This window comes from Eschscholzia californica, unplaced genomic scaffold (assembly GCF_041429995.1).
Source record: "Eschscholzia californica isolate CP2 unplaced genomic scaffold, dmEscCali1.0.p SCAF_3, whole genome shotgun sequence".
Classification (NCBI taxonomy): Eukaryota; Viridiplantae; Streptophyta; class Magnoliopsida; order Ranunculales; family Papaveraceae; genus Eschscholzia; species Eschscholzia californica.
In genome coordinates this window covers 6,682,171-6,754,259 of record NW_028238420.1, presented here as the reverse complement: position 1 = coordinate 6,754,259, position 72,089 = coordinate 6,682,171, and the positions used below count along the sequence as shown (strand labels likewise).

Sequence of the window (72,089 nt, the reverse complement as noted above, 5' to 3'; positions counted from 1 at the left end):
CTGGTTCTCCGGCGAAGGGGCTCCGCCCCTTCGCCGGAGTTATAGAGAGAGAGAGGTAAAGAAAGAAGAAGAGAGAAAGAAGGAGATGAAGAAGAGAGAGAAATGAAAAAAAAATTATTTTGGGTAAAGGTGGCCGGCCGGAATTTTTTATTCCGGCCGGCAACCTTTCGCCGGAGAAGAAGGGTGAGGTGGACAGAGTGATGTGTCAATTGTTAGATGAGGTGGACAAAGAAAAAGAAAAAAAATAATTATAGAAATGCCATGGGGGTAGAATTGGGAGGTTGAAAAAATTTGGGGCCATTTAGGAATTTTTTGGGGCCAAAACGAACTACCGGACACAATTAGGGGCCAAAACGGCCAGTTGGTCACAAATCGAGGGCCAAAACGGAATTAACCCTTTTTTTTAAATACTTCTCATCTTGAATGTTGAAATAATCTTCCGCGTTTAGGTTGGGATCCTTTAAGAGATGCACAACAACTCTATGTTAATCGAAAAGATCAAAACAAAATTAATGTCGATTCCAAAATTCCTATGTTTGATTATCAATATCATATAGATTTTTGGATTCAACAGATGGAAGATTGGTTCATAAACCAAGAGGTTCGTGATGAAGATAAGGTTTTTATTCTTGAACAACACTTGTCTACAAGAGTGTATAAAAAATACAACGAGATGCAATGGAGACTCGTTAATGAAGGAAAATCGTTCGTAGATGATTGGAATAAAGTGAAAAGTATTTTTCGATATGCTTTTCTCCCTTTACATGAATACTTATCTTTTACAGAATCTCAAATCTAATCGAACAAATTATTATCCGAAATTCCTTCGACTATCATGGTCAATATTATTGAAGGAGAGGTTTTTGATAAAAAAAAAAATCCTAGTTTTTCAATAATGGAGGAAGAAAATTTCGATGAGACAGATCAAGAAGAAGAAATTCAACTGACTAACACAAGCTCGAATAAGTTGTTTGATCCATATATGATTCTGGGAGACGAATTAGTTGTGTCGAATCATAAAATACTTTCTCCTCCATTGATTTCTTCATGGCTTTCAACTTCAAAGAATCATACAAACCAATCTTCATGGCCATCCATTGTTTTTCCAAGAACAAGACAGGTTGTATATGTGACCTCTTTCGTCAAACTAAAAGACGACGGACGATGTCGCAATTTACTAGACGTATCTACGTTGGTATTGCTTTTGCGAGTATCTTGGCAATATATGTTTCACATTACAATTGGTGATATTGTCAATATTTTTCTTCTTCGGATTTTCGGCAATTTTCGTGAAAAGTGGGAACTAAGGATTGCCTTCAAACTCGTCGCCCAAGTGACCTTCAACATCGCTGATATATATCCTCATTACTTGGACTATCCGCTTTATGACAACACCAACTTGGGGGCAAGTTGTTCCGCAGCGGGGGAGTATGATGGAGACCATCTTCCTATTGGGCCTCACGGCCATGGTGATAGTGGGCCTCACGGTCAAGAAGCTACATTAGCGTAGTTTCTATAATTAAGTATTTAGGCTTTCCATAATTATGAGTCTTAGCAATCAAGGAAAGTATTATTAGTAGTTATCTTATTTCCTTATTTGAGTCTATCTAGGAAAGTACAATCTCTATATAAGAGAAGTCTAGTCTGTCTTTGTTAACCAGATCAGAGAATATTATCAACCTATTAATCAAGTTATTAATCAAGTTTATTGTTTATCGTTATTTTATCAGTTTTATTTCGTTAGTTTAGTTTATTAGCAATGGTGGATTCCATTACTTTTACGCTTCCGCAACAATCTACATGATGGGCCTAAAAAGTTTCCTAAATAGGTCACCACCCGCAAGTATACGGGCGTCAAGTGATAGTTCCGGTAAGTCCGGTTCGTTCCTCAGAGACTAAGTTAATCTATTCTAAATCCTATGACTAATAAGGTTTTCTTTGAAATTGGTTTTTTTTCTTTGTGATAGAATACTTAAAATACTAAAATAACGAGGGCAATTAATAACGATGAGAGTAAATCAGTGAGATGGAAGTCTAGGGTTTGAATCCATTATAACTAGGCATAAATATCGACCTAAATCTTATATCGTGTATGGCTCACTATGATTAATTTTCTACGACTCTAACTATTTCCTATCAACTATCAAGTATTCTTCATTAAAGGACTTAACCTAAATATGACGAATCAAGACTTATGAAGCATAGGCAATGAAAGATTTACACACGTTTTCAACATTCACCTATTAACTAAGGAGTATTGGCCATTAAAGAGATTATCTAAATGTGACTAATCAACTCGGAAAGATAAATGAATAAGAAATCATGAGAATTTATAGAAATCAATGCATGAATTGCTTATCAAAGTACTAAGATATTAAGTGAAAATTTACACAAAATCATAATTTCATCCTAACCCTAAATTAGATAAATTAGCTACTCATCACTAAAGAGATCATAATCATGGTGGGAGAGATAAAAATTAATAACATTAAAGAAAGAAAAAGATTCGGAGAAGAAAACACCTTTTTTCGCTTTTTTTTTCCTTCTGCGCAGCCAAACAGAACCTTAGGGAAAATTATTTTCTCATCTTCCCGGAAACGATTTCCAGGTGAGAAAATAATTTTCCTTCTCTGTCTAAACTTTCTTTATCTTTATAAACTTTCTATTCCTCTCTCTAACCAAACCAGCAACACTCTATTTCTCTCTCTAACAGTAATGATAAAGAAAGAAGAAGAAAAAGATGAGATTAGTGGAGTTTATAAATAATTCAATCTCTTTCTCTCTCTACAAACAATAGTTTTCTCTCTCTCTTATTTCAATATAAACCTCTCTCTGTCACTAAGAGAAGAATAAAGAAGAAGAAGAAACAGAAAAGACTTCCAAACTCTCTCTCTCTCTCTCTCTCTAGCTCTAGCTCTCAGTTTCTCTCTATTCTTTTCTCTCTCTAAACCGAGAGTTAATGTTCTCTCCCTCTAAACTTCTGTCTCTGTTGTGCCTTTAGCCGTGGAGAGATGATTCTTGTTCCTGAAACTCTTTTTTTTTTTATAGCCGAGAGCCTTCCGAGCTCTTATGAACACCCTCCCTCTTCAACCGAAACCTCTCTCTCTTTCTACTGTTTCCATCTTCGAAAAATTCCTTCCAACAATACCCAACTCTTCTTTCTATCTTTAAACTATATTTCCCACATTCTCCCTCTTTAAATTTTGTAGAAAAAGAAAGAATCCTCTCTGTTCACGTTAGAGAGGGAGAGAATAAATCCTAAGAATTTGGAAGGCAATTGTGGACTGCTGATTAGAGATTGATTCGCTGTCTCTCGGAGTATTCGAAGAAATTACAACGTGCTTCATGTTGATCCGTGTGTCTCATTAAATGAACTTGGCCGCTAGATCCGACGGATGCACGAGAGGGGTACAATAGCTTTCGTGAGCAGATACACCAGATCATGTCCTCTAAAAGATCTCAAAGTACAAACGTCTCTGACCGAAGAGAGCCCACTCTAAATCTGAGCCGCAAATCTTTTTCCGTTTGCGCCACGTGTCACTGAAAGAGTTGTGTTGACCTTTGCCCGACTAATTTTTTACTCGAACTTTGACTAGTTATATTTCTCTCATCGAAACTCCGATTGGACTCCCGTTTTCTCCTACGGATTCGTCATGGACCCCTCTTCTCATCCGAGCACCAACATTGGTTAAGATTTCCAGGACCAGCAAATGACCATGATGCCCCTAGCATGTCTTTCTCCCAATTTTAGCTGCTTTTCGAGCTCAATTCTGTAGAAGATACCTGGAAAAAAGAAACACACAATTCCTCAGAGTACTTGCTCGAATTGGACTAACTAGCTCTAGTTAAGAGATTCAGATGGGACATTTTCATGTCTCATCACTACATCAGTGGTGGATTTCAGTATTTGGTTTAGTGTGTCTTTTCTGTTCTCTAACTTGGTCCTTATATAGAAACACTAGAATAGGAATCTACCTCAAACTAGGATTCAATATGGACCACAGAAAATGACATTACCCTGAAATACCCTTTTCAGGGTAATTAGGGTTCCCACAAAGGGTGGCTGGCCAGAGTAGCCCGTTGATGTGTTTGGCCTGGCTGGCCCAAGTACCCTAGCCAACCATAACATGGTCGGCCATTGCTCTAGGTCGGCCATCACATGGCCGACCTCTCTTAAGCCTTGCCTGGCTTCCCTCTTGAGCCTGATACCATTTATCCTTTAAGGCTTTTCCGACTGGATCCAATCCATCTATTGACTCGCTCCCACTAGTCAATTATCTTCATTCAAATTACCACACTTTGGTGTAATCCGTTTTAGGATCCATCTAGTTAGCCGCGGATTACCGAAGTGATCCGTCGATCGAACGCGACTTCTAGCTAAGCATTACGATCCCTAATTCGACCGGACTAAATAATCTTCCGTATAAGGTCATCGTTATCCTATAAGCAAAATGGTACGCATTGCCATCTTGATCGAAGGACATTCCTCCAGATCGCAAGGACATATCCTTCAATCACATCTTCATGATGTATCAATGCCTTGTAATGACCAACGTAGATAGTAGTCGATTTCTCAAAAAAAAAAATAGAGGACGGTACCAAAACGAGCAATGACAATAGTGAAAAGGAGGGGGGTAAGAATAGGTTTAACAAATACAAAGCACATAAACGGCCATATGGGCATGAAGTACCCGTATACTTTGAAAAAAAGATTTTGAGGGCTAGTTTAGTTAACACTTGTCTCGAAAGGGTCCTTTTTCTCCTTACAATTTAGAGCATCTCTAATGCAACACTCAACAAAAACTCAACTAATCCAATATATTAAGTATGAATTGAGATTCTATTTCATAGTGGCACTATTGAGACCCTCAATCCAAAATACTTATCCAATGCAACACTAAAAATACTCGACATTCACTTTAGATTTACTCTTATTTCTTATTTTAATATATAAAATGATGATGTGGACCAATTGAGATACTCAATAGAAAACGGTTGAGTGTTGCATAGGAGAGTGCTTTTTGTCAAAAACTCAAGTATTCCTATGTGTCAAATTGAATTTTTCAAGTTGAATGTTCCATTGGAGATGCTCTTAGTATTCCTTGTGGACTATACTATGAGATCAACGACATCGGAAAAAGATTACGTGGCAGCTCAGTAACCTTCTCGTTCTGCCCGAGAGCAGGGTCGACCCTAGTATGTCGGAGGCCCCAAGCGAAATTAAAAATTGGGGCCCCATACAATGGATATTAGAAAAAAATTAAATAAAATTTAAACAATGCAAAGGGTAGGAATTGAACCCTTAACCTTTTATCCAAAATCTAAACTCTTTACCACCAAGCTACGCCTTAAATATCTCAACAAAAAAAAAAACTACGCCTTAAATTATGTTCGACATTGGTTTGTTTTTCAAAAGTTACATACGAAATAGGAAACATGAGGCCCTTGATTATTTGGGGCCCAAAGCGACCGCTTTGGTGGCTTTGGTCACGGGCCGCCCCTGCCCGAGAGTGTGCAACGTCGAGGCCCACAATCTAGCGGCTACCGTTTTAAACACTACTAATTAGCGGTTTGCCAGATTGATCCAACTATGGTTAACTTTTTACAATTTAGTCCTTTAAGTGTATTGATGTATTTCTGTGTGAGGTGGAACATTGTAACCCCTTTACTCTATGCTATGTTATTGTTCTCAAAGAAAAAAAGAAGTTAGTATTCCAAATATATTATAATTTATAATAGGGTCCGTGGGTATATAGACCAAAATAATATTCAAAAAAGGTTTATGATCCAATCTTCCCAAAACATGGATATTTAGTCCTTTTACAATATGGACATAATAACCCATTCTTTATGAGAGAACTACCGTCCATGTCCCTCCTACAAAAATCACGGGATTTTTAATTTTCTTTGGAATGTTTCTAATGTGGGCGTGATTTAGGGGATTTAAAGCAACTAACGTATAAATTCGAAATTGATTTATCTCTATCTTCTAACCGTTTTGGAAAGCAAATCTATTTCCAAATCAATTCACAGCAAAAATCGTAACCAAATCAATTTTCTCTCTCTTTACAGATTTGGAAACCAAATCAATTTTCTCTCTCTTACTATGTAAATTTTTTTCGATTCAAATCAATTTTCTCTCAGTTAACTTTCAGATTTGGAAATAGTATATTTTCTAGGATCAATTTAACGTGATTTGGGAGTTAATATACAAAACATATATATCACTTTCTCTCACTTAACTTTCAGTTTTGGAAATAGTATATTTTCTGGGAACATTAAAGCAACATATGTTTTCGTTTTTACTCATACATAAATACACATAGAATACAAATTGAGAAAAAAAATACGTAAATTATGTATTATTTATGACGAGCAACCGTCATTTGTCAAGTATACAACATAATTTATCAAATGTATGTGGGTCTTGTTCAATAAATTACACATAATTTCTTTTACATTCATCCTTTACATTCTGTTACAAAAAAAAGTACAAAATCTTCTTTGGTTCAAAAATGGTGCCCATCCATGTACTCTCCATTAGTTTCGTTGACTCACTTTGATTTGATGATTCTCTTTGAAATTTCATCTGGTATATCAAATCTACACACATAAATACACATACATTAAAGAAAAAAATCATATATTGTATTATAAACTACATGTACAGTTTCGTAAATTATATACAATGTTTGTCAAATTTTGACAAAATTTGAAGGTTTTGAGTAGTTTAGTAAACTTATCAAGGCTATTGTTGTGGGTGAAAAGTACACGTAATGGTAAATAAATAAACATAATTTATGTGCACTTATACGTAAATTATATACATAATGGTAAGAACATGAAGATATACGTAAATTATATATACTTTATTGCAAAGTACACGAGATTTGATAGTAAAGCGAAGTATTTCTACTAATGAAATGAGTACTGTTTTGGTGTTAAAGCACGGGTAATGTTCTATAAATTACCCATAATTTACTATAAATTGTGGTAATTTACGATACAGTACATGTACTGTAAATTCTGTTATGAGTAACCGTACGAAAGAACAAATGTTTCATAAATCCGTACGGATTGAAAATCAGATCTGAAGAAAAAAAATGAGAATATTATTAAGCTTAAACTACAAATCTAAAGATATCTGCTATGATGATTGATTGCAATAATGTCAAACTCGAGTTGAAGGATTAAACATCAAGATCAAAAACATAAATGAAATTTTAAGAGAGAGAGAAAGAAAATAAACATCAAACATTCGATTGATGATTGATAATCTGATCTCACGAAATATCAAAAACAACAGAAGATTAAACATAGATCTAAAGAAATATGATATTATCACTGGATGCAAACATAACATACTAACTTTGAAGGAATCATTGAATAAGGAATAAACATAAAGATCTTAAACAGTTATGAAAATTTTAGAGAGAGAAAATAAACATCATACATTCGAAGTTAATGAATTAGTAAACAGATCTTATAGATATGTATCATAAATCTGATACGTTTTATAATAGAGCGAAATAATTAGGGTTTTAGTTATAAGAAGAAATATTAGATATTAACAATGGTGTTTATAAAGATTTCGAAAGTATTAAACCTGATAAATGATGAATTTGAACAGCAATATAATGTAGAAGAAGAAGATTTTCTGAGTTTAATGGAGGTTTGTCAACTAAATCGGTTTTAGAGAGATCAAATAAAGAGTTTCCGTTACTGAAAATAATGAAGATATCCTTACTTTGAATAGAAACATGATTGGAGAGAAATATGGGAGATAATAATGAAGATATCCTTACTTTGAATAGAAACATGACTGGAGAGAAATATGGGAGATAATAATGAAGATACCCTTACTTTGAATAGAAACATGATTGGAGAGAAATATGGTAAATAAATATGGAAAAAGATATGCATAGATTTCGAAGATAAATCAGTTATAAAATATGGAAAGGTTAGATTAGGCATTATGAAATAATATTTATTCTAGAGATTTGTGTTTTCTCTCTAGATGAGACCAAATGGACTAGATATCCATTTATATTATTTTTTTGGTTTTAAAACCCTTTATAGGATTAGAGAGGATTATATCTACTATTAGGACCCGTTTTTTGGACTATAAACCCAAAAATTCTTTATAATAATAGACTCTCTTTGCAATTTCACGGTTTAAATTAATCTCTAAAAGTGAGAAAGACTTAGATTAAGGCTCATTTTAACACTCACAATAAACCTCATGATTTATATTATCCTTCCAACTTAGTTGGAAAAATGCTAAACAAAATTGTATAACGGCTCAACAAACCTATTTACTCGACAGTACTTTGTCCTCCAAATTAAAATAGTTCAAAAAATGTGTGTTTTTTTTAAAGTGTTGTTAATTTATGTAACATTCAAAAATAGTTCTTCACTTGACAGTAGAAAAGTAATATATATTTTCTTACAAAATAATAGTAAGAGTTTTTTGTAAACGGAACATCATTTTACCAAAAGTATATTCATGACAAATAAAGTTCTCTATTTAATTTTTATCTATTTTTTAGAGAAACAAGAATTTTTTTTTTTTCCTTCTAAGGGTTCACATTGTTCTTTTTTTGTATTGTTTCTCTGTCTTTCTCTTCAAATGTTATTTGGTAATTTAAGATATGTTTTGTTTAGTTCTTTTTTTCTAATAGTTTTTCGAAAAAAATATAAAATTTCGCATAGTAGTAATTTTCAGTCGTTCTCTCGATCACTTTGTAGTGTCAAAAGACTCCGATTGAAAACACTAAAGTCTGAGGTAATCAAGTGTTTAGGGGGAAAGAGGATCACTTTTTGAGTCAATTGAAATAGACTTCCAATAGAATTTTAAGTCATTATTGATGATGACATGATCTAATTTGACTATATGAGCTTGCACAAAACATGCATTAACTATAAAACCATTTTTAATCCCCATCTTTATTTCATATTTCAAATAATCCTTTTAATGTAATCACACTTTAGAAATTAGTTTGGTTCATCCAATTGTCAGCTAGAGACAATAACTAAAGGAAGGATCTGTTACCTCATTTTTTACTTTCTAAATTCTATACTAAAGTTACCCACCTAATCTAAACCTAATACTCCACTAACCCACAGTTATCCTAATCCACCACGTCATCATTTCACTCGTCATCAAAGGATGTCCCAAAAATCTAACTAAAATCCCGACTAACTTAACGTGGACGTTAGATTTTGCTCAATCCCTCAAGAGAGAGAAATATTAGATTAAATCAGTTGTCCACATCAGAATTCGGCTTGATTTTTTGGTACGCCCTATCAACCTAATTCTTGTTTATTACTGAAGTTTGGAAAGACAAAGTATTAGATAATAATTTATGCAAATAGTCAGAAGAACATATTTTGTTAATTTCAGGATAACATCGAATCTATATATTATCGTGTCTGACTCTTCCAATGCCATCAAGTCTTCAAACTTCGAGAAGACCTTTTGCAATGTGATCTTAAAGTGTTAAAAATGAAGCAATTTTGGCTCAGTCCGACTGGTCAAAATAAAAAACGAGATACTCTGTTACATTCTTCTCATCTAGCTCTTGAATTCAGAACCAATAATCATTCAAGTTCGATTCCAAATGAATGAGATATTCACGTTTCAAGTTTGGACGAAGCGCGTTTGTTTTAGGGACTAAAACAGTAAAGAGAAAAAGTCAGTCTGAATGGTTATTTTAGGGAAAACGGGAACGTCCAGATCAGATAGCTCCCCTTCCACCCGCCCAAACTGAGGGGTTATTTGATGAATCTATGAAAGGGAGCAATCAACTACTGAATAAATCCAGGAAAGAGATCAATCACCAACCGAGTAACTTCATTTTCTCTAGATGACTAGATTAATAATGACTTCTTTCTGTTTGTTCTCTCTTTAAATACATTGATGAATCCAGGAAAGAGAGCAATCAACAACCGAATAACTCTCGAAAAGGGAGCAATCAACGACTTAGTAACTCTAATTCTATAAAAAGGAGATTCAGTAGTTTTTTTTTAATGTTCAACGCGTGTCTCGAACCTTGACCTCTAAGGTGGAATATTATACCTCTTACCACTCCAACCAAAGGTTGTTGACTAGAGATTCAGTAGTTGTTAAAATTATCAAGTTTGATCGATAAAAATTTACGTATTTCTTGTTAATTTTGATTTTTCTAAATTTTGGACATAAATATTCGGCTTTTATGAGTTTTCGGCTGTATCAAACCCCTTCTTTGGTACTCCCATTTGGGGCCCACACGAAGTGGCTCCCACACGAAGCCCAACCCAATGACCCATGGGCTCTCCTCTTGGAGCACCAGGGCTGGATTGGGTTTGCTCTAAAACAACAATCACAACAACAATCACAATTCTCAGCTATAAATGTCCATTTACTTGCCCTTATGGAGTATCTTAGTCCATTCCAGTAGAAAGTTGTAGAGAGAAAGTTAGAGAGAAAGAGAGAGAGGGATGGGGCCGGTGAGTGCAACCGCAGCAGCTACGGCTACCGGAATATGGAGATGGAATTCACCAACAGCTTACCTCTTAGTAGGAATGTCAACAATCATGGTTATCACTGCTTTATCTTTAACCATCCTCCTCATTGCTTATTGCAAGCAAACTGCAGCCGATAATTCATCATCACCACCTCAAGACATCTCCGACCACCACATCGACATCGAAAAAGCCGTGAAACCCATCCTTCCACTACCAGAGTGGGAGCCGAAGATCGCCGTAATCATGCCCGGAGATGACAAACCCACTTATCTGTTAAAACCCATCTTACCATCTTCAACCCATTACTCAAATACTTCTGATCACCAAACTTCTAACTTCCAAGAACAAGTTTGAGTATCATAAACAAAAGTTCTGAATCTTACAGCTTCCAAAAGTAAAAAAGGAGCTCCCTCACCAAGAGACTAGAGCCCTCCATGGGTATTAATACTTTTTGTTGTTTGTGATTTGTATTAGTGATAGGTAAGATTAATCGGATTAGTAAATTGTATATTGTTGAGTTGAGTATAAGCCTATAAGGATCAATTTTGTTAGTAATTTTGAGGAGAATATTCCTTTGATATTGATTAAATATAAGGATACTGATTTATTAAGGGTAAATTGTTGGTTTGATTGTTTTCTTTTGGAAAGAATTTTTGGTTTTTACTATGATGTAATGACATGCACATTTGGTAAAAACAAAATGTTAAAAACATATCTAATCAAGAAATAAAAATTAATGTCAAATAAAGGAATTATAACAATGAGGCCAAGTTAAACAAATAATACTAATAATAAGTGAAGAAAGAAAGAACTTAAAAAATATAGCGAAAGAGCTAGTTCTGATTAACTTCGATGGGCTATTATTATTATTTTCTCATTATCTGAAACATTGCAATTTTATAAATATGATAATGATTACCATTTTGTTGTAACTATTTGAACCGTAAAATACTTTTAGTATAGGTATACATGTATTTTCTTCAAGAGAAACAACACATATTACCATCAAAGTGAGTGGAAATTCCCACTAGAATGTGTATGAAAAACAGAACATTCTTGGAAGAATTTTCCCCACAAATCAAAATTATTTGGATACTATTATACGTTATCATAGTGTCATAAGGGAACTCATTAAGTAGCCCTCATTTTTGACAAATTAAAATATGTTGGTTGGGACGCGGTGGGTTGGAGACGTAAATGAAGTTTGTTTTGAATTCTTAGGTTTTAAGTATCATAATTCAAAAGGAAGAAGTTTATAAGTGGATATTGAGTTGTATTGTGGGGTTTAGGGTTTTGATGGGGGGATGAAATTCTTTTTGTAGCAAAGTTTTAATGGGAGGGGTTAAGTTTTTTCACAAAAGTAGCCGGATTTAGGAAATTAAATTATCTAAAGCCAAACATGTTCAAATCAAGAAAACGAAAAATAGGTGTAAAAACAAACCAAAAACAAAAGTAGAATGGGTGAGAATTTGATTCACTACTTACAAAAACAAATAATTCGTCTGTTTCTTTTTTTTGTTGAAAAAAATAATTCGTCCGTTGTTAGTAAGAATACTATAGCTTAGCTTCTTTCACAGAGAGTTAGGTTGAAAGCCCATCCACCTCGGCCATAAGTGAAGATATCGATCCCTCGTTGGTATAGCTTAATTTATAACATGAGTTTTTGCACGAATTAAAGTTAAAGTGAAATCAAATTTCAAAAATATTTCTTGTATTCAAGCTTATACTTATTTGAAAACACAAACTTAATTAAAGAATAGGCTGTTTGATTTGATATCTCAAAACAATTTCCCAAAATGAAGCCCACAGAAACTAAAGTCTGAAAGACTTGCTTAAAAGGTTTTCTTTGAGTGGGAGACATGTTTTGTTATTAAATTCCGTCTCTCCTCCCACTCATTAATTGTTGCTTCACATTTTTCTTCTATTGTAGGCTTCTTTGGCATTTCAACTTGGTAATCAAAAGACTTTCGGTTGACCTATGATTGATTTTGACTTTAATTGACATATGCTTTAAAACCATGTTTTTTGAGTATATGCCACTAGAGTGCATTGTTTAAACACATGAAAAATTTGATCAAAAGTCTCAATAATTTCTTTTGTGGAAATTGATCACTCAATTTTTTCTAGTCTTCAGCTTTTAAGGTTATGTAACTAGTTATAAGAGGGCTGCAACTGCTTACAAAAAGATTGCAAAAATTTGTAAAAGAGCTGAAAAAAATATTGGGCCTTTAACACAACAAAATACAAATATTTGAAGTTTTTAAACAAACAAAATACAAATATTGAGTTTTTAACCAAAATAAAATAACTTGTTTTATAACTTAAAAAACTTAAAATTTGGTCTACGGTTCAATTTTCTGTAAGGTACAAATATGTATCATAAACTTCACGTAATAATCAAATGTAATAAACTAAAATAATGTGGATCTATCGACGAATTACAACCTACATTCATCGTGAATTTCATCATACATACCTATCTAAGGCTCCAAATGAAGAGAGAGAGAGAGAGAGAGAGAGAGAGAGAGAGAGAGAGAGAGAGAGAGAGAGGAAAAAAAGAGGTAACGATCGTGATCGTGTTGATAACGGGTAAGAGTGGTGTTGGTGTGGTGGTTGGTGGTAGTGAAGTTTAGGGGCTAGTCATTGTGGACAAGACAATGTCTGAATGTCCACTAATGCATCTGTTATTTGGTTGCGGGCATTTCAAATGTACTCCAATATCTGTGTTATCTGTATCAGATATTTCAGATGCCCACTAATGTCTGTTATTTTTTGAGACATTCTAAATGTCTCCTAATGTCTTTGTTATTTCTAATAAGGTATAAGATCACGAATATTTCAATACATTTTAACTTCATGGACATTAATAAGTATTTTAGTGTAAATTTGGAGAGCTTTTGTAGAAAGAATGACGTCTAGCAAATATAGACAACAATTTTGGACATTTTAATAAGGAATATAATAAAAGTAATTAATATTTCTTATTATTATTATCATTAGATAAATAATAGTATTAACAATTGTTATAACTAAAAGTCGCGGAAGCTCGAAAACCTATCTTAGAAATTGATCCGATTATGAAGATTAATCGAAAAGCTAAGCCAAAATCAAATATGCGAACAGAATTTAACGAGGTTCGGCTTTAAAGCCTACGTCCTCGGGCGAACAAGAAATCTTTATTGAAGGATAGATGAAGACGACTAACACAATCCGCAAGTTCGTCCCAAGATGGTACCGTATAGTAATAACCCTCTATACTAAATCTTCGACGACCGAGAAATTTAACACCGCTCAAAAACTATGAAAAATTTCTCTCACTCTTGCTCTCTCTCTAGCTCTCTAAAGAAGAGTTGTTGTTTGTGTTGGTGTGTTTGAAGCACTCTAAGACCCCCTATTTATATAATAATATAAGCCGAGAATTTAGTAACCAATTTGAACCAAAATTGTCATCTAAACCGCCTATACCATTTTTTGGAAACTGCCCATCTAAATTGAAACCGCCTTTGTACACAAAACCGCCACAGCCATCTTCTTTCTAAATTTAGAAACTGCCTTCTTACAACAATAGTATTAAAAATGATAATATTACAACAATATAATAGTAATGATACAATTAATATAATGATTTTATAACAATGTAATATTATGATAGTAATTAGAAGAAAAAAATGGTTGTCTAATTCATTCTGCGAGATAATGGGAAATTATTCTTAATATAATCCAAATTCTTGGCAAAAATATTGGAAAACAACCATAATTTACTGGAGGTCCAAAATCATGTTTCTTATCAAAATAACCCTCCGCTGTAAAATTCAATGAATTCCCGTAGTACATTGTAATTGATTTCATAATGTATTGTAAACGTTCATAATGCTTTATGACATAATCCTCATTTGTCTTTCAAGTCAAACACAAAATATTTTTTTCCTGAACCAATTTTTGTTTCTCATCACAATGCGTTATGAACAAACACAATACAACACAATATAGTTGTCCATAAGACGTTATATCACAAAATTCGCTTTTTTCTATTTCTATTTGTCAAGCTTTTAACGATACGATTATCTACTAGAAGTAAGATTTTATCATTAATAACATTTCCAGTAAAACAGAGGTCGAATTGAGAAATAAATTTGAGTATATCATCATTTAACAAAGATTCAGTTGTAGGTTCAATTCTTCCGCTAGATTAATAACTATTGAATGTATCAGAACAAATTCCATTTTTCGTTTGACGAATTCGTTTGTATATTTATAGTATTACATAGACAATCTTTAGAAAACTCTTTTGATATATTTTAATAAAATTTTGTTTCTTTCTTGATCAGACAATCAATTTCATTTTTAGGGTTTTCTTTTTCTCTCTATAAATCCTGTGTTTTTCATAACATTATGAATTATCATACAACTTAAATATTTGTTCTTATTGTTATTTTTCAGAACGTCATTTTTCAGTTCTTCATGTAATAGTAGGTAGGGGCCAAAACATCTTTCCACCAATTGGACATTCGCTTCATTTATTCATGAACTAGGATCTTCTGCTATTTCCTGGTCATGGGGTAGATTTATAGCCCAAACCTAGATAGTATATTATTATATAATATTATAATAAATATATAACAATTGTTCGTCAATGTCCACAAATATCCAAATGTCCTACGAGAGTCAAAGAATATATCTTTGAAATATAAATATATCACTTTATTTGATAAGGAAAAATATTGTTATAGCAATAAATATCAACTAGCCATCCACCAATGTCCACGGATATCTAGGCGCCCACGAAAGCCCAGAAATGTATTTTTTGAAACATTTGTACAATTATGTTATTTTATATGATAAAGTAATAATAATATTAATATAATAACAGATATCAACCAGTTGTCCATTAGTATCCACGGATATCAAGAAATTCATGAAAATTCGAGAATATATTATTGAAATATCAGTAAATTATATTATTTTATATGATAAGGTAATTATAATTTTACAATAATAATAATACTAACCAATTACCAACAATGTGCGCCGACACCCAACTATGAAAATCCAAAAATATGGGTTTGAAATGTTAGAACAAGATATGCTATTTTATACGATAAGGTAATAATAATAATAATAATAATAATAATAATAATAATAATAAATATCAACCTGTTATCCATCAATGTTTGTAGATATTCAGATGTTTTAGGGTACAAAATTATATATCCATCAATAAGATAATAACAATATTATAATATAAAAAATTACCAGTTGTCGATCAATGTCTACTCATATCCAATTATCTACGAAAGTTCAAAAATATATTTTTAATATAACATTGAATAAGTGGTTTGATATGATAAGATAATAATAACAATACAATAGAGGATATCCACCAATTGTCCATCGATATTCATAGATACCTAGATGTCTACGAAAATTCAAAAATACGTATTTTTGAAATATCAGTAAAAATATGTTATCAATATGATGAAATAGTATAATAATAAATGTTTACGTCTGCCAATGTTCACAAATATAAGAAATACATATTTCGAATATTAGTAAAATATGTTATTTCATATGGTAGAGAGAATAATCCACCAATGTCTATTTTTATTAAGAAATATAATAATAATAATAATAATAATAATAATAATAATAATAATAATAATAAAATATCGACTATTCATTTTGCCTAATGACTCCATATTTTGAAACATCTTGAATGACGTTCACAAGGAAATTTGTCTATGGATCTTGTGTCGTAAAATATATACAAGATATTTTGTCCATAGACTTAATATTTTAGTAGACATTTTATCTATAGACTCAAATGTCTACAAGACAATCTATCTATGAACTATATGTTTGAAATGTGTTCTCCGTGAATAACCACCAATGTTTCTATCCACTACCCTTAGAGAGGCAAATAGACATCCCTTATACTAGTGGTCCACAAAATTGGCAGTGGGGGCTGCCTGTAGCGTATCTGAGGGTGCCTGCACAATTTCCCTAAACGGAGGAAAGCCTTACGCTGGCTGAGGGATCCAGGATAGGCGGGTTTAAGTTGGGTCGGGGTACGTGGGGTTAGCCTTTCCCGTTAGGTCAAGAACCAGAACCAAAAACTGTCCCCCATCGGATCGGCGTTAGGTCTCTCTCGCTGGGAAATTTCGGGGGGCAACCGACCAAAGTTAGGCTCGCACAGTTTGGAACCGACAAAAGTGTGGTGATTGCCAGAGAATGAATCCAAAATAAAAGGGGCGTGTAAAGTCGATTTGATTCTGTCAGAACTAACTTTTCTTCAAGTAAGGTCAAGAACTAAAAACAATTAATTGTTTATAATACTTAATAAAAAAAAATGGGGGTCTATGAAGTTTATCATTTATCAAATAATGGATCCAATTGAAATATCAAGCTATTTCTTTTTTATGGTTTAGTTTGGAAACAACTTTAGAAGGATTTGGGTTTTCGGAACGTGAAAGTTCGTCTCAAACAAAGGAGTTGTTCAAGGCAAAAGTTTCATCCGTCTAATTGCAGAGAAGGAAAGGGGAAAGCACACGAAAGACCGTAGAGAAGATGAGAGGATAAAATTGAAGATGTCCTTCTGTGAAATTAACAATCTTGTAATCAAGATGATCATTGGATTAAGATGATCAATACCTGCATCTCAACTTCTTCTTTGTCGGTGCTAATTAACGGTCGGCCTGGTAAAACGTTTTACCCGTCTAGAGGCATTCGTCAAGGTGACCCCCTATCCCCTTTCCTCTTTACCTTAGCCATGGAAAGCCTTAGTCGTAAATTGATGTCGAACAATACTCAAGATAAGTTTCAAGGCTTTCCTATCAACAAGAATAATATAGAGATTTCCCATCTTCTTTTCGCTGACGATTGCATCATATTCGGCAAGAACACCATAGATAATATCCATAACCTCAAGAAGATTCTCCAAGATTTCTGCGCTAGCTCGGGTCAGCTGATTAACTACGCCAAATCCAACATCTTTTACTCGAAGAACTCTCATCCCAAATTCAAACGTATGATCATGCGCACCCTGAAAGTTCGATACGCTTCCGCGTCAGAGAAATATCTGGGAACCCAGCTCTTCATCGGAGCTCAGAAAACCACAGTTTTCAAAGATATCCTGGATCAGATCAAGAATAAGCTCAACAAGTGGAACCACTCGTTCCTATCTCAGGCTGGTCGCACGGTGGTCATTTCCGCCGTTGCGGCGGCCGTACCCCGATACCAGATGCAATGCTTTGCAATTCCTAAAGGAATAAGCAAAAGCATCAAGGTCGTTCAACGGAACTTCTGGTGGGGTAAGTCGAAAGGTATTTGCACCAAAGCATGGTCAAGTATCTGCATTCCTAAACCTCTTGGCGGTCTCGGGCTTCACTTGCCAGAGTTGGATAATACTGCTCTTCTCTCCAAACTGGCATGGCATATCAAGACTGAACCGGATGCAATTTGGGTTAAACTGCTCAAGGGCAAGTACTTCCCTCACTCCAACACCCCAGGCCCGGCTAAAGCTCACCATTCCTGGAATTGGAAAACGATCAGAAAACACTACGGCCTTCTGGAAGATCTTTCGATTTGGGAAGTATAGTCGGGTAAGGATATTGACATATGGACAGACAACTGGATACCAGAAATCAATGGTACTATTCTGAATAGCAATCACTCCGATCTTACCAAAGTATCTCAGCTCATCAGGAATAACAATTGGAATGACGAAGTTCTCAGAGGAAATTTCGATATCCATATCCAGAATCTGATTAAAACTATCCCGGTGAATAGTGAAGGTAAAGACCATCTCAAATGGAAACTTACGAAAACAGGCAAATTCACGGTAGCATCTATGTACCAACACCTCAGCAGCAATAACATCAATCACAACTCTAGTAACCAGAACTGGAAGTTTATTTGGTCCCTCTCGACAGTCCCGCGCATCAAAATGTTCATCTGGAAGATCTGCACCAAAGCTCTCCCAGTTAGGGAAAGAATCGGTAAATATATAGTCAATAATATTTCCTGTCCTAATTGCAGTAGTATAGAATCTATTGAACATGCTCTATTACACTGCGCTTTTGCTAAAAACATCTGGTTTAATTTCAATGTTATATCCGAAAATATTACTTCTATTTATGATTGGATTTTCTCATGGGAAAAACACCTTCATCTTTGTTATACCACAGAAAATATTCACTTTGCTTCCATTTTATGGATCCTATGGAAAGTGAGATGCGATCATGAAGGAGTTGAAGGAGATGTCCTTCGACCAAGGTGACAATGCGAACAAATTGTCGGATAGGATAATTGATGTGGAAGATTATCAAGTCCGATTGATTTAGGGATCGTAGAGTTGTAGCTAGAGACCAACTACGATCGTCGAATTACGAAGTAATTCGCGGCTAACTTCGATCGGATCCTACAACGGGTTACACATAAGAGTGACAAATTGATCTAGGATATGACTAGTGGGAGTGAGATATAATCATGGGAGTGTCCCATAAACATATCTCATAGGCCTAAAAAGGAATTAGGCAAAGATAGTACAAAAAGGCCAAAAACAGGGTTTTTGGGCCTAGACCGGTTCGGTACTTCTAGGACTCGGATTGAGCTGAATTTTGGAGGGTTAGTTGCTGATATAATAAACATTATATCTGCCAATTTTCGTGGTGTTTGGGCACTTCCTCCTTAGGGAATTGAGAAAATACCAATAGTTGCTATTTTCGACTATTTCCCTAAATCTTATTCTAAAGGGTGTTTTAGGAAACCTAAAAGGAGGTGGATTCTTATTAGGGTTCTATATAAACACTCTTAGGGCAGAGAATAAGGTGTGGAATTTCTCTCTAAGCTTTCTTACTCTACCACATCAAGTAGAGAAGAGAAAGTGAGCTAATTCCCATTACTATCAATCTAGTCAAAGAAGAAGGTGTTCTTCTATCCAACCACCATTGGTGTGCTAGCTATACAACAAGGTGGGAGATCAAATTGATTGCTCGTGTCCCAAGTAGAGGAGCTACACTTGAAGCTCTTGGTCTTCTTCAATCAATTCAACTAGTTCGAGGGAAAAGCGAGGGACGTTTCTAGGCATAGGCCAAGGGGGGCCATGGCCCCCCTTGAATGGCAGCAAATTTGGGTGAAGGAGTGCTACAAATGGCTCCCTAAACTCTTAATTAGTGGTATTTAAATCTAAACCGTCAATAGGCACGGCTGGGTTGGTTGTTGTTTGTATTGGCCAACTAGATGGATGCGGGTTCAACTCCGGGCATTGTCATTTTTATTAACTTCGTAAGATTTTTTTATTTGTCTTTATTCAACACCAAACAAAAGCAATTACTCATAATACTTTTTTCTTTTTGTTATGACCTTGTTAATCGATGTTAATTTTACCTTATGAATCAATAACAAAATAAATGAAAAAAATCATATAAAATTACAAATTTTTCATAGTTTATTTATGTTTTTTTTGTTCAAGTAAAAATTTAAACCCAAAATTTCCTTTAGTTTTTCGAAAGGACAACTAAAACGAAACAAAAAAAACTTATACATTATAGTACATTGTAACGACTGCACTTCTTAAGACCAACAAATTGTAAATATGAATTTAACTGCGCTTTGAAATTTAAATTATCAATTTTATAATTTAATTTCATAAATATTAAAAAAATATTATTCAATATCGGCCCCCCTCTATTTTTGGTTCTGGTTCCGTCCTTGGGAAAAGCGATTAAGGTAATCTACTATCTCCATTAGATTAATTACTAGTTTTGCATGTGATCCTGGGAATACTAGTGTAGACATTAGATGTCATATTTCCGCTATAAACACTAGTAGAAGGGTGTAAAACCCAACAGTGGCGTCAGAGCCTCTTGCCATTAACTAGTTTTTGCTAAGAATCAAACTAATTAATATGCTTAATAGTTTGAAAATTGAGTTTATAAAAGTATTTAAAAGATGTTTTTAAAAGTATTTTAAACTCATAATTTGATGGGATTCAATAAATTTTCAAATTGAGAATCAAATTGATGATTAAAAGTGTTTTAAAAGACTCAATTTCATTGAATTTCAAACTAATCCATGCTTGATTATGTTGATAGTTATATTTAAAAAGGTTTTAAACATAAAATTTGATTAATTATGAATTGGATTCAAAGATTTTTCAAATTGATTTCAAAATTGTTCTTTGAAAAATTTCAAAAACCTAGATTTTGATCCAAAATTGGTTTGATTAAGAGTTGTTTTTTAAATTTTGGAAACTTTTGAAAAACAAAGATTTGGAATTTTAGAAGTGTTCTAAAAAGAGTAGTTTTGAGTTTGGGAAACTCTCAAAACAAATTTGGAAAAATTTAAAAAAGTTTCTAAAAGTTTTGAAAAATTTTAGAAGTGTTCTATAAGGAATTTCAAAAATTTAAGAAAAGTTTTAAAATTGGAAAATAGCAACTTAAAGTTGCATAAGAAAAAAAAAATTTCTTTTTGGAAACTAGGGTTTTGAAAAACCCTAGTGTCCGGCCAGGAAGCTTCCTGGCCGGACCAGAAGCTCCTGGATGCGTCCTCTGGACGCGTCCAGAGCAGCTGCTGAGACGCGTCTTGAAGACGCGACCAGCAGCTGCGACAGAAGCTTCTGGACGCGTCCAGAGCAGCTACTAAGGACGCGTCTTGAAGACGCGTCCAGGTCGCGTCTAAGACGCGACCAGCAGCTGCGAAGGAGCTTCCTGGACTCGTCTAGGACGCGTCCAGAGCACTCGACCAGACGCGTCTTGGAGACGCGTCTGGGAGGTTCTGGGTGTCTCGGACTAGTCCGAGACACCTAGTGCTGGTCCGGTCCAGTACCAAACACGTCTAGAACGCGTCTGGTACATGGACTAGCGTCCTGGCTCCGGCCAGGACGAGACCAGGCCTTGATAGGCCTCGGCCAGGACATGCCGGCCCTATGGGCCGTGCTATGTCCGGACCTTGTCCGAGCCCTTTTTGGGCTTGGGCCGGGACTTGTCTAGGACTTGTCCCGGGCTTTTTCGAGGCTTTTCGGACCACGAAAAGGGACCATCATTCGAGTGGGAGTTTTTGCCAAATTTTTTTTCCGATTCCAACCAAATAATTCCAAACTCAATCCGGGCCATCCAAGAGCCCAAAACGGATTTCTCTTTAAATTGATTTATGAAATCATTAAGAATCGAACCAATATTTTTTTCCGAAATTGACCCGGGCTTTCTCGAGCCCAAAACGGAGTTTTTCTAAAAGATGATTTTAATCATAAAACATAAAACCGGAAAGCATCATTAGTTGAATTCTTCGAATTTAGACTTAAGGTCCGCAATGTGACATGTGATGTCAACAAAAGTATCTCCCAAGATAATCATGCATATATAATTCTTAGCCTTGATATATTATATGATTGCATGAGATGTGAATGCGGGAAACTAGTATGGCCATAGATTTATTTCCTTATTCTTGTTTTAAGCACAGATGGGTGCATGCTTTGTAATTAATTTTAATTTCAAGTTTATACGATCTGCGAATCGTTGGAGTCTTGTAATTAGAGTTTAGGGTCTATGAGTCCATTGAAGAAACTCGAGGATGAAATCCAAAGGCGAGTGGGAGAAATCAATGGAGGTTCAAAGATGGCGATCCAAGACGAACCAAAAGGCGAAACAAGAAGAAAACCAAGGGAGATTAGATCTTCTAGGTTAGGGGCCATACTAGGATCCATGTCTGCTTGATTTACTTTCTCGCGCGCATTTACTTACTTATTTACGCTTTATGTCGTGGATGTTAGTTAGGCTAAATAGTTCACTATAACAAACGCCAGACTAGCGTAAAAGTCCCCAAAAGTAATCTTGAGTAATCGCCTATCCAGATTAAGACACTCGTTGCGCCCTTGTTCGAGGAAGGTGGGTCGGCCTTCGCAGAGTACCTCCTCTACCTTGGGACAATGCGGGTAGGCCTATAGAAGAGGCCTACACGTCTAAATGGTTCTACTCAACGAGATCAGCAAGAGAGTCTTGGATACTCGAGGCAAAAGGATAGATTAGTCATTCATTAATGAAATCTATCAACCAAGAGTCATAAGGTATGATCAGTGAAGTAGTTCACTCACCCGGAACGACGGAGTCAAAGGGTAGGGCCTTCGTCCGCTTTACTTCGAAGAACTGGGGTCTTGGAATCACTTATTCAATCGGGGACGATTTTTATTGAATAATGTGGGAAAACTAATGTTTTTCAAAAACGATAACGAGTTTTAAAACTTTGCCATTTCTTTTATGTAGTTCAAAGATGACAAAAGATATTTTCAACTTCCGCTCACTTCTCGACAAGGAGAAGCTGAATGAGCACAACTTCCTTGACTGGGAAAGGAACCTAGGAATAGTTCTCAGGATGGAAGGAAAGCAACATGTACTAGAAACTCCAATTCCTTTATTGGATGATAATTCGACTAAAGAAGAGATAGATGAAGAAAGGAGTGTGCGGAAAAAGGCAGAGCCCGTAACTTGCTTAATGCTAGCAACCATGGAACCGACTCTGCAAGAGCAGTTCATAGACATGGATGCTTACTCCATGATGCGACAACTTCGGGAAATGTTCCAGAAACAGTCGAGATTGGAGAGGTTTGAAACCTCTAAAGCAATTATGGACATGCGCCTTGAAAAGGGAAAACCAGTTGGGCCTCATGTTCGCCAAATGATCAGGCTCATAGGCAAGCTGGCTAAACTAGGTTTCCCTTATAGCCAACAAACGGCTACCGACACTATCCTTCACTCCCTCCATAGTGGTTTTAATCAGTTTAAGATGAACTACAACATGAATGGATGGGATAAAACGTTGGAGGAACTTCATTCTATGCTTCTAACAGCCGAAAAGGACGTCGCTATAGTGGAGACTAAGAAGGACGTTCTTATGGTACAAAAGGACAAACGGTTTAAGAAAGGTGGAAAACAGAAGAAGAAAACTGCGTCAAAAGGTAAAAGCAAACGAATTGCCAAACCTAAAGACAAAGGTCCTCCTCCTGACACCAAATGTTTCTACTGTGATGGCAAGGGCCACTGGAAAAGAAACTGCCCTAAGTTCTTGGAGGACAAAAAGAATGGAACAGTAGCTTCCAATTCAGGTATAAACAGTTAACTTATCAAATACTGTAAAATTCCCAAATTATGGTATGTAATACCTAAAATTGCCCTTTCATTGTGAATGTACAGGCGCAGCTGGGAATTGAGTATTTGGCTAAGGAAGACAAGATCCAAGAGGGAGCAGAAGCCTCGACTGCTAAGGATGCTGAAAGGGATCGAAGTCTACTTTAGGCACTATTCTAGATTAATCGTTTTCTAGTTTTTTAACATCATCTCTGTACTAAGTATTATGGAGAATCAATAAAGAATTTTATTTCTAAATTGAGATGTTAATAAGTGCTAAGTTTAACAAACTATACCAAAAGATTCTAAACTTGGTCAAAAACCTATAAGATAGGTTCATCCCAATCGAAAGGGATGAGGACAACAAGTCCACTATAACCAAAACATGAATCAAACTGACAAGAAAGAAAGCCTTGAGTCAAAAACAGAGATTGATCTTCAAACGTACTTCTAACCTATCCATATTTGGAGTGTCCAAAAGGATTAAGATGAAGAACACGAATCAAACTCTATCCTCCAAAATCCATTTAGTCTAGACATAGCTTCTCACAAAACTACCAAAATTCCGTCTAACAGCTAAGCTTGTAAAAGCATTACAAAACTAGCTAATATCTGACGCAATTTCTTTTAAAAGAAATTTGGGCTTCTTCCATAACAAATCAAGAGAACAAAGTGTTTGTTGCTCATGATAGTATTCTTCTAATAATTAGCATACCTAGTAGTCTGGGAGAAAACACTAATTATTAAAAGAATAAGTGGGAGAAAAGTACAAGTCGATTTAATTCGATCATGAGAAAAATCATGGAGGGTCATGAAGAACAATCATGAAACTTGTACAAGTCGATTAAATTCGACCAAGAGCAACAAACTGCGGTTCCTCGGAAAAGGAAAGGTTAAAGACATGATCTAATAAACCCACCGCACAAAAGCGAATGTCAGTCGCCGGAGAACTCTCAAAACAAGTGAAAGTGTCTCTAAAGGAATATCTCAAAGTAGTTGAGAAAATTCCAAATTGTTGTTCAAAAGCCCTAAAAGGTCAAATCTCAAAGACACAGAAAATAAAGGTTATTTCTGAAGAGATAAAAGACCTGCGCAGAAACGGAAACTGACTCTAGATTTTGGCTAGAAGCCAAAATCATCGTGGAATCCATATCTCGTCAAGACATGAAGCTTGATAATTTAAGTCAACAAAAGACCTAAATTGGTTTTCCAAAATAGAAAACTGAGAAGGATGGAAACATTCGTGTTTCCCGAAACGAGACAAGAAGAATAAAGATTCTTCCAATCAAGTTATGTCCACAAGCATGCTTCAGAAATCTATCGAAGGATTAAAAGCACGCAAGAGTTAGAATCTTCGATTCAAAAGGCAATCAGAGAAATTTGATTCCTGGAGAATGAAGAAAATCTTGAATCACGAGTTTCAAGAAGGTAAGTGGGAGTAAACAAACCTTCCGGGTCCGTATGCAGAGTACATACAAAAGATTGAGTACGACATAAGGTGTTGTATAACAGTAACGAACTGACTCAATAAAGGACCACACACAAAAGGATAAAATGCCATTTTGGGCATCTGAAGATCTATAAGCATAGATCAAAAGGATGATAGGATTAGAGAGACTCAGTACGCTGAGATGCTTGAGATCCGAAACAAAAAATCTAAGACTCGGAAAGTCTAAAAGAATTTCGACCCAAAAACTCATGACAGAGGGCGTTGCAAAACTCGGAGTCTAAAAGACACCGATGAGCTAGCACGCATGAGAGAGACATTTATGTTCGAAAACATAAAGTCAATCATGTTGGACATGATTAGCATTTAAACATCCGAATTCGGATTGGAAAACCGAAACACTACTTAGTACATCCTAGAAGGCTAAAGGATGAAGTAGTACAAAGTTGAACATGTCATCGTAGCAAACTTCCAGACATGGAAGGAAAGTAGGCTAAAAGTGTTTTAAGCCGGGAACTGTTGCAAATACTACACAAAGAATTAAAGGCCTTAACCCTAGTAAAGATTACTAGATATTATCAAGGTTGAAGATAGTAATCTTCAAATTAATTGATAATAAGCAAAGTTTAAAACCGACTACCACGGTGGTCAAACTAAACTGTCACCTTAGACATAGTATGAGATTCATACACAGTCTAAGGCATGAGGTATAATTTTAAACCTCGACAAGTAAAACTGAGTGGGTAAAAGGAGTTTTACGGAAGAGGCTCAGATTTACAACTCTCGTTATCAGAAATAATAAGAATTATTTCACCAGTCGTCTAAACTTGGTTTAGTGTTTAAACGACAGTCCATCGATAATAAAACGTTCCGAATAGGTTTGTCAGATACGTGATCTGATGAATGAAACCCTATTAAGTGAACTTGGAATAATTATTATCAAAAATCCCTGGTCCAGGTCATTGCATGGACAACAATGACTCACGAAGACTAGCACGGGAGTCGATGGGATAGCGCAGTTTCATGGGCTATATGAATAGTATATTCTATTCGACTACGTGGGTGTGTAAAAGGTTTATACACTGGATAACCCTCAAATGAGAAGTACATCACTCGTGATGAACGTCAATACTTCTCATAAAGACAATTGGAGAGATTCCTCAAAACATGAGTGCTCCACTCATCTTATGTAAGGAATGCCCGACTTTGGTTCCGTTAAACGCCGCGCCGTAAAAGGAGGTTATAAAGACGGATACTGGGAAGGACAGGATAGACATGAAGTTAAGTGGGAGCGCAAGAATGGATTGTGTCACCCTAATCACATTAGGTACAAAGTATCTCAAGGCCACTTGATGAGTAGCAACTGAAAATGCGTGGCCGCGCTCAAACGGATTAAAGTTAATCGTTTGTCTTTTACAGTTGTACTCGGATATCAAGAAAGTCTGAATGACGTGACGTATCAGATGGGATACTAAATTGACACGGGAATCGAGGCATTGCACTTGTTCTAAGTCCAAGTGGGAGTCTGAAGGAGTTGAAGGAGATGTCCTTCGACCAAGGTGACAATGTGAACAAATTGTCGGATAGGATAATTGATGTGGAAGATCATCAAGTCCGATTGATTTAGGGATCGTAGAGTTGTAGCTAGAGACCAACTACGATCGTCGAATTACGAAGTAATTCGCGGCTAACTTCGATCGGATCCTACAACGGGTTACACATAAGAGTGACAAATTGATCTAGGATATGACTAGTGGGAGTGAGATATAATCATGGGAGTGTCCCATAAACATATCTCATAGGCCTAAAAAGGAATTAGGCAAAGATAGTACAAAAAGGCCAAAAACAGGGTTTTTGGGCCTAGACCGGTTCGGGTACTTCTATGACTCGGATTGGGCTGAATTTTGGAGGGTTAGTTTCTGATATAATAAACATTATATCTGCCAATTTTCGTGGTGTTTGGGCACCTCCTCCTTAGGGAATTGAGAAAATACCAATAGTTGTTATTTTCGACTATTTCCCTAAATCTTATTCTAAAGGGTGTTTTAGGAAACCTAAAAGGAGGTGGATTCTTATTAGGGTTCTATATAAACACTCTTAGGGCAGAGAATAAGGTGTGGAATTTCTCTCTAAGCTTTCTTACTCTACCACATCAAGTAGAGAAGAGAAAGTGAGCTAATTCCCATTAGGGAAATTTTAAAAGGCCCCCCCGTTTTTGTTAATAGGCCTCCCCGCTAAAAGCGCCCCTCATTATAACCCATTTGGTTATAGGGCCCCTCTACAAAAGAGCACCTCCTTCATCAATATTTGACCTAACGGCAAAGTTAACGCCGTTAGGTCAAACTTAACCCAAGACCGGTGATGTTGACCACGCCACATCATCATCTTCTCCGGTAGGGTCGCCGGCCAGCCAAACTTCCGGCCGACGACCTTCAAAATTTTTTTTTTTATTCTCTCTCTTCTCTCTCTCTCTAAAAAAACAAAAAGATTTTTTTTTTTAAACTCTCTCTCTCTAGATCTAGAGAGAGAGAGAGAAGACAAAGGGTCTGCGAAACAGACCCTTTGAAGGTCTGTTCGCAGACCCCATTAGAGGTCTGCGAACAGACCTTCAAAGGGTCTGTTTCGCAGACCCTTTGTCTTCTCTCTCTCTCTCTCTCTAGATCTAGAGAGAGAGAGAGAGTTTAAAAAAAAAAAAAAATCTTTTTGTTTTTTTAGAGAGAGAGAGAGAAAAAAGAAAAAAAATTTTGAAGGTCGCCGGCCGGAAGTTTGGCCGGCCGGCGACTCTGCCGGAGAAGATGATGATGTGGCGTTGTCAAATAATGTGGGTGAAATACACCTTTAAAGGAGGTTTTTTTCACCCATTCAAAGAGGGGGGGCCTTTAACCAAGCTAAGTCAAAGGTTTTTTACTAAGTCAACGAAACCATGGGGAGGCCTTTTAACAAAAACGGGGAGGCCTTTTAAAATCTCCCTTCCCATTACTATCAATCTAGTCAAAGAAGAAGGTGTTCTTCTATCCAACCACCATTGGTGTGCTAGCTATACAACAAGGTGGGAGATCAAATTGATTGCTCGTGTCCCAAGTAGAGGAGCTACACTTGAAGCTCTTGGTCTTCTTCAATCAATTCAACTAGTTCGAGGGAAAAGCGATTAAGGTAATCTACTATCTCCATTAGATTAATTACTAGTTTTGCATGTGATCCTGGGAATACTAGTGTAGACATTAGATGTCATATTTCCGCTATAAACACTAGTAGAAGGGTGTAAAACCCAACAGATCATTGGTTTCAACATGAAATTAATGACCTCAGCAAAATTATTAGAATGATCGAGAACTTTCCTAAACCAAGTATCAATAAGGCTAAAATCAAGCATAAAACTAATGAAAAATGGCTTCCTCCGCCCCAAATTTTACTAAAGTGAATGTTGATGCGTCTTTTACCAAGGTAACATCCAATAAGGGAATTAGTTTCATCGCTCACAATGCAGATTCAAAATTCATAGCAGCGAAGGTAAAATCCACAAGAACCAGAAATAGTGAAGAAGGAGAGGCAATGGCAATCTTACTCGGCCTCGAATGGGGGAAAGAAAATCATCTCAAGAATATAATAGTAGAAAGTGATAATATCAACCTCATCAAACATCTCCACAACAAACGGCATACGGTGAACTGACAATCTTTAATTCACATTAGCCAAATCAGTGATATCAGGAAAGAATTTGAAGTGGTGAAATTCAAGTATACCAACAGAGAGCTCAACTATAGTGCAGACAGACTAGCGAAATGGGCAAGGAAGAAAATTGCGAGCAAGATATGGAAGAACATACCATGTATTTTAGTTAATAAATATTGTAATAACGCTGTTTTGTAATTTATGAAAGCTAGTTCAACAAAAAAAAAATAAAATAATGGAGAACAGTAGTATAGGTTTATTGATCATTTTGTATGTGTATATATATAATAGTGTGTATATGGAAATATATACAAGAGTTAAGCAAATATGAAAATAGTAGCACTAATAAAAAGATTTTAAGCGACGGTTAAAACCGTGGTTAAGTCTTAAAAATCGTCGTTAACAGTCTTCGCTAGTGGAAGGCGAACTGTAACGAAAGCAACCGTCAGGAAACGTATTACCGGCAACAGGAAGTAGTCATAATCTAGTGACGGTTCTTGTGAAAGAAAATATCATATGAAAACCTCATTTGTGTTGTGGCAACAATCCCACACTGGTGGTGAGACAGAGTGTGGTGCTCCTCTTAAGAGGTTAAGCACCCTTTCCTAGTGAGTCCTTTTAAAACCGCGAGGCCCAGGTGTGCCAAAGCGTACAGTATCACTAGCAGCCAAGAAGGCTGGTCCGCACCATCCTATAACAATTTGTCCAATCTTTTGCAATCATAATCTAGTGACTGTTATTGTGAAAGGAAATTCCAGGGGGAAAAAACCTCTTTTGTACAATTTTTCGCTTACGCTATCGCTATTGTATATTACCATATAATTTTAGGCATTATCACGATTATTTCCACACCCCCTAAGTTGGAGCAAGAGGAAAAATTGAAGTGAAATCAATATGAAGCAAAGGCTTGGTAAAAGTGTTTGCTACCTGATTAGTGGAGCGAGTATGATGAGTCTGATTAAGATCAGATTTAAATTTTTTCACAAACAAAGTGGCAATCGAGTTCGATATTGTTACTTCGTTCGTTGAAAATTGCACAAACAACAATATGCATGGTTGCCTTATTGTCACATAAAACCTAAAAGGGTCCGAAAGAAAAATGCAAAGATCCTGAAACAAGTATTTAAACCACTAAAATTCAGCAGTGAGTGAAGCAATAAGTGCACAACATTTGCTGGAATAGAAGAACAAGAAACAATTGTTGTTTCTTGGAACACCAAGACAACGGACTTGCACCACGCGTCTTGAAAGAGCAAGTTGTGGAGCGATGTGTTATGGACGATTGTCCCAATTTAGGTCAAAGCCATGGAGAGTTAGAAAACTAGCAGAAGAAATGAGAATCCAATGATCAAGAGTTCACTTCAGGTAACGTAGAACCCGAGTAGCCGCATCCATTTGAATTGATTGAGGGAGTTGCATGAACTGACTGAGATAATTCACGAAAAAAGTTTCATCCGACAGAATGACTCATAGAGAAGTCGCCCAATGAGATGCTTGGAAGAAGTTGGGTCCTTCGAATGATTGCCATTTGTAGGTAAATTCTTTGACATTGTTCCATATATAACTATGTTTCGCGCCGAGAATTAACCATATGCTCGTGACACCATATGAAATTAAGAACACACTAATGGAGAGAGCCATATCTTTACGATCAAGTCGTCACTCTTTGGTGTAACCCGTTGTAGGATCTGGTCGAAGTTAGCCGCGAATCGTTGGAGTGATTCGACGATCGTAATTCGCTTCTAGCTATGCATTACGAGCCCTAAGTCAATTGGACTTCACGATTTTCTGGATAAAGCCATTATTGTCCTATCTAACAAATTGAGCACATTGTCATCTCCTTCATAATGACATTTCCTTCAGAATGGCATCTCTTTAAGAATGACATCTCATTCAGAATGACATCTCCTTCACGTGTCTTTCTTCCAAAGCCCAGATGTTGTTGCACAAGTTTGTTTATTCTTGTGGAGGTAACAAAAACATAATGGTTACACCACTTTGTAGATATGCCGTGAATTTTTAGTGTGCGAAGATTCTTGCAATTCAAGATTATACGTAGGATCTCGACACCTTTATTTATTGGAAATGTTAAAGTTACCGAGAAAGATTTCAGGTGTTACTTTGCATACCGTTGATATTTTTTTAATAGAGAGATGAAATTGTTACGAAATTGACCATCACTAAAGTCACATAAAACTGTTAACATTGTTGTTGTTGGTAACTTTGTAGTTGGTTCTAATTAATGACTATAGATCTAATTGTCGAATTTCTTGAGACTTTCTTGAGACTTGAACTATCGAAAATATATAGACTTTCAGACCAACTATAGGCTAATTACAGACACTATCAACCACATTGTTTGGGTCAAATAAGTTCATTTCCTAACTCAAACAAACTATTAAATTGTACTCGATCATTTCATCAAAAAAAAAAATTTGTACTCAATCCAAAGTCATCTCATAGAAACTTCCTTAATTTAAGCATTTGGGGCTTCGACTCCGCAGTAGCGCATCTGCTTTAGAATATCTAGAAGTCACAGATTCGATTCTCACCAGAGATGAATTCTTATTTCATGAACTATGAAAAGCAAAAATGATACATATTATATGATTGTCTATTGTAATCCTCTAATCCAAAATTTCCTTAGGGCATATTGAGTCGTCACTCTTTGGTGTAACACGTTGTAGGATCTGATCGAAGTTAGCCGCGAATCGTTGGATTGATTCGACGATCGTAGTTCGTTTCTAGCTAAGTATAACAATCCCTAAATCAACTGGACTTCACGATTTTCTGGATAAAGCCATTATTGTCCTATCTAACAAATTGAGCACATTGTCATCTCCTTTATAATGGCATCTCCTTCAGAATGGCATCTCTTTAAGAATGACATCTCATTCAGAATGACATCTCATTCAGAATGACATCTCATTCACGTGTCTTTCTTCCAAAACCTAGATGTTTTTTTTTTGTTGAAAAGCCAAAGCCTAGATGTTGTTGCACAAGTTTGTTTATTCTTGTGGAGGTAACAAAAACATAATGGCTACACCACTTTGTAGATATGCCCTGAATTTTTAGTGTGTAAAGATTCTTGCAATTCAAGATTATACGTAGGATCTCGACACCTTTATTTATTCGAAATGATAAAGTTACCGAAAAAGATTTCAGGTGTTACTTTGCATACAGTTGATATTTTTTTAATAGAGAGATGAAATTGTTACGAAGTTGACCATCACTAAAGTCACGTAAAACTGTTAACGTTGTTGTTGTTCGTAACTTTGTAGTTGGTTCTAATTAATGACTATAGATCTAATTGTTGAATTTCTTGAGACTTGAACTATCGAAAATATATAGACATTGAGACCAACTATAGGCTAATTAGGACACTATCAACCACATTGTTTGGGTCAAATAAGTTCATTTCCTAACTCAAACAAACTATTAAATTGTACTCGATCCAAAGTCATCTCATAGAACCTTCCTTTAAGCATTTGGGGCTTCGGCTCCGGAGTAGCGAATCTGCTTTAGAATATCTAGAAGTCACAGATTCGATTCTCACCTGACATGAATTCTTATTTCATGAACTATGAAAAGCAAAAATGACACATATTATATGATTGTCTATTGTAATCCTCTAATCCAAAATTTGCTTAGGCATATTGAGTAGCAACACATGTAACATGCACATTAGTTGAAAGCAAAGTAGATATTTCAAACTTTATTAATGAATCAAAAACGAACCAAACAGATCATTAAGAAAATGGTTAGACTTGACGGTGATTAGTCAATTAATAGTTGCCCCAATAAACCCTACCTTTATCCCCTTGATTTTGAGTGGTTTGTAAACATTTCCTCCAATCCAGTGGACCCGTCCACCACTTATTATTAGATCTAACTTTTTCTTAAAGAAGATTATGGAATCTAATCTCTATAAACAACGAAGAGTTTACAGCACATTTGCTCAAACCCACCCCACCAAAATTCACCAACTAAACCCTAATTCCCCCTCTAACAAAAACAAAAATCATGAATGGACATTTTGTTCTACATCACATCTAATTTTGGTTTAGATAAATTTAGGAATATTACGGGTTCGGGTAGTGGTTTGATAAACTCCCCTAACTTATCATTTAATTTTGAAAATATTTTAAAATTATTTTGACGAAATTATGTACAATTATATCATATCTTTGGCAATATCAGATACCTAAACTTTGAATATACTTTACCCCGGTGAAAGATTTTTAAAACAAATTTTAAATATACTCATAAGTAAAATGACATCAATTTTGAACTTATAAGATCACATGGTTAGATTCAATAGAATCAATGCAAAGGTTAACCTAAGTTGACTCATAATGAATATGAAAGATTAAAGTAAATTTTAATGGTCTTCTTGCTTTTAAGAAAATGTGAACAAAGTGACACATTTTCTTAGATTGTTTTAATATTAAAATTGAGACCCACAAAAGGGTAAAAGGTGGTGAATCAAATCCCTAAAAAGCCTTGGTATAAGAGAATGTATATTTGTCTCAATTTCAAAGAAAGAGCCTCCAAAATTGATCATCTTTTCACATGGGGAGCCCAAGATAAGAGCAAATCAAGATATAATTTGCTAAAGGACAAGCAACAAGAATAATTCAAGGGTCCTTAGTTGTCTAGTATTAACAGATAATAAGTTAGAGAGAGAGAGAGAGAAAATTAATAAGTTAGAGATAGAGATAGAGAGAGAGAGAGGAAATAAGGTGGGGAACAACTACAACTTTTGGTTACTAAAAGATGAGACAAAACTTACCCAAACCCATTTGTAGTTTATATAAAATCAATCTTAAACTTACTTTCATGCTCTTCTTCTCTGTCATTTCTCTTTCAAACTCATAAAGAGTTATGAAACAAGAAGAAGATCCAATAAACATATTACTAGTTTTTTTTTTTTTACCAAACAATAACCCAACTTATAGTCTGTTTAATTTTAATTAATCCAAAGATAATGAAGATTTTTAGGCCTTCCTCTATATAAAGACATTGCCTTGCTTTATTGGTAGACAGAGAACAGTAAACAGGGTGGAAAGACAGAACCAGAGAGTGAGATAGAGATAGAGATAGAGAGAGAAAGAGAGAGCTAGAAATCCAGCATGTTCTGTAACAAAGAATCCAGTTAGGTTCTCTGCATTTTTTTGATACAAAAAAGCTGCTAAATTGTTTAATACAAAAACAGAGAATTAAAGAAGGGAAAGACAAAGAGAAAGTACTGAATTGAAAACTAGTACTCTGAATAACTATTTAAGAGCAATGGGTTTCTTATAATCAATCTATATATCTTGTTTGTTGTGGATTGAGCTTATCTGTTCTTTACTCAACTAATGGTTGGTTTGGTTTGCTTTTTAATTTATGAGAGTAATAATGAGCAGGTGAACAACCAACCTCTCTCTGATAATTCAATTTCAAGAACTTGGGGTTTTTGAGTTTCTAATTCTTTTTGTGTTTTGTATGTCTTTCTCTCTCTCTCTCTAGTCTCTAGTCTCTAGTCTCTAGTCTCTAGCTCTCTCTCTCTCTACATAAAAAGGTACACACTTTCTGATGATTCAGTTTCAAGAGGAATTAATGTTGAGTAGTAATATTTCCAGGTGATCATAATGTGGGTTTTCATTCAATTTTCTTTTCTTTTCTATTGAGTTGAGTGAGATGGGTCTCTCAGTTATTTGTGTAAAAAGCTGCCTTTTTGGTTGAAAGTTGGATCAGTCACATTAACTCATTTGTGGATTGGTTTCTCAGGGTTTTATGATAATTACTGTTGGGTTTGTGTTAGATCTTCTTTTCCTTATTTAAGAACTACAGTTCTCTGTTTCTTGGGATCTCTCTCTCTCTCTCTTCTATTCTATCCTATCTTCTTCTATTCTATTCTATCTGCAGTTAGTTAGTAATGGAGTCTTCCCAACACATAGGAGAAGAATGCAGTAGTAGTGAATCTGGATGGACAATGTATATTGCTTCTCCAATGGATGAAGATGATAATGATGATGATCCTAGTGATGATGGAAATTCAAAAGATAACTATGATGATAATGATACCGATGATTCGATGGCTTCCGATGCATCTTCCGGTCCGAATAATCAATATAAGAATGGTGGAACTAGTCATAACAACAAGTATTATCCAAACAATAAGAAATCAAACAAACAAATGGAGAAAAAAAGAGAAGAAGAAGAAGAAAGAAGAGTTAAAGTTGATAAGAAACAAGAACAAGTAGTCAAGGTATCCAAGAATGGTGGTACTACTTCTGTTTCTACTGGTTCTCAGGCAAGAAAAATGAAGTGGTTTGGTAAAGGTAAATAGAAATGCTTATCAGTTGTTCAAAGTTAGATATACTGTAATGGTTCTAGCTTTCTAATGTTGTTCTTTAAATGGTAAAACAATGACTTAACCGATTTCCTGTTTTCCCTTAATTGTTTTGTTTTCCTTATGACTTTCGATGAAAATTCTAGTATGACAGTTGAACTATGAAATATAAGTAGTCTGATCAGATAGAACTAATAGCAAGTCTAAGTTGATTTCAATGTGAGTTGTTCATTTATTTTATCTCTATAAGCATAGATTACTTATAATTTAAACTTCACCAAGGCGACAAGAAACATAAACCCTAAGTTTAAGTAAGATACTAGGCACTTGCGTTCAAGTTATTGTCAAAACCAAGTAGTAGTAATGGTTGATTATAGGCACTCTGCAAATATATGTCCTACTATTGATGAAGAAGGATTTCATGACTTGGGTAGTGGGTTTTCTAAGTCGAATACTCGAATCTAAAATCAGACTCAAAGTTTGGATTGACTCGAGTCAGACTTCGAAATGTTTGTTTTTGCCTGACTCGTCGGAATGGTTGATTTTTGGTCTATTTGAGTCAGATGATTTAAATACACACGAGTTAGATGCAGACGATGAGAATTAACAACACCACCTTGGTTCAACAATGGAAGATAAACTCTCACAATGATACCCAACTAAATGACACTAATCTTGATGCTTGGGAAAAGAGTCTTTGAATCCACAAGGTTAAAAGTTCTCGATCAAAATACACTAGTGTTGCTAACATATGATACAAATCCACTTAAAGAAACATAACGAAAACCTATCCTATTACATTGAAGTAGGAAAGTCGATTTTTCTTGCTTCCTAGTAAGATATTTTAGTAATTTGATTCAACCAAATGAGATGATCAGTTACAGAGTATAGGAGTGTAGATGTAGATGGTTTTGGATAGTGAAACTTCATTGATCGACACATTAAAGAAATCCAGCCTAAGAATGAAGCAAGTGGTTGCTAAAGCCAAACTAGTAGCTAATATCTCAGAACCCATTACCCATCTCAATGAATAATTAGTAATGGAGTTGTCACTATCACCATATAGTTGGATTAAGTGTTCTAGATACTACTACAGGTGACAACTAAGGAACTCAACTTTAATTTCGACCATAAATATACAGTGATATAGATAGCGACATATGTTGGCACATGGCAAAAACTATCTTGGGGAAATCTAGAGCTTCGAGTGTCGTCTGTCTAGTATAACGAATTTACATAACTTGAGTACTTTAATTTCGATTTGTTTTATTGGATATCAAGCCAGTTTTTCTAGCTATCAACCTCAGAACAAATGAGCGAAAAAGGGACAAAGAAGAAGAGTTATGTCATACATTTTACAGTTAGCCTCTACTTGTTCAGCAATAGCTAGGATGTACAGATAATTAATTTTGATATGAATATATAAATGTAGATAGATAAATCGATGAAAACTAGAAGACAATAAAAATTTCGTTCATAACAAATACGGTAGGAGTTCGACAAAGAAGCAGGAATAACAAGAAAAGTAAACAAACAAAGAAGATTCGAAAAATCTTATCTGGGATATGATTTCTCGGAAAACATTATTAGACCGATCGGTAGCACGGAAGTAGAAGACTTGAGAGAAAGCTTAGATCTTCGATTGTTGATTAGCGATCTTGAACCACTCAGTATGGAAGGACCCTGGTATATCAGTTCTCTCATAAGTGTGAGCTCCAAAATAATCTCTTTGAGCTTGGACCAAATTTGCAGGTAAGCTGTCTCTCCTATAAGTATCAAAATAAGCAAGACTGGAAGACATTCCCGGAGTGCTGATACCAGAGTTGATAGCAAGACATACAATTCTTCGCCAAGCAGATTGACGCTCGATAATCTCCTTTGCGAATTCTGGGTCGACAAGAAGATTTGGCAAGTCGGCGTTCCTGTCATAAGCTTTCTTGATTCGATCCAAGAAAACAGCACGAATAATGCAACCTCCTTTCCAGATCCTAGCTAGTTCTCCCAATTTTAGTCCCCATCCTTTTTCAATACTCTTTGCTCGAATAAGATTCATTCCTTGCGCATAACTACATATTTTTGATGCATATAAAGCTTGTCTCACATCGTCGATCAACTTCTTCTTATCGACAACTTGGTCGGCAAAGATTTCACTAAATCCACCTGACTTGAATACCTTAGAGGCTTCGACTCTCTCTTCTTTTAATCCACTAAGGAATCTTGCATCTAAAGAAGAAGCTATTGTGGGAGCTGCAACTGATAAATCGGCAGCTTGTTGAACTGTCCATTTACCAGTACCCTTCATTCCGGTTTTGTCTAAAACCTTATCGACCAAATACCCATCACCCTTATCGTCCTTAATTCCAAATATATCGGCTGTGATCTCAACCAAGAAACTAAGAAGTTCCCCTTTGTTCCATTCTAGGAAAACTTGGTGTAATTCCTCGTTAGAAAGTTTTCCAACTGACTTAAGTACATCATAAGCCTCGGCGATAAGTTGCATATCACCATATTCGATTCCATTATGAACCATCTTTACAAAGTTCCCTGATCCGCCTTCGCCTATGTAAGTAACACAGGGGCCACTATCGGGAACTTGAGCAGCAACTTTGAGAAGAATGTCTTCGATATTTTTGTAGGCCTCAAATGATCCTCCGGGCATCATAGAGGGTCCATGTCTAGCACCTTCTTCACCACCTGAAACACCCATACCAAGATAGAGAAGGCCCAATTCATTCATCTCTTTCTCTCTCCTCTCTGTGTTTTCATACCATTCGTTACCACCATCAATTATACAATCACCTTTTTCCAAATAAACAGAAAGGGTTTTGATGGTCTGATCAACTGGAGATCCAGCTTTTACAAGCATGATTATAACACGAGGTTTTTGAATCGAATTGACGAAGGATTCAGGATCATGGAACCCAACCAAGGGGAGATTTCCTTCTTGTTTGGCTCGTTCGACAGTTTCATCGACCTTGGAAGTTGTTCGATTGTAAACAGAGATCTGAAACCCTTTCTCAGCAATGTTTAGGGCAAGATTTTGTCCCATGACAGCTAGTCCAGCAAGACCTATTCTTGAGAGTGGTGCTGCCATTTTTAACCTATAAAGATTATCAGATTCATCAGCTGGAGCAGTAACCAATAGTAAATCAAGTTTCAGAAGCAACAAACTTCAATATCTTTACCCAAAAAGAAAGACATATTTTAAGATCTAACAGGAGAACTTGTGAATTGTAATTCATCAACAAAATTAAACAAAATCTGTTTATTTAAGAGAAAATTGGCATGTTTATGAGGTAATCTGTTCATGAAACTGAAGAATGGAGTATAATCCATCAAGGGTATGAAACTATTATAGTCAGGAACCAACAAAAGAAATCTAAAACCCAGTATCACTAGCCCTAAAGACCAGATTAATGAAAATTAAATTGAATGATCAGAATATAAAATCAGAAAGTATTTCAATCAAACATCAAACCCTAAAGATCAGATTAATGAAAATTCATACATCAAAACCAAAAAAGCAAAACAGAGAGAGAGAGAGAGAGAGAGAGAGAGAGAGAGAGAAAGCAAACCAGTAATTCCCCTGACCCCAAATGCTTCAAATAGATGGAAATTGCTTGAGAAGAACAAGTTTCAACTCAAAATCTGAGAATTCTAAGATGTGGGTATATGAGAAAACAGAAGATTTAATCAATTTAAATAGCTAGCGAAGTGATTTAAAACTCAGAATTGTGAAGATTCAAAGAACTCAGCTTGACCAAAAACAAAAGCTTTTTTTCAAGCAAGAAGCAGACCACCACTATCTTTGCTTTTTCCTTTTTGTAGGTCAAAGTTGGCCTACTTTTGAATCGTTGCGACGTTTTTAATTCCACAATTGAGAAAAAAAAATCAGATTCAAATTTCTTCCGGAAAAGGAATACTAATTGGGGAAGATTGTATTTGATTTGGGAAATTAGATGATATGACCAGGGCGTGTTATTTATATGATTGAGAGGGCTGCGCCAACTAACATGGAAAATTATTGAGAAGAAAGCATGGAAAATAGCAAATTGGGATTGGTTATGTCACAGTAATGATATTTAGAGATTTTAGATCTTGGTGGGTGGCTTTGTAGTTGGTAGAACCCAGGGAAACTACAACTTTTGAGACACTTTCATATTATTGGATTGATAGTGCTATACCAACTAACACAAATTTTTCTAGAAGTTCAAAGTGCTGTGTTATTATATCATAAAACTATAATTTCACTTTGTGAAATGTGTTCTTCATTCTTGAAAATATAACTACCCTGTCGCACTACGTGAAAAGTATTTTATTCCTGAAAAAGAAGAGTATTGATTAAAAAAAGTCAAGTTACGTGGTCGATTTTTTGTTGAATCGGGAGAGAGAGCCCATGAAACACTATTTTAAGTGTACACCATATGGAACACTAATCCAATTGCTTTTCTTTCTTATTTGTGTCGAAAAGTGATAATTTCCGGTATCTTCCTAGTAAATAACTCCTCTAATTTCATTGTCGAATGTTCTTCCTTTTTTGACTGCTCTCAGTTGGGAAAGGAACCTCCAGAAAAGGGAGAAGATGCTCTGATGCTCAAGTGAGTGAGGTATGTTTACAGTTTAAGGAAACAATTTAGTGAGTGAGAGTGAAAATGATATGCTCTAACACAAACCTCAAATGTTTATTTAAATTCGGGGAGCTGTGGCGAGACACGCGCGAGGTGATGCGGTGGTAAGGCATTGGCTCTGTTGAAGACCACGTGCATGTGTGTGGTTGTCTGAAAGATAATATATGTCGAGTGCGTATCTTCTAACACTGATAGATCTGACCTTAACGTTTTGTGTATGAGAAGCTATGGAGGAATTTATACATGGTAACTCATTAGTGGTGAAGGCAAAAATGTGTTTATAGTTCTTTAAGAAGTCTTATAACTCCTCTTTCTCTACCTCTGTCATGGTGTTACCCACGTAAGTGACTAGTGACTCTGCACCCGCTTTGTGTAACTCCATCATATATTCCAAGACAGCTGGCTCGACTACCTCGACTGCTTTGGCCTCTTCGGGAACGGGGTGGAGGCACCGGTCATGGTGATGGCGGATTCAAGTGCTCGAATGTTTTCAAGATTTTCAGATTTGTAATAACGAACCTCTGGGGTTGTTGAAGTAGCATTCCTGTCTCAAGCGCTAAAGTAATGATGTAAGATAGTAGTGGCCCCATATATGTCAGAAACAATTATCTTTGTTACCTCAATTACTTCATTCGTGTTGTTGATGACGTGATGGGGAGGGGTACACATGCAAATCCTAAGGCCAGTTCAGTGTTGTAGGTTAAGAGTCAATGAGAAATCAAAGCTTAGGAATCGAATCCCTTTTTAGAGAAAATCGGTGTCATTTATATAAGTTTGCGTGGAGACGGTCAATCGCGATTGTGATTTTGTAGTGGCCAGACACTGACTTTAATAAGGGCCACGAGGCGAAGGTGTTAACGGAATCTTTCTAATCATAGTCGTATGATCTTATCTTTCATATTAGGAAAGTGGATATTCAGCGGTGTCTGGCCTCCATGTAACCTCAATTTCTCTCAGGCAAAGAAAAACTCAAAGTGTCAAGCTTACTTCTGTAGAACTCTTGTTTCAGGGCTCAGGTCCAACTTTTTGTTGGCCTTTAAGACGTGACAGAGTTCAAGGTGTGTAGGAGACTTGTGCGGACCTCCTGTTCTAGGGCCCAGGTGACATAGCTCTTTCTGGATCCACTCCTTTGTTGGTTCAATCAACACCTCGCTCGCGCATATTTAGGGATCCAGACATGGACCACCCAAGTTAATCGACTTCTTGACTTGTCAAGGGTGACCAATATTTGGCCCAACAACTCTAATAATGCACTTATTTGTTTCTTGTACGGAGTCATCTTCATAGACATACACTTGTTTGCTATTTACATTCATTACATGAGATAGATATATCATGAATATATATCATGAATTGAATAAGTTCTATAACAACCATCTATAAACACATTTTGGCCCTTGAAGTCTTCATGAAGACCCTTAAGTTTATGGAGTCTAAAGCTTATTTATTCCTTTTATAACTCAGAAGTTTTGATACCTTATTAACACAAGTCAATATTCTGTAACTCAGAAGTTTAAACCTTATTAACACAAGTCAATAAATAATGAATTTCTAGTTCACTCAGAGAGATAAATGTCTAACTAGAATCCAGAGTAGATGGACAGGCACGCGAGAAATCAGTTGGCTGCCCCTTCTTTGCTACCGATCAAACACTGCAAAGTAACACAATTGACAAGAAAATGGTCTTAGAATAGGGACAAGGAGTTGACATGATACACTTGCACTATGTGAACTTTTTTTTTTTTGTTGTTGAAAGTTGCACTATGTGAGCTTACAAAAATGTTGTTTGTCTCGAAATTCAAAACTGATCACTAGCCGAAAGCTGATGTGGTCGACTCTTGTTGATTGGACCCGGGTGAAGATAGGAATGCCCTGACTAATAGAAACCGATCACATCAGCTTTAGCCCTTTAGGTCGGCCCCAAATTTGAGGCGAATAGTAACTTTTGTGGTAAGTTTATATGTACGTCATCCTATTATCAGTTTATGGAAGAGACGATGTGGAAGAAAGGTTACCATGTCATCCACTCGTCTCCCTCTCACTCGTCTCTCTTTTAAACTGATAGTCTGATTAATACACAGCCTTTAGAGAGAGAGAGAGAGAGAGAGAGCTTTAGAGAGAGAGCTTTAGAGAGAGAGAGAGAGCTTTAGAGAGAGAGAGATGTCGAAGCTTCTGTGTACATCTCACTTGAATGTAGTCAACATTTGTTGTTCTTCTTCTTCTTCAATTTTATCAAGATCACCACTTCCAATCCAACTCAGTTACTCAAAAACTCTTTCTCTCTCTGATTCGCAATTCTCTTCACTTACAAAACGTCGAAATCTTCATTTATCTTTCTCAAATTCAAATCCTACAAGGTACTTGCAGATTCGAGCATTTGAATCTTCTTCTTCTTCTTCTTCTGAAACTACAAACCAGAACCTACCAAACAAGGAAGAAAACGAAGCTGAAAATGAAGTTAGGGCTTCAGATGAAAATGGAAGTTTGAAAGGGAATAATAACAAGGATGAATACCCAAGTGGTGAATTTGAGTTCAAGGAGTTTAATTTGTGGAAGAGCTTCGTTGTCAAATTTCGTATGTTGTTTGCTTACCCATGGGAGCGTGTTCGTAAGGGTAGCGTCTTGTCCATGAAATTAAGAGGCGAGGTTTGATTTATTAACAGTTCTCATTATTCTTTTATTCTTCTCTGAAGTGAACATTTCTGTAAAGTTTGAGTTTTTAAGTAATCCCTACTTCAAAATGTGATTATAATCCCACATAATAGGACCAAAAAGTGAACATTTATATGAATTGGGGAATGGGTATTTTTATCACATATAAGAAACAGAATGGGGGATTTTGTCATATTTTAAAGTAGACCATGAATGTTGAAGTATCAAATTCATGTTTAATTACAAGTGCTATTGCTATTCGTATCAACCGAATCACACGTTTACGTAATAAATCTTAGAATAGTCCCACATAGACAAATGACACTCTGATACCCTATAAAATAATTCTAGGTCCCCACTCATTTCGAATTGGTTTTGAGTTGGATGCGCACAAACTTCATATGGTACCAGAGCTAGGCCTCACATGATAGGTTACTTACTTGTTCATGTGAATATTCATTGCAAATACGTCGAGTTTGTGTTTGTTTCGCATTATGTTTGATTTGTTTTCTTTATTCAGATATCTGATCAGCTGAAGAGCCGATTCTCCTCAGGGTTATCTCTGCCTCAAATTTGTGAAAATTTCATCAAAGCAGCATACGATCCTCGTATCTCTGGTATTTATCTTCAGATTGAACCCCTGAACTGTGGATGGGGTAAGGTCGAGGAGATAAGAAGGCACATTCTGGATTTTAGGAAGTCAGGTAGCATTCTAGACTTTGGCTTTCTATTGTTGATTTTTTTTTATTACATTTCATACTACCCGAGATAACTGCCTCCAATAACACCTTCTAAGTAATTGCTTCAGTATAATTCTTGGAAGTGTTTATTGTGAATGTATATATATATACACACACATAATGAAAGAGTGAATGAATAGACGGAACCGAATGAAGCAGGCACTTCTTTTTTCATATGGCATTGTTGTTTTTTCATATGGCATTGTTGTTTTCTCATATGGCATCGTTGATTCTTCTAAGGCAGGAAAGAATAGCTTGATAGGTTTAGCGAGCTTATCATCTACCGATATATTATTTGTAACGATCTAAGGAAAACTTTGAAATCTAACAATGATAAGTTAATATTCATTTTGCCGGATTGGCTGTTAGTTTTTTTTGTCTATTTTTCTGATCTATTGAGTATGTTTCCCTTTTTGTCTAGACGGGCCTATAATCCTTGATCTTTTGCTGCTATTCAGACATTTCATATACATGCAAGTGGTTATCGTTCTTATGTTCATAAAGTTTTTCCCATTGGATTGACATCATTTGCCAAATCATCGTAGTAGTGTTTCACTTTTTTCTCATCTTCTATATCCTAGACTACAATTGCTACAATTGTGTTATGTAGGGAAATTCGTTGTTGCATATGTCCCCATTTGTCAAGAAAAGGAGTATTATATTGCTTCTGCTTGCGGGGAGCTTTACTGCCCTCCGAGTGCGTATTTTGCTTTGTACGGTTTGACTGTTCAGTCATCATTCCTCGGTGGTAAGTTATTCTCTAGAGTCTTGATATAAAATGGATTGCAGAACGGTTTTTTATTGTAGAGGATAAAGTCATGTTGTTCAGGAAAACTTATCCAAGGAGTGAATCTGCCAAAATCTTTTATATTTGACTCCATATACAGGCTCTCTCTAGCTGGGGCCTAGAGGAGAGGTCTTCCATTTCAGTTTTCCTTGCAAAAGATCAACTTGGTCGGATGAGTGTTACTCATCCTACATTTATGAGGACTCTTCACAAACATTTTTGGCACCCATTATTGTTCATTTTCTAACAACAATGCGGCAGCATAACCTAAAATTTACTGCAGGTATTTTTGAGAAGGTTGGGATTGAACCGCAAGTAGAGAGAATTGGTAAATATAAAAGTGCTGGAGATCAACTCGCACGAAAAAGCATGTCCGAAGAAAATTGTGAAATGCTGACTGCATTGCTTGATAATATATATGGAAATTGGTTGGATAAGATCTCCTCTACTTTAGGTGCTTCTGACGTTGCTCTCTAATGTTATGGCTTGAGTTAAGTACTTCTATCTGGGTAACTGAATTCCTTTTTCCAGGGAAGAAAAGAGAAGAAATCGAGAATTTTGTTAATGAAGGAGTTTTTCAAGTAGAGAGGTTGAAAGAAGATGGTTGGATAACAAATATACAGTATGATGATGAGGTACAAAATTGTTCCAAGATCATCGTGTTGAAATATGGACGCGTAAATCATTTATTATATTGTGTTATTTTTATAATTTTATTACTCCCTCTTAGTGATTACTGTATGGAACGGCTCTTCGTGTGGTTCTTCTTAAATTATGCAATACAGACATGGTTTTCAGAGAAGGGTATATAACACCATTAGCCCATGAAAGCTTGAAACACTGCTTCCCTTCATATAGTACAGATAATTTGGTTTTAGTTGCAATTACAAAGTTGAGCGAGAGAAAATAGATTAGTACTTATCTGTTATCCATACAGGTTTTGTTGTCAGTATATGTATCTTGAATGTACGAAGGAGAATGGTGGGACACTGAGCCAGATATAGTAAATACCCTCTGTCGTTAAAGTAGAATGTTGGCGCCCTAGGTGATTTTCATTTTCATCTTGTACTTTGTCACTGTGGTCATTGTTGGAGCTTAGAAACTGCTTGGAAAGTTATAGGTCTTTTGCCATACTTATTCAGAAGATGTGTTTATCTTAAGTTATAGCAGCCTGAGATCATATCCCAATTACGTAATCACATAATCACATTTAGAGTAACTATAGGAGAACACAATTTGATAAATTATAGTTACTGAAAATAGAAAATATAAATCAATATTACTTGTACATTGAGATGGTTTGAAATATTTTTGTTTCCATTGATTGTCAGTGATTCCGTGTAAGTATAGCTAAGAATCAGAAAGAGTTTGTACGTCAACGTAGGAATAATCATTCACCTGAAGTTATTGTTGAACCTTGATTATCTTTTTGGCTTATATGTGATTGAGTCATGAAAATAATTCTTGATGCAGATTATCGAGATGCTAAAAGAGAGACTGGGACAAGAGAAGGACAAAAAGATAAGAATGGTTGACTATAAGTATTCTTCTTATCATATCTTGTTCTTTTCTCTTTATTCTTCTGTCATAAGTAGAGAGTCATGTAATACACAGTGAGCTAGTTATGGGATGTCGTAAGGACACATTACCTTCTTTTGTGCACTTTTACAGCACTTCTTCATGCCTTTCCACCACACTTCCGGAGCATTTTCAACAATGCTTTAGCATGCACTTTTGAACAGTTTCTGTGAGAGATATTTCGTCAACGCTTCTTGGACACCTTCTACCTTGTACTAGCTGGCACTTCAAACCCACTGTCACCAGCACTTGTTGTGACACTTGCCTTGTTTGGCAGTGCTTGCTGCACTTCGGCTATATTCTGGCATGCATTTCTGACAAAGGTGTTGGAAACACTTTCGGAGGCGTTTATGGTGGCACTCCAAGCAGGCATATGGAGTTATTCTCCGCGATGCTTTTGTTGGCCCTTGCAGTGAAGCTCCGCACATGCACTTTGGGTGACACGTTTGCATGGACTTTCAACAGGGCTTAGGAGGCATGAATAACACAAGTGGGGGCACCTTTAAAACTTCCTTAGCTAAAAGCACCTAAAGAACGTTCCCAAAAGTGTTAGAACAAGAACTCTTGAAAGTGCTCGCATAACCATAACTGAAAGTCTTCCAAATTAATAGACAAAAGTGCAGCAGAAGCTAGTTAGGCATGGTGCAAAAGTGTCACTAGAAGTGCATGCAAAAACATCGCTGAAAGAGTAGGCGAAAGTGGGTAATGTGCCAGGGGAAGGAAGTTTCCTCAAAAGTGGCAGAGAGTTCCTGGACGTGCACGTCAAGCAGTTTCTAAGCACATCTGGGAGTGCCTTCATCGCGTCATTGGAAGTGCCACAAGAGTATCTCTGGAAGCTCCACAGGGTATTGGTGGAAGTAGAGCATATGAATCCATTTACCCATTAACTAACTTGTCATTATGTAATAGAGTTCCTGTACAGCGTCTTCAACAATTAAGATTGCCTTCAAAGATCACAGAGTGCCACAAGGATAACTCTGAATGTGCTACAAGCATGGCCGAGTAGTGCATTTGAATCTCTCCAGAGATCAATTAATTTGCTGACCCTCCTTTACTATTCCTTACCACCAAACTACCCCAAGTAAATTGCAAATTATGCCTCTGTCAATGGTTATTTTTCTTCAAGTAATTTGCCTGGACGAAAGTAAAAACTTGAACTTTCTCTTTAGTTTAATCCTATTCATATATTATAGGAGATGAGAATATGCCAAAAAGGAAGGGGGGTACATAGTGCAGGAGTACCCACAAGCCGTATATACAAAATTGAAAAACTTGAGAAAACCTGAAGCTCATGCATCATTTTGAGAAAATGACAGTGAGGCCTTGTGATTAGTTGCAGGACGAAATAAAGATTAGCACTGCACACCTAATTTTCAGTCCTTGTCACATTATATGGAGATTCCTTACAATTTAATTTGTTCAAAGTTAAGCTTCTAACTTGTATGATGCATCATTTTGCAATTGCTCAGAGGATATCCATAGTGATTCATTTATACATATCTCTGGCATTCTAATTGCAGGAAATACTCTAGGGTCAGAAACTGGACTCTAGGATTGACTGGAGGGAAAGATCAGATAGCTGTAATTAGAGCTTCTGGAAGCATTAGCCGAGTTCGCAGTCCACTTAGTAGCTCGGGGGTTGTCAGTGAGCAATTTATTGAGAAAATCCATCGTGTAAAAGGTACGTCTTACTTTTAAGGTGTAACGCTATACCAATATAAAGTCATCTATGCTCTCTTAATTAGGTATTGTTTTCTTATACCCTTTACTATAATATGAAATCTACATATGATGGTCGAACAAAAACTGGATGCCTGTAATTTGTTTCTCTTCTTACTCTTTCCAGAGTCAAAAAGATATAAAGCTGTTGTAATACGTATTGACAGTCCTGGAGGTGATGCTCTTGCTTCTGATTTGTAAGTGCCACTGTAGTGCATTTCGTAGTTGCTGTTGTGACTTATCATTGTTTTTTTGAGTGAATCAATTTGTGAATCATATACCCGTAGATAAAAAGTCAGTAATCTCCATGTCCCTTCAAAGTTGAAACCAAGTCATTAACGAATTCCATTAAACAATGAATCCCCGATTTTTGTTAATCTACAATGCTGCACATAGTCTTTAGACATATTATGCATTATGGGGTCAGTGAGTAAGAGTAGTTGACGAAAACCATGTTGGCAATTGTGTTGCTTGGAACTTTGAATGTAGAGGTCTCTCTTTCCTCTCATTTGTCTGATATCCGGTTCCTTACAAGTTTCTATTTTTTTAGTTATTTACCATTTTAGTTGTTTAACTTCGATATTTGGTGGAATAGAATGTGGAGGGAGATCAAGCTTCTTGCTGCTTCTAAACCTGTAATTGCATCAATGGCTGATGTGGCGGCAAGTGGAGGATATTACATGGCAATGGCAGCAGGTTGTATTGTTGCAGAGAACCTTACTTTAACCGGTTCAATAGGTGTTGTTACAGGTAAAGGAAACAGGTTTTATTTATTTTCGAAAAACTGGAATTTCGTAGTGAGAGTTCCTCTTTTTTTGAAAGAATTAATTTTGTAGTTAAAAGCGATATTTTCTTATGAAGTTGGACCAATGATAATTACCTCCTCTCACAACTTATCATAGGCTGGCAGAAAGTTGTGCCTGCACTATTTAAAGATTAGATCGTTTTTCGGTCAGGTTCTGCTGAAGGATCTTGTACAAGGCCCTGATGGTGTTTCATGAATTTGGTGGTTGTGATCTATAACCATATGAGAATATTGCAATACGTCAAGATCCAAAGTACTTAAGTTTTTATATATTTTAGATGTTAATTATCTTGTCTTTCTGTTTTATAGGAAAGTTTAATTTGGGAAAGCTATATGAAAAGATTGGGTTTAATAAGGAGATTATATCAAGGGGAAAGTATGCTGAGCTCACTGCCGCTGAACAACGCTCTTTCAGGTTAGATGCTCTCTGCTTATAAGTTCACTAGTCCCTACAAGATATATACTCGCTCATATATTATATATATATGCAGTTCTGATCCAGTTGGTGCATTGGGTTAACTTTTACCTGGGGTATAATGTAGTTATTGTTTTTCATTCTCTTCTTGTCTTGGACTTGTTAGATTGTTTTCACCTAATCAAGTTTCATGTATACTGAGTCACAACCCTAACTTGCAGGCCTGATGAAGCAGAGCTCTTCGCCAAGTCTGCACAAAATGCTTATAAACTATTTCGAGATAAAGCAGCTTTATCAAGATCAATGAGTGTATGTTTGTGACTTCATCATATTTATCTTAATGTCAAATTAGCTTTCCTCATGTTCTTCATTGTAAATCCAAATACTTCGATAAATAGGCAGATAAAATGGAGGAATTTGCTCAAGGAAGGGTATGGACTGGCAATGATGCAGCTTCTCGAGGTTTAGTTGATGTTTTAGGTGGTTTCTCTCGAGCGGTTGCCATTGCAAAACAAAAGGCTGGTATTCCGCAAGACAAACAGGTCGGCTGTTTTTCTACTCTCCTCTCTTGACATCTCACGTAATATTTTGTTGATCATTAAGGTGGTAATTTGTTAATGTTGTTTGCATCCAGCTCATTTGAGTCTGACTTGTCGACATTTGAATCTCCAAGGCACAATAACCAGATAATGGGATTTTAGTTCAGACTTATTTCAAGTCTGACTCTGATGTGTTCAAATCAGCACAAGTCACCCATTCAAACGAGTTAGACACACGAGTCATACAGAAAACAAACATTCCGAAATCTTGCTAAATCAATTCAAATTTCGAGTTAGATTCAGATCTAAATTTGAAAGAAAAAAAATACCTGACAAGTTTATAGAGTAACCACTTCACAATAATCTCTTATATGAATTGCTTGAATGCTACCAGGTGACACTAGTTGAGATATCAAGACCCTCGACTAGTCTACCAGAGATCTTAAGTGGCGTCGGGGCCTCCTTACTTGGACTGAATGGGACAGTGAAAGAGCTTCTTCGAGACTTAACACCTTCAGGTGGAATTCAAGCCAGAATGGATGGAATTATGTTTGAGAGATTTGAAGGAGCTTCTTATGCCAACCCAATCTTCAATCTGATTAAGGATTACATAAGCTCCATTTAGACTACTCTTTGCTGTCATCCTCTCACATTATCACTGTGTTCATTTTCTTCAAGGCTTACTTAGATCTTCATATACCAAAAACTGTTAAAGATGATCAATACGAGATGGAACGGTCGAGATTATACAAAGAAATGCGAAAACCAGATTCATTACACTGATCGTTTTTGCCTCTCAGTAAGTCAGTAGTATCCTACGGTGTCGAAGGTATGTTGATAATTTGTTGTTATAGAATATGATAATACTGATGCTGTATATTCTGCTCGTACCCGAGAAATATTCTACATTTCTGTTGCATATAAAGTCATTTAAGTATTATCTGTAAGTTACATACTTTTCTTTCTCATAAATGAAGTTCCAAATTTCTTTTCGTTTTTGGCATCCGGTTGGTAAAAAATGATAGGGGAATGGTGATCAATTTAGGAGTGTGACGGAAAACCTCGCCTCTTGAGCGAGCTTCTCGGGTGAAGAGGGTCCAAGACCATGCCCACAAAGGAATGGTAAGCACATTTAGCAACATGAGTGACAAAATATGCGATTTTTCTACACCATAGTGTCGATATCATCCTAACAACACTCTCGGCACCTCCGAGTGGTTGAATCTCAAATATTCTTGGTGGCCTCGCGCTGTCGACGAATAAAGGGTAGTCGACAAATTACATATTTAGTGATCAACTCATAAAAGAGAAATAGTTGCTAAATTTCTAAAGACTTTCTCTGAAAGACATTGAAACCACAAATTTATTAGAATTTCATACAAGACTAAAAACCTTTAACTATTGGGTTGATTATTTTTGACAGAAGCCAAAACAATAACAATAGAAATGAGTGAATCATCATCACCATCATAACATTATTCTGTTTTCTTACAAACCAAACCTGCATTTATTCTGTTGCTATTCAAATTCATAATGTCATGTAATTTCTCTACTATTATTATTTGTGAGATGAGTTTTTTTTTTCCTCCTGTTCCAAGCAAAATGTCAGTAAAATAAGATCAAATTTTTGTGCTTCATCAAACATTAAAATTTGGGTATTATGAGCAGATTTAAGTTCCAATGAAACCCTAACCTCTGAATTACCTTTATTTCTTTCTGTCTCTCTTATAAGTATGATTGATTTCAAGGAGAGATTTGTTTGGCATGGTAAAAGAAAGCAGTAGAACAAAGAATGGTAGCAACAAAGGCAAAGATACCCATACCAATCATCAATGAAATTCCAGCTACCATTAAGTCTAATACCATCTGTATTGGAATTATACCCATTATATTCATCTTCTTTCTTATCTTTAATTTCTACTCAAGATCTCTCTCTTCACACCCACCTCTGTGATTCTGTCAACTCTCTCTCTCTCTCTCTCTCTCTCTCTCTCACCTGTGCATCTTTCTCTCTCTAAAACCATGGAAAACCAACAGATGATCCAAATTTCGTGTCAGATAGTCAGACCTTTCAGTTTGGTCTTCTAACCAAGAAATCTCTCCCCTATCATTCTGGGCCTGGGTACGAATCATTGTATTTATGGGTCTGGGCTTGCTGAAGCCCAACTAAAGTTGTAAGGGAAGAATAGGTTGGGGCAAAACCAAATTTTCAATTGGCACACACCATTACAATCACAACAAAGAGATAAGGCGATAACCTATTTTCAGACCTTTCAGTTTGGTCTTCTTTCTTATCAAATTTTCAGGTACATATTGATAATAGTTGGACAGAGAGATAAGGCGATAACCTATTTTTTCGACTCAAATTCTTTAAGAGGTAATGGAATCAGAGAAGAAATTTGAGAGCATGAATTCTGAATCTATAGGCCAGGTAAATACTTAAAATACAAATTGTTCATCTCTGAGTACCATTAGTCATGCTCATGGCTACTAATATTTATGATGCATAGACACTGGATTCCCAAAGCAACGAACATCGATGACGAACATACTGGAAAAGCAACAACTTTTCTAATATGACCAACTAACCATTCTAGGGCCATTAGTCACCAACCATAACAAAATTACTCACTCTGTAATAACTTACACGTTAAGCGAGTTTGGTTTAAAATTATGACCGATTATTCATGTTGAAGGGTGGGATTTTGCCTGTGCTATACAACATGGGTTATATCTGGCCTTTCTCAACTTGAGAATTGAGCTTTTGAAGCTTTTTCTGATAATGCAAACCAGGTTGTAACAGAGAAGGAAGAAGACCAAGCTGAAACTAAAGCCAAGACTTCAGAGGAAAATAGAATCTTGAAAGGAAACAATGGAGATGAATACCCAAGTGGTGAATTTGAGTTCAAGGAGTTCACTTTATGGAAGAAATTCATCGTCAAGCTTCGTATGCTGGTTGCTTATCCTTGGGAGCGTGTACAAAATGGAAGTGTCTTGTCCATCAAATTACGAGGCCAGGTTCGGTTTATCATTTATTTCGTATTCTCACTTACTCTTATGTATCTTTTAAATGTTGAAGCTCATAATAGTTTCGAATTTGACCCATATTTGATTTGCGAGCATAATTCCATTCAGATATCTGATCAGCTGAAGAGCCGTTTCTCCTCCAAGCTATCTCTACCTCGAATTTGTGAAAACTTTAATAAAGCAGCCTATGATCCTCGCGTCTCTGGTATTTACCTTCAGATAGAGTCTCTGAAGTGTGGATGGGCCAAGCTTGAGGAAATACGAAGGCATATAGTGGATTTTAGGAAGTCAGGTATTTCTATCAATGATTCTTGAATTAAAGTTTCACATTTCCTAAATAATTGCTTCACCTAACATCCTTTTGAAAGATCGGTTTGGCATAACTTACGCAATGGTTTATGGTTGCTTATACAACAGAGAGAACGAAACAGGCTATTTCTTTTTTGACTTACCACTTGGCATTTATATTCGATGGTGTTATATAGGCAAATTCATTGTGGCATATGTCCCCATTTGTCATGAAAAGGAGTATTACATAGGTTCCGCTTGCGGAGAGCTGTACTGCCCTCCGAGTGCATATATCTCTTTGTATGGGTTGACAGTGGAGGCATCATTCTTTGGGGGTAAGTTGATTTTGGTACTTTTTTTTATATATATAATACACATTTTGTTGATTATTCCGTGTTATGTAGTATGAAAAACTCAACACTTAATTTACCTCAGGTGTTTTTGAGAAGGTTGGTGTTGAACCACAAGTAGAAAGAATTGGTAAATATAAAAGTTACGGTGATAGAAGGACACGCAAAAGCATGTCGGAAGAAAATCGTGAAATGATGACCGCATTGCTTGATAATAGATATGGAAATTGGCTGGATAAGATCGCCTCTACTCTAGGTGCTTTTGACCTTGCACTCTCTTGTCATATGGTTTTGAGTTAATCAAACATTAACAAAGCTTTGTGGTTAACTTAAATACTTGTTTCAGGGAAGAGAAGAGAAGAAATTGAGGACTTCGTTAATGAAGGAGCTTACCAAGTAGAACGATTGAAAGAAGATGGTTGGATAACAGATATTCAGTATGATGACGAGGTATAGAATTATTCTAAATTTTGTTTGTTAAAAACGTTTGATGCGTTACTAATTTTATAATACTGTATTATTTGCATAATCGTCTATAATGGCTAGAGGAAGAAACCATCATGCCCAAAAAGACTAGAGATAAAAACTTTATAGTCCGTATAATTTGGTCATACTGTTGTCTTACTAAGCAATTTCAATCTTCACTCCCACAAGTTTGGTTCGTAATAGAGCTTCCAATCCCATATTATAACAAGTGACAACAAATTGCACAAATGACAAAAAATAGATTAGTACTTGCATGTTCACGATAAGTGATAACTAGAGTCGACAAAAACAAGTCCAATATAATTAGTAGAATACGATATCTTGCTAAAGTAGAATAAGGGGGGTGTCCTTAAGGTGAATGAGTGTCACTTTTGTACATTGATCCGTGATGGGTGTTAGGTTGCTCGGAAATCATTGTTCTTTTGTTGTACTTACTGGGCAGATGCTATTGCTCATAAGTAAATCTCGAAAAACCCAGTTTATAGTTGAATGTGTCAGTTTTGCGTATAAAAGAATTGTCATCCATTTTTATACTGCTGCAGATTATTCAAATGCTAAAAGAGAGACTGGGACAAGATAAAGACAAAAATATCCGAATGGTTGACTACAAGTATATTTCTTATCATATCGTTCTTAATTTCTTCTACATAAAAGAACACATTTCTTGCTTTGAATTACCACATTTCTTGCAAGAGAAAAACGACTTATACAACGATTTATTTTTATATCTCTGGCATGCTAACTGCAGGAAATACTCAAGGGTTAAAAATTGGACTCTAGGATTGAGTGGAGGTAAAAAACAGATAGCTGTAATTAGAGCATCTGGAAGCATTACCCGAGTTCGTAATTCAATTTTTAGTTCAGGTATTGTCAGCGAGCAATTTATTAAGAAGATCCGTCGTGTAAGAGGTAAGTGTCTTTCATGTTATACCAATATGAAGTGATCTATGCAGTTTCAATTCATTATTGCTTTCTTATACACTTCACATTATAATAGAAAATCAGCATGGCGACAATGAATATAATATAGAATCTTGTTATTAATTCCTTTCTTTGTCGACTTTCTCTCTACTTTTCAGAGTCGAAGAAATATAAAGCTGTTATCCTTCGCATTGACAGTCCTGGAGGTGAAGTTCTTGCTTCTGATTTGTAAGTACAAGTATAGTGCAGTTTTACGATTCATTGAAAGTCCTAGATTGTAAAATGAGATCCTGTGGCTGTGGGCTAGGCCTTTTGTGTGGTTTTGGCGCCTAGATTGGTCATATAGAGAAGCCTGGGGTGGTCCCATGGTTAAGGTAGGCCCATATTAAGGAAAAACCTTGTAACATGTGGAACTAGGCCAATGGGCCTACGTTCCCTGCACAGTGTGGTGTCTATTGACCAGAGCCATGTAGCGTCTGCTCGGACTGTAAATTCCGGGGGGAGTGGGAGGGGGGGTTGGCTGATGGATATCCTCTTCAAGTTTCCGTGTTTTTTGTCGTTTCAACTGATTGATAATTGATGTATAAATAGAATGTGGAGGGAGATCAAGCTTCTAGCTGCGTCTAAACCTGTAGTTGCATCAATGTCGGATGTGGCAGCAAGTGGAGGGTACTACATGGCAATGGCAGCAGGATGTATTGTTGCAGAGAATCTTACATTAACTGGCTCAATAGGTGTTGTGATAGGTAATAGAAACAAGTTTGACTTGCTTTAGAAAACCTCAACTTTTGTAGTTCTTACTTTGCGAAATTTATAAGTTTTGTTGGTAAAAATGATGTTTTTCCATGCATGAAATTTATAACGATCTGATATCTCTATTCTAATAGAAAATTATAATGCGGGAAAGTTGCATGAAAAGATTGGGTTCAATAAAGAGATTATATCAAGAGGAAAGTATGCCGACTTCAGAGCCACTAACCGTTCTTTCAGGTATTTAAGATGCTAATGCTATCAGATTATAGGTTCACCTGCCTGCAAGATAACCTCCATTTCATTTTAAGTATCATGCAACTTATTGTTCTCATTCTGACTTTATGTACTTTCATGGATACTGACACACAACCCTAACTTACAGGCCGGATGAGGCAGAGCTCTTCACCAAGACTGCACAAACTATCTACAAGAGGTTTCGAGATAAAGCAGCTTTGTCAAGATCAATGACTGTATGTTCTTCGTTTTTTTTCTTGAATTTGTAGTAGCCGACATCATATCCTTCATTTTAATTCCATTTACTTCTGTTCACATTTTAATTCCATTTACTTCTATTCAACAGATAGATGAAATGGAAGAATTTGCTCAAGGGAGGGTATGGAGTGGTAATGATGCTGCTTGTCGAGGTCTGATCGATGCTTTAGGTGGTTTCTCTCGCGCCGTTGCCATTGCCAAACAAAAGGCCGGTATTGCTCAAGACAAACAGGTTTGTTATTCCTCTCTTCCGGTCTCCCTATCTTTTAGACAATTCCATCAATTACATAAAACATACTTCAGGTTTTGTTTTCTTGAGGTATTATAGACTCTTACTCTTATAAGAAATGTTCATACGAAAGTTGCTTGGTAGAAGCTAAGAAATTTATTTCTAGACAAAAAACTAATTCCCAAAGAAGATGTATAGAAGCACTCAAGGGTTGCTTGCTGGTTATACTAAAGTACGTCAAAAGAATTCGCGGGCTGAGCTAAACCTAATCTTTGAGTCACAAAGGACATGTTAACGATTTTTTAGGCTTGAGATTTCTATGCAAACCTATGGAAAATATGTGTGAGCCTTGACCTGTGCAAGCTTGTGCGAACTTTACACAGAGTTGAAGCCTAAAAATATGTACGACCGCAATTTTTTTTTGGGTAAGGGAGGTTTTGGCTATTTTAGTCTATTTGTAATTTACACTGAATTTCTTGATTCCTACCAGGTGAAACTAGTTGAACTATCAAAGCCACCCTCACCTACTCTATTAGGGCTATTAAAGGGAACCTTGATCAAGTTCATTGGTTTGAATGGGACCATGAGGGAACTTCTTCAAAACATAACAACTTCAGAGGGAGTTCAAGCTAAAATGGAAGGATTGGGGTTTGAAGGCTTGGAGGGAGCTTCTTATGTCAACCCTATTTTTGCAGTGATTGAAGATTATATAAGCTCCATTTAAACCGGTCATTTTCGTGAAAAAGAAACACATTCCTCTACTTTTCAACTAAATATCGAATTATTATACATACTAAATATCGAATTATTATACATACTTACATTTTAAACTTTTGATCATCTTCAAGTGAACCCACGGACAATTTGAAGCAAAATATTACCCAAAGGCCTGGTAGAAAAATCTTGCTAGGCGACTTATGTTGAATCAGACATCACGGAGAAAAACTAAAAAGAATCAGCATTTATCTTGTCTTTAATTTGCTTAACAAAAAAAAAGATGATTTTGTTTTGAATTCATTTTTGACCTAAATACTGTTCATTAAATATATGTTTGACTGACAGTGTCAAGTACATGGTGATGGGAAAGGTATTTAAGATGGTCCCTTTGTTCATGAAATGCTCAAAATTCTAATGATGAACTTAACTTGAACACATTTATATATCTAAATCATCATCTGGGTCCTCATCGGAATCAGGGAGCTCGTCGTCATCTGAATCACGAAAGTAGTGAATTTCACCCTTCCCACTCTGATCAGTCTCGACCACCTCCTTCTGCAAGGTAGATGTACTCATATCACTTCCGCTTTCAGATAGAGACCGTCGCCCATCATAAATCTCTAAAGTTCTTCCGTTTCCTGAAATAACATAAGCAATTAGAACTTCCCCTGAGTTGTGTTCAGTGACCACCCAATTGTGAAGCAAGACAGAGCTAAAGAAACAGCGTAAGGCTGTGTTTCATGAGTTTTTCAGGGAAAATGAAAATTTAAGTTTGGTCTTCTTTTCCGCAAAGAAAACTATTCCCTCGAAGGACATGCGTAAATAGATTGACGGTTGATCGACCAAAGAGAACATCAATTGAAACATGCAAATATAGAGCACCAGAACATTCACAAGATTACTCTACTGTTAGTCTCTGATTTAATCAGTTCTCATCACATCCCCTTTTAGTACGTTACTCTTTATTTTTGTAATCCAAAACTAATTGAGGGGTCAGACAAATGTAAAAATATTAAACTATCTTTACAGGCTTCAATAGCATCCCTAAGTATGCATGTGTAATTGAAAACTGCAGAAGTCCACGAAAAATCAATTGAAGTTCCCATTCAGATCAAACCTAAATGTGCTCGAAGTTACATGTGTAAGGTTTGTAATTGCAGTAAATATGCAGTGATATAATAGAATATGGTTCAAAGCTGTTATCCTAAGAAAACACCTAGCATCTTACGCCATCCAATGTAAAATTATGGCGTGAATCATGTACTGATATGCAGAGATGTACAAGGCAAACAAATCCAAGTGTCCGGTTCCTGTGGTCTTTACGACGATCGTGTCAAAACTGTTCCAAGTAGTCGAGTCAGAAAGTTAGGAAGGAATCATACCTTGGTGTTCAAACGGAAGTACAACATTTTCTCTGTCAGCCCGTTCCTTCTCTGATAACTGGAGATTGAACTGAACCTGTTGAAGACAACACAAAGCGTATACATGTTAATTACAGGTTTACGCAATACCATCCTTCTGTCGTCAGTTTCATGGACTCGAAAATTCAATCAAGTAAAGTTACCTTCGGCAAAAGGCTTTGATTGACTATTTCATTTACAGAAGATACAGGAACAAATTTAATGCCTGATTCCTCCACGTGAAACTCTTCACACTGCAGAAAAGCTCGCAAGTGTCAACTACGAGATTACTTACTGCTTGATAGATAATAATTAGGAATTGAGAAAAGAAAGTTCATGAGAAACATCACCATCACTTTAACTCTTCCATTCCGACGTTTTAGCCGCAGATGAAACTTTCCTTTTCTGAAGTACTGTTCCAGAGAAAAAAGATTCCCTGGATTGCTTTTTTGTCCGTTTGCAGATAGAACCATTGGCTCTAAGCTACCAACCATAGATGACATGTATTCAAGAACTGCAGTGGTCTTAACTTCATGAAGGTCTGAATGAATCAACCAAAAGACACTAGAAACTTGATCTGCCACCAAAAGACATAGTTGGAGACCTCATGAAAACCCAAGACATTGTTAAGCAATCTATCGAGATTGAGAATTCATCGTGTTAGAGAAACACAAGAAATGCATATAATAATAGATGATGGCAAGTACAATGTCATTGACGATGCTGTTGGCCACTTATCTTCATTGCGGAGTAAGAAGTTGTCAGGTTAGTAACCAAGTGTTCTGGTGTGAGTTAACTAAACCCTGTTTATTATTTAAATTATCAAACCCGCAATAAGGCCTAAGTACTTTTGGCTTGACCGATATATCGAAGTATCCTACTTTAATGAATAGAGGTAGGATAATAGATAAAGGCAATAAATGACGAAGAAATAGACCACTAGGAAGAAGTCAAGAACTGGAAATATATTTTCAAAAAAAAAAAAAAAGAACTGGAGTATATTCATATCTGAATGAGACTACAAAATGGATATTTTTTTAATCTTCCATAAACAAGGTCTGTAATTAATATGGATGAACAGTAAAGCGCATACCATGGCTGCGGAAGTTGTTTATAAGGCTAGCAGTACAAGATAATGATGCATGTCTTAACATTTCAGTTACCTGCAAAAAAAATAGAAAGGCAAGCATACTAATATGTCAAGGCGAGATATTAATTGATAAATAGCATATGACTCTGCTACACGTCCAAGTCAATCAATATCATACTCTAAATCGACTAAAAAGCTACCGGAAAGGGATAAAGTGATTTCCTTGTGAATTGCACAGATAGGGCAAAAATAAGAAGAAACAAATGCAGATAATATTGGTTACTAATAAAGGAACTAGATTGTGTTAGAAGCAACAAGTCAAGGATCATATTTTTTTTTCTATAATTTTTCAATTGCAAACGTGCAAGAGGTTGAATGAAACCTGGAACTACAGTTTCCATTCAATGAAGAGAAATATTTCAAAATATGCGTCGTTTACCATTAGGTCTTAAGACAAGCAAGCTAGCCCCATACAAAGAAACATGTGTGTGTTTGATTTGCTAGTATGTTCACTAATTTAGAAAATACAAAGAACGATAAACAATATTAGGCGTGCCCCCCATGGTTTGTCCACTAACACACTCTTTATGCATACAGTTAAGGCACGTAAATAAGTTGTTCATTCTAAATACACATTAGTTGTTAAAATGGAATATCTCCAATTGTTTTAATTTACGTAATGTGAAAACTGGTAGCGACTAGCGATATCATCACTGCACCAAGGTATAAAGGTAGCAAGGTGAGTCGAGAAGGCCAAAATTAGAACACCACCGACTGCCTTTGTATAAATGTCTCATGCCTTCGTTATTATGTCCTTTTACTTTCACTTTTGGATTAAGCGCCTATACATCATATACAGAAGACCGTAACTTATAGTTGTATTTTACGGTCCAAACACGTGCACATGCACGTCGTACACAAAAGGACTCATAGTCTATCCACTGAAGTGACTGCAAGAGTTGAACACAAGCATCCAACTATCCAATGCGGCAGTAAATACTAAAAGAACTATTCATGTGTGTTGAGCAAATTCTATAAGATTCTTCTCTAGCTTCTTGGATCGCATTAGTACATCTAGATCTAGCATTAATTCTTGGGAAATAAAAAGAAACTCTCAGAAAATTACAGGTCTATAATACGTACTCAAGAGTAACTGAAAAGAATCTACCAGAAACTAATGTTATTTTCTATCGATTATTTAGCATTTGATCAAGTGTATAACACAGACATACCGAGTCAATTGCAATCGAAACCCGAACTTTCCCTTGCCCCACCATTTCTGTAAAGCAATGATGATAACACCAGATGTTAAAAATAATAAGGCCTTCCTCTGTTATCTATCTAAGCTATAGATTGATTATGGATTTATGGGTGATAAGTTTAAATCACCAAACAAAAATGGTGAAAATTGATAAACCCAGATGCTATAGAATCATCAAAAACATAAGTTGCATACCTTGTCCAAGTTGAAGAACCGAAGAGAACAACAAATCCAAATCCTTAACGTTCTTATAAATCGAAGATGATGAATGTGAGCAAATCCCAACCCCCTCTTTCCATCCAAGCGGATCAGAATAACAGTCCAAAATCTGAATCCTTAAACATGTGAAGTATTGTGCATACGATTAACAGCAGAATGTAGTGTCAAATCAACCCACATAATTAAATTAACTCACCATTTTCGTGAAAAAGAAACATCTATGCCTCTACTTTTCAGCAAATCAAGATAGAATGATGGACTCTTGTGAAAAGCAATTAGAACAACACCTCTAAATCGATAAACAATAGAAGAAAAAAAATTAGAAGAGTGGAACAATAATAAACAGTCAATGGAGATGAATAATGCTTTCCAGAGTTAGAATTAGGAGACTAACTGGGACGGAGATTTTCCGGCGAGGATGTTAGAAGAGAGGGAACATAGAAAGTAGGTGAAGGCATCGAATCCAAATGGACTGATAATTGAATCCTTTATTGTTAGGGCGGGTGCATGTTCTCCAGATAGAGCTCCATCTCTCAACGATCTGCAAATTGTTTCCGCCATTTTTACTGTTCACAAATTCAAACACGAGAGTAAACGTAAACCCTAATTTAAGTTTAACGAGATTGACACTAACATTTGGAGCAAGTGAGGGTATGTGAGCCAGAAGGGAGTGTCATCGTGAACAAACAAAAAAAAGTGTCAAGGGCACATTTGTTACAATGTCGACACAATTAAAGGCAGTCCACCCAAAAGTTAAGTTTTCGAAGCCAACACAATGAAAATTTTATCAGAAAATTAATGATGTCGGAAAGTGGTTTTCTTGATATCCCTAAATAAACAATTTATTAATCTTTGGTTCCTGTTCGAAAATACGTTTTTAAGCCTCGAACCGTTGGGCTCTCAAAAAGCGAAGCGGTGACTCGAAGCGTATGCCTCGATGCGTAAATACGTAGTTTTATATATGTATAGAAAAATAACTTCAAAGAGTGTAAAAACATAACCGTTAGTCCATTACTATTTACACATATACACATACTGTTAGTCCATCACTATTTACTAACACATACACATTATTGCTATTACTAACAGTGTATAACACTATAACAGTGTATAACACTATAACAGTGTATAACACTATAACAGTGTATAACATTAACACTATATTGCAAAACAAAAAAATTAACAGTGTATAACAGTCTAACACATATTTTGTTTAGTATTAGTGTATTACTAACAGTTCTACACCTTTCAACAAAAAAAAACAGTAAAACTTCATACACATACTAATATACAATACACATACAGAATTCTATTAGTATTTAGTACTGCTAACAGGAGTAACAGTCTAATGCATCACTTTCTTCCAAAAAAAAGAGAGAAATCGAGAGAATGAGTATGAAAACCTAGAGAGAGAGAGAGAGGAAAAAAAAAAGAAAATCGAGAGACATACCTGCTGTTGGCTGCTGCTTGAGTTTCTTCACTTCATAGAGAGAGAAAGAAGGAAAAAAGAAAAAGCCCTAACAGTCTATCTTATCTCCAAATTCAAAATACACACCAGTGGGCTAATTCGTACGCTTTATACGCTTTGATGCGTACCGTCCCGACTCGTACGCTTCGGTTGAAGAAGGCGTACGAGTTGAAATTGGTGGAAAAAGCGTACAATTCGATTCGGTTGGGTTACGCATCGACGCGAAGCGCGCCTCGATGCGGTCGCTTCAATCGCTTTTTCAAACATTCCTGTCTCTACAATGGTAACTTAATTCAGTTATAAGGATTGAGTTCGGATTCAGATCCCCCTTTAGGATAAAACTGTTACCGTTATTTAGGTTTGGATGTCGGTGGTAAATCACCAATTGAAATCTTGTGGTGGTAAATCACCAATTGAAATCTTGTGATGGTAAATCACCGACTTGATAGCCACGTGGCATGGTCGTTAAAGGATAATCACTGGACATAACTGTATCTTCTCACAATAATGCAACGATTGTAATTTCCGGTAATATTTGAAAAGCGGATCTTTGACACTATTTGACCTTCCGCGAATCCGCGTAATTATCAGACCTTAATTTAAACATCTTGCATTTTTTTTATGCATAAAGAATATAACACACAAATATTAAGAGATGAATAACATGAATCGATAAACAATAATTGGTCAGTACACGATAACAATAAACAAATAACAGTCCAAAAAAACGACATCGGCCAAAAAACAATAATGAGGATAAAATTTTGATTCTTAGGACTTTATAAAATTGTGGTTAAGTACACAATAGTTATCAAAATCAAAGGCGTAACTTCATGATAAAAATATAAAAACAAGAGTGACAAATAGTAAGTATGAAGAATCAACAAAAATGCCCTAGGTTCTTTCGTGGTTTTTTGACATTTTTACTGTTTTCAAGTGCTTAGCTTCATGATAACAAATGAAACCAAGAGTAGAGCATCTACTGTATCTAGACTAAACAAAGTATGCCCTAGGTTTTGTTATAGTTTTTGTAGGTTTTCTTAAACATTCATTGAGATGAAAATGAAAAACCTACCATGGGTGGAGCCAGGATTTCAACTTATACAGGGTTGAGCACTTGAGCTTTAACTTCACGGTAGCCAAAAATTTTAACGAAAAGTCACTATAAGTAGGTTTCTACCTATGATGACTGCAATACATGTAAAAGTGTTATTTAAAGGTAATATCAATCGACTATATTTTCTTTAACTTCATCACCTACATTAGATGCAAAAGCTACGTCGATTTTTGTTTTATTTTCCTCTTTTAGTTTAAAAAAAAGAATCTATTGTAATTATTCGCCTAGGCACCTTAGAAGCTTGTGACATTTCATCCTAAAGATAAAGCAGTATCAGTCAAATATCAACTAAACATGAATTAAACATCAACCAATATCCATTGACAATTAAATAAACTAAATACGAATCAATAAACAATGTCAAATGACAGTTAAACATCAACTAACTAACTAAATTTGAAATTATCTAAGATTCATAACTCTAAGAAATTAACAATTATAATTCATAAATCATAACCATCAATGATCCATCAACAAACAAACATTCCACTCATTAACAAAATTGAACTTATCTAAGATTCATAACTAATAAGAAAGTACCCAAGTAGGAATCATAGTTCATAAGTCATAATCATCATTCATCAATCGTTTGAATTCTTCAATTTGCAATTTCTAATATTCAATTAGTCCGCAAACAAAAACTTAAAAGAGGGATTTCATCAAACAGTTGGGCTACAACCTAAATCATTTTCACAATTCTCAAAGAACTTCATCAATTTAAACATCGAAGTGGTTAGAATCAAATCAAGAATCGAGTACTCACCAGAAATCTGAGTATCCCCAAAGTTGGAGTATTCCAGAATTGAAATTCAACCGATTCCTTGATAGTTGAGAGAGCAAGTGAAGATTTAAGATAAAGTTGCTCGGCAGTTGTGGCTCCTTGATGTTGTCGATTTTTCCTTTTAAGAAAGATTTGAGTCTCAAGTTCAACTTCAAATCCTCACCATTGTCACCAGAAATAGTTGAGAGAAAAAGTGGAGATTAAAGATAAACCCTAGTTGCTCTCGCGCTGCCTGCTGGCGATTTCGGAAGTTCAAACTCCCCCTTTCTTTCCCGTTAGGCCAATGTTTGGCGCGCCAGAATGGAATGTCATTCCCGGGAATCACATTCCCATGGGATTCCCGTGGATATCAGATTATTTTGATTTAATGTTTGGTTGGACCAGGAATAAGAATTCCATTCCCGATGGAATTCCTAATTTGTTCTTTGGTTTGTGTACGAATAGGAATGTAAAGTTTTACTACGAAGTCCTGTTATATCCTTTTACTTAAACTACATAAATTATATGCCAACTTTGTTATATATATTTTTATTAGTATTGTCGATTCAACTTTATAGATATGAAATAGTAACGTAATACACTAATTTAAGTTGTATTTAAATATTTATTTAAAATACGGACTATTTCCCAAATAGCCCCCAATTTTGTGACCAACTTCCTGTCTAGCCTCCTACTTTATCAAAAATACCCAGATGACCCTTTTTTCAGTTACCAGTATAACTCCGTTAACTAGTCATCATCTTCTCTCCTCCATCTCATCGCCTCTCTCTGCCACCTCATTTTATCGCCACTTGATCATCTTCCCAGGCAAAGGTCGCCGACCGACCACTTTTCCAACCGGCGACCTTCAAACATTAGAAAAAAAATTCTTCTCTCCTCTCTCTCTATAAACAGATCTAAAGAGAGATGTCTGTTAACTATACTTGACTCCAAATGATCAAAATACCCTTCATGCATCTTTTCCTCGTCTTGAACCGTTTTTCACACCTAACTCTGCAAAAGTGTAACGCGGGGGATTGTAATAGTCCCACATTGCTCACAAGAGTGTCCAGAGACTGGGCTATATGTGTAAGCTCAAGCTTAGTAAGTACCGAGGCCTTTTGGGTGGGCTTGTGGTGCCTTCGCCAAGAACAAAACCCCGTACCCGTGTGGGCTTGGGCCTGGGTGGTTAAAGCGGGGACAATATCGGCAACTGCTAAGGCTTGGGGCGTTACAAAGTGGTATCAGAGCCGAGGACGGCTCTTCGCTGAGGGTGGGGGATTGTAGTAGTCCCACATTGCTCACAAGAGTGTCCAGAGACTGGGCTATATGTGTAAGCTCAAGCTTAGTAAGTACCGAGGCCTTTTGGGTAGGCTTGTGGTGCCTTCGCCAAGGACAAAACCCCGTACCTGTGTGAGGTGGTTAAAGCAGGGACAATATCGGCAACTGCTAAGGCTTGGGGCGTTACAAAAAAACACCTAATCAAGAAAACTAACCATTTTATTATAATAAAGACTCGAAACGAACTAAGTCGACTAAATTAAACGACTCATATGGGACATTTTCATGACCCGTCATTCACAGACCTTGGAGATTTGTTCGTCAAGACCGAGACCGAGACCTTGAATAAATAAGGCATTTCTCTCGTAGACCAAGACCAAGACCGATACCGAGACCTTGATTAAGACCTAGACCGAGACCTAGACCAAGACCAAGACCTAGACCAAGACCAAGACCTAGACCTAGACCAAGACCAAGACCAAGACCTAGACCGAAACCTAGACCGGATCCGAGTTCCGGGTTCCGGGTCGAGTCGGTGACCCGACCCCTCGAGGGTGTGAAAGAGATAAATGCAAGTGTGCCTAAGGTAAGGGTGCCTCTAAAAAGTGATGGGTCTCTCCTCCGGAGAGCACTATTGTAACCCCCAAGGGCCAAAACTTTACACCCAACTTTCTCCTTATGAACACAAGTTTGTTTTTCTCTTTGAGAGATATGGGACAAAACTTTTAGTTTGAAAGTTTCCATTTCCCTATTAGTAAGGATGATAAAAGTGTTCTCTACTTTTGTTTGTTTGTGGGTGAAAGTAGTTTAATCCAAAAGTAAGCTCTCTTTAGCTCAAATAGAAATAGTTGTTAGATTTTATTCAAACACTACTACTAACAATCCCCCACATGAATAAAATTAGAAGAGCTGAATAGAAGAGAAGAGTGCGAGGCTTTGTGTAACAGCGAAGGTGTCGTTATGACTTGAACCTTTGTTGTGTGATGGTTCGTTGGGACTACTATTCGTTCAGTGAACATGATGTTCTTGAACTGAACTTCTGTTTTGTAGACTCGGTCAACAAACCTCACACACAAGTCCTCTGATTTCTGTCAAGATCATTCGGTTGTGCTCGTTATCGGCCATGAGCATATCCTAGTCATGAGCGCTCTAGAGAATAGCCCAATTCTCATAGGAAGCGGCCCCACTTCCACACTCATATAGGTGAGTCCATCAAGGGTGTCCTGTTCCACCCCACTTGGTATACCCAAGCTATAGATCTCATCCCCCACATTGAACAGGTACACACTCTTTGTCATAGGGATGGGTAGGAGATTTCTCCCTTGAGTGTTTACAAGCTCTCATCTACAACTTAGTTGTCCCATTGAACCAAGGTCATGGGATCTCCAATTCCAAGGTTGAGTATCCGTCATAGATGATTTACTCTGATATGGGCTTTAGCCCCATCCCCCTCGACGTTACATTTACAACATCTCTTGATAATCATTTCGTCAAAGGATCTGCCAAGTTTTCCTTAGATCTCACAAAATTTATTGAAATTACTCCATTAGCCAATAATTGCTTAATCGATTTATGCCTACGGCGAATATGTCTAGACTTTACGTTGTAGATGTTGTTTTTAGCTTTAGCTATTGCAGCTGTGGAGTCACAGTGAATCAGAATTGAAGGCATTGGTTTAGGCCAAATTGGAATATCATCCAAGAAGCTTCGTATCCATTCAGCTTCTTCAGCGGCTTTATCAAGTGCGATGAATTCTGATTCCATAGTTGATCTTGATATGCAGGTTTGCTTGGATGATTTCCAAGCAACTGCTAATGTAAAAACAAACCCACTCGTGGATTTGGATTCTTCTGAGTCTGAAATCCAGTTTGCATCTGTGTATCCTTCTAGAACCGCAGGATACCGTGAGTAATGTAAACTGTGTGATAATGTGTATTTAAGGTATCTTAGTACCTTAATTAGTGCATCCCAGTGGGTTTTTCCAGGATTACATGTGTACCTGCTCAGTCTGCTTACCGCGTAAGCAATGTCTGGTCTGGTGCAGTTCATTATGTACATAAGACTTCCTATCACCCTAGAGTACTCTAGTTGGGATATTGTCTCATCCTTGTTCTTCTTTAAGACTAAGGAATGGTCAAAGGGTACTCTTGCAGGCGAGGAGTCAAATTGATTAAACTTCCTTAGTACAGACTCGATATAGTGTGTTTGACTCAAGGCAATCCCTTCAGGTTTTCTTATTAATTTTATCCCTAAAATTACATCTGCTTGTCCTAGGTCTTTCATTTCAAAGTTTTTAATCAGAAGTTCCTTAGTTTGGTTTATTATCTCTAAGGAAGTGCCTAGGATTAATATGTCATCTACATATAGACATATAATCACATAACACCTTTACACATTTATCTGACTCATTAATCTTGAACCCATTCTCTAATACTATTTGATCAAATTTTTCATGCCATTGTTTCGGTGTTTGTTTAAGTTCATGTAGGGATTTAATAAGTTTGCAGACTTTGTTCTCTATCCCCTTGACCATAAACCCCTCTGGTTGGTCCATGTAGATCTCTTCTTCTAATTCACCATTTAGAAAGACAGTTTTTACATCCATTTGATGTATCTCTAGGTTGTAGATTGCTGCGATTTCTATTAGAATTCTAATCGAAGTGATCCTTGTGACAGGAGAATAAGTGTCAAAAAAGTCACGCCCTTCTTTCTGTTTGATCCCTTTGGCTACTAACCCAGCTTTGTACTTTTCTACTGTGCCATCTGGTTTTCGTTTCCTTTTAAAGATCCATTTACTTCCTATGGTTTTAGAACCTGGAGGTAAATCAACGAATTTCCAAGTGTTGTTTTGTATTATGGAGTCTATCTCACTTACTACCGCGTCTTTCCAGAATGGTGCATCTAGAGAAGTCATTGCCTGACTGTATGTTTGGGGTTCATCTTCAGTCAGGTAAGTGAGGAAGTCAGGACCGAAACTGTGTTCTGTCCTAGCTCTCTTACTCCTTCTAGGTTCATCATCTGAGAGTGGAGTTTCTGAGCTAGTGGAAGGTCGACTCGACTCATGGTCTTTCCTTTTTAGAATCTCACTATTTCTAGGGAAAGTGTTTTCAAAGAACTCAGCATCTCTTGATTCTAGAATCGTGTTTGAATTTATGCTGTCAATGGAAGAATTTATCACTAGAAAGCGATAGGCACTACTGTTCTGTGCATACCCTATGAATACACAATCTATAGTTTTAGGTCCTATCTTAGATCTTTTAGATAAAGGCTTTGCCAGACACCCCCCCACACTTTTAAGTGTTTAAAACTAGGCTTTCTACCCTTCCATAGTTCATATGGAGTTTTGTCTTGTGTTTTAAAGGGTACTTTGTTAAGCACATAACAGGCAGACAGAATAACCTCTCCCCACAAGTTAAAAGGTAATCCTGAGCTTACTAGCATAGAATTCTTCATTTCTTTTAGTGTTCTATTTTTCCTTTCTGCTACCCCATTGGATTGAGGTGAGTAAGGAGCAGTTGTTTGATGTATTATGCCGTGATTCCTACAGAATTGAGTGAAGAGATCTCCTACGTATTCCCCCCCTCTATCTGATCTAAGGATTTTTATCTTTTTATTTAGTTGATTTTCTACTTCTAGTTTGTAGGTTTTAAAACTTTCTAAGGCTTCACCTTTGCTATTTAGAAGGTAGATGTTACAAAATCTAGAGTGATCATCAATAAAAGTGATGTAGAAGCGTTTGCGTCCTCTCGAAGGAGTTGCTTTTAGATCTCCTAGATCAGAGTGAACTAATTCTAGCGGTTCATTAGTTGTTCTTTCTACGGTTTTAAATGGCTTCTTTTTAAGTTTTGTCTCTACACAAATTTCACATTTGTCTTCTTTTTCTTGTTTAGTTGTAGGAATGTATCCTTGTTTCATAAGTCGTTCTAGAGTGGAGGCACTAAGGTGTCCTAACCTACCATGCTAAACATCTGAAGTACTAGAAGTATTATGCACAATCGAGTAAGCAGAAGAAAATACTTTATTTAATTCAGAATCAGAAACAACATTTAACTTAAATAGGATCTCAATGCAATACCCTTTCCCCACATAGACCCCCCTTTGGACAGAATGACCTCGTCACTTTCAATCACAATCTTGAACACTTTCTTGTTTAGTACCGAAACAGAGATTAAGTTCTTTCTAATTTCAAGAACGTGAAGCACATCATTCAAAGTCATGGTTTTTCCAGAAGTCATATTTAGAACAATCTTCTCTTTTCCTACGATTGTGGATGAAGAGTTGTTACCCATATACAGTTGTTCTCCTGTTTTTACTGGGTTATATGAAGAAAATTGTGACTTCTCTGAACAGATGTGTTTAGTGGCTCCTGTATCGAACCACCAATCTTTAGTGTTAGTCACTAAGTTGGTTTCAGTTACCATTGCACAAAAGTTCTCTGTTTCGACTACGTGAGCAAGATTGGGTCTGGGATGTTTGGTCGGGGGGGTTAGGGTTAGAGTTTGCTTTCCTGTGTCTGCAGTCCTTGGCTAGGTGACCAAACTTACCACATACATAACATGGTTTAGAATTACCTTGGTTAGGCTTATAACCAACCCTTTTGAATTTAGAATTACCTTTCTTCCGCTGGTTAGAAGGTTTGTAATTGGTAGGCTTTTTCTTCTTTACCTCTTCCACGATGTGAGCTTTAGATACATGTGAAGCAGCCACCTCATTTTTCTCCTGTTTCAGATGTTCTTCTTCAACCCTGATTTGAAGAATCAAGTATTGCATGTCAATGTCCTTCCTTTTGTGTCTGAGTTTCTTCTTGTACTCATTCCAGCTGGGTTGTAGCTTTTCAATAACTGCAACAACCTGGAAAGCCTCATCTATAACCATTCCCTCAGTTTTAATTTCATTTAGAATGAGCCTTAGTTCCTAAAATTGGCTTACTACAGATTTTTCATCTTCCATTTTGTAATCCAGAAATCGTCTTACTACGAACTTCTTAATACCTGCATCTTCAGAGATATATTTTTCTTGTAGAGAGTCCCATAATTCTTTGGCAGTCTTAGTATGGCAGTAGATATCATATAAGATGTTATCTAAGCAGTTTAGAATATAGTTTCTGCATAGATAGTCAGCCTTATTCCAGGCCTCTACTGCTCCAGATCAACCAGGTTCATTTTCCCCCACAACAGTGGTAGCTGGTTCGGTTAAAACATAGTTTATATTCAAAGTGGTTAGAAAAAATAACATTTTTTGTTGCCATCTTCTAAAATTTTGGCCATCGAATTTCTCTGGTTTTTCATTGCTCATCTTAAATTCCATTTTCAATAAAACAGTAAATCTTTTTGGTCGATTTTGAAAAGAGAATTTTTTAAAGTCTTCAGATTGTTATTAAAATAATATTAAAAAACCAAATAGTAAAAGCAGAATTTAAATGAGCAATAAACAATAAGTGTAAGTAAATCACTTATCTTTTTGCAGAGCTTAATCAAGTAGTAATCGAACCAACTAGAGAGAATGAACCTGCAAATAGACCGTAGTATAGTAATGGTGGAACAAAGGCACAAGTTTAACTCGCTTTCCTGAAGACTTTAAACGCCCCTGCTACCGTAGAATTTGGTATTGCTTTTGCAGTATTTGAACGTAGTCCCCTAGGATTCAACTATTCCTTATCAGAAATTGAAGAAGCAAACTTCAATTCTGATCTCCTGATCTTGACAGAACTTAAAGGCAGAGAGAAGAGAAAAAACTGAGAGAGAGATAGAAGACGAATTGTTTCTGTGTGTTTTTCCTTCTGGGAGTTTATCCCTATTTATAGAGTACGAAACCAGATCAGAAGACCTTGGGTTGTTTTGATCCAATGGTGGAGAATAAGTAGCCAGTACACACGTACTTGGACTAATTCCACTAGCCAGTAGTGGAACAAGAAGTCAAAGAAAATTAAGGCACTGGACGGAGACCGAGACCTAGACCGAGTCTGGGTCCGGGTTCCGGGTTCCGTGTTCCGGGTCGGTACCTGACCCACAAGGGTGTGAAAGAGATAAATGCAAGTGTGCCTAAGGTAAGAGTGCCTCTAAAAAGTGATGGGTCTCTCCTCCGGAGAGCACTATTGTAACCCCAAGGGCCACACCCCTTTACACCCAACTTTCTCCTTATAAACACAAGCTTGTTTTTCTCTTTGAGAGATATGGGACAAAACTTTTAGTTTGAAAGTTTCCATTTCCCTATTAGTAAGGATGATAAAAGTGTTCTCTACTTTTGTTTGTTTGTGGGTGAAAGTAGTTTAATCCAAAAGTAAGCTCTCTTTAGCTCGAATAGAAATAGTTGTTAGATTTTATTCAAACACTACTACTAACAGTTAGTACTTGATCATAGGGGTGTGCAAAAATAGACCGAACCAATCAAACCAAACCGATCCAAACTGGTCCAGTCGGTTTTCTAACCAAACCAAACAACGAGTGGTTTGGTATGGTTGTAGATTTTCAAAAACCAACTGGTTTGGTTCGGTAAATGGATGTAATTTTTAGGAACCATTAAAACCAAACCGAACCAGTTAAGTTCAATTAATATTTATAATGGTATATTTACATTTTTTTTTTCTAAAATATATCTATCATATCTCTATAATTTCATACAAATACAACAACACCACTACAATATAATATTACTAGCAAGTATTATATTAAAACAATTCATGTATCGATAATATTACTAGCTACTACATAATATTTGTCGGTGGCCTGCATATATCTTTAATGTTTCAAATGTTTTTCGACGTATTATGTTAGTTTGATTGTTTCTCCAGATTTTTAAGGAGTGTTTTCTTGATTTTATACGTCAGTGTATGAAGAAAGTAACTCGATTCGCCAATTTTCATGGAGAACAAATTGTTTTTATGGATGGTTTGGTATCCAATAGTATCCAAACCGCTTATGATGGTTTGGTTAGTAACCGAACCAAAGCATGAGCGGTTTGGTAATGGTTTGAAAAATCACTAACCAAACCATGAGCGGTTTGGTAACGGATGATACCAAATTACCGGATACCGAACCAACGAACACCCCTACTTGATCACTTCCAGCTCTAGGTTCTTTCCCTTTTACTGTTTAAAACCTAAAAGGAATGAAATCTCTCATTTCTAAAACAAACATGAGAGAAAAGGAAGGAGATAACCCCATTGACCAATTAACGTGATCTTGCTGGCAAAAGGTGGGGATTCAGTGCTTTTCGCTGTATCGTAAGAAAGTCTAACCGCTCTTTGGATGATGTCACGTGTATGCCAAATGAAATCGACCATTAGAT

The 72,089-nt window shown here is 36.3% G+C and overlaps 4 protein-coding genes across 5 annotated transcripts; 2 read left to right on the top strand and 2 right to left on the bottom strand.

Moving 5' to 3' along the window:
- Positions 1-36,532: 36,532 nt before the first annotated feature.
- On the bottom strand, positions 36,533-39,372 carry LOC147548037 (6-phosphogluconate dehydrogenase, decarboxylating 2). Its single transcript, XM_086670894.1, has 2 exons — positions 38,656-39,372; positions 36,533-38,181 (listed from the first exon to the last, which is right to left on the bottom strand). Exon 2 carries the CDS (start codon positions 38,172-38,174, stop codon positions 36,711-36,713), a length of 1,464 nt encoding a protein of 487 aa, XP_086527020.1. The 5' UTR covers positions 38,175-38,181; positions 38,656-39,372; the 3' UTR covers positions 36,533-36,710.
- Positions 39,373-41,428: 2,056 nt separating this feature from the next.
- LOC147548036 (serine protease SPPA, chloroplastic-like) lies at positions 41,429-49,935 on the top strand. The gene is made up of 13 exons (XM_086670889.1): positions 41,429-42,354; positions 42,881-43,064; positions 43,711-43,848; positions 44,171-44,341; positions 44,419-44,522; positions 45,361-45,428; positions 46,986-47,146; positions 47,312-47,381; positions 47,780-47,934; positions 48,299-48,404; positions 48,626-48,713; positions 48,803-48,946; positions 49,338-49,935. Exons 1-13 carry the CDS (start codon positions 41,869-41,871, stop codon positions 49,566-49,568), a joined length of 2,106 nt encoding a protein of 701 aa, XP_086527015.1. The 5' UTR covers positions 41,429-41,868; the 3' UTR covers positions 49,569-49,935.
- A 33-nt stretch (positions 49,936-49,968) lies between these two features.
- LOC147548035 (serine protease SPPA, chloroplastic-like) lies at positions 49,969-56,319 on the top strand. Its single transcript, XM_086670890.1, has 15 exons — positions 49,969-50,065; positions 51,250-51,374; positions 51,737-51,961; positions 52,079-52,262; positions 52,456-52,593; positions 52,694-52,864; positions 52,955-53,058; positions 53,637-53,704; positions 53,843-54,003; positions 54,174-54,243; positions 54,607-54,761; positions 54,903-55,005; positions 55,151-55,238; positions 55,349-55,492; positions 55,980-56,319. Exons 2-15 carry the CDS (start codon positions 51,324-51,326, stop codon positions 56,211-56,213), a joined length of 1,896 nt encoding a protein of 631 aa, XP_086527016.1. The 5' UTR covers positions 49,969-50,065; positions 51,250-51,323; the 3' UTR covers positions 56,214-56,319.
- Positions 56,320-56,490: 171 nt separating this feature from the next.
- LOC147548034 (elongator complex protein) lies at positions 56,491-63,990 on the bottom strand. Of its 2 annotated transcripts, none has more exons than XM_086670892.1 (10): positions 63,525-63,990; positions 60,571-60,742; positions 60,373-60,465; positions 60,153-60,292; positions 59,929-59,975; positions 58,700-58,769; positions 57,957-58,183; positions 57,771-57,860; positions 57,589-57,664; positions 56,491-56,844 (listed from the first exon to the last, which is right to left on the bottom strand). In XM_086670892.1, the coding sequence occupies exons 2-10, from the start codon at positions 60,735-60,737 to the stop codon at positions 56,645-56,647; spliced, it is 1,110 nt and encodes a 369-aa protein (XP_086527018.1). In that variant the 5' UTR covers positions 60,738-60,742; positions 63,525-63,990; the 3' UTR covers positions 56,491-56,644. The 2 variants fall into 2 exon arrangements, with proteins under 2 accessions (XP_086527018.1, XP_086527019.1); XM_086670893.1 differs by having other exon boundaries at positions 60,571-61,274; positions 61,312-63,788.
- Positions 63,991-72,089: the final 8,099 nt, after the last annotated feature.

Excerpts from the sequence above, each read along its gene's own strand:
- LOC147548037 (XM_086670894.1), bottom strand. The coding sequence starts at position 38,174 with ATGGCAGCACCACTCTCAAGAATAGGTCTTGCTGGACTAGCTGTCATG.
- LOC147548036 (XM_086670889.1), top strand. The coding sequence starts at position 41,869 with ATGTCGAAGCTTCTGTGTACATCTCACTTGAATGTAGTCAACATTTGT. Across the intron at positions 47,147-47,311 it reads GAAAATCCATCGTGTAAAAG|AGTCAAAAAGATATAAAGCT; the intron begins GTACGTCTTACT and ends TACTCTTTCCAG. Across the intron at positions 48,947-49,337 it reads GTATTCCGCAAGACAAACAG|GTGACACTAGTTGAGATATC; the intron begins GTCGGCTGTTTT and ends GAATGCTACCAG.
- LOC147548035 (XM_086670890.1), top strand. The coding sequence starts at position 51,324 with ATGGAATCAGAGAAGAAATTTGAGAGCATGAATTCTGAATCTATAGGC. Across the intron at positions 52,594-52,693 it reads GGAGGCATCATTCTTTGGGG|GTGTTTTTGAGAAGGTTGGT; the intron begins GTAAGTTGATTT and ends AATTTACCTCAG. Across the intron at positions 52,865-52,954 it reads TAAGATCGCCTCTACTCTAG|GGAAGAGAAGAGAAGAAATT; the intron begins GTGCTTTTGACC and ends TACTTGTTTCAG.
- LOC147548034 (XM_086670892.1), bottom strand. The coding sequence starts at position 60,737 with ATGGCGGAAACAATTTGCAGATCGTTGAGAGATGGAGCTCTATCTGGA. Across the intron at positions 60,293-60,372 it reads GTTTCTTTTTCACGAAAATG|GATTCAGATTTTGGACTGTT; the intron begins GTGAGTTAATTT and ends CACATGTTTAAG. Across the intron at positions 58,770-59,928 it reads TTTCGATTGCAATTGACTCG|GTAACTGAAATGTTAAGACA; the intron begins GTATGTCTGTGT and ends TTTTTTTTGCAG.